This window comes from Bradysia coprophila, unplaced genomic scaffold (assembly GCF_014529535.1).
Source record: "Bradysia coprophila strain Holo2 unplaced genomic scaffold, BU_Bcop_v1 contig_232, whole genome shotgun sequence".
Taxonomy (NCBI): domain Eukaryota; kingdom Metazoa; phylum Arthropoda; class Insecta; order Diptera; family Sciaridae; genus Bradysia; species Bradysia coprophila.
The window spans coordinates 920,403-992,491 of NW_023503493.1; the positions used below are offsets into that span (position 1 = coordinate 920,403).

At 35.8% G+C, this 72,089-nt stretch overlaps 1 long non-coding RNA gene across 1 annotated transcript; it reads right to left on the reverse strand.

The window, feature by feature from the left end:
- Positions 1-25,015: 25,015 nt before the first annotated feature.
- On the reverse strand, positions 25,016-36,440 carry LOC119075829. Its single transcript, XR_005087470.1, has 3 exons — positions 36,431-36,440; positions 30,554-30,557; positions 25,016-25,050 (listed from the first exon to the last, which is right to left on the reverse strand). It is a non-coding gene; the product is annotated as an uncharacterized LOC119075829 (long non-coding RNA).
- Between the last annotated feature and the right edge of the window lie 35,649 nt (positions 36,441-72,089).

Sequence of the window (72,089 nt, forward strand, 5' to 3'; positions counted from 1 at the left end):
CGTTCGTGTCCTGCATTCACTAAATGATAGCACTCTACCATTACACTCGTTTTTGCATTCACTCGATTTTTAAATTTTTCGCCATAATGACATCGAAATATTTAAACTTTTCTGTCAGATAGCCCAGATAGCGTATTAATCGTACATTTGTCAAAATTTATGAACAAAATATGAAAACAGAACCAAGTTTAAGCAAACAATAAAACGGAATAAATAGGCAGTGGGTGGGACATAGGTGATTTTTGAGAGTTGAAACTTTTGAGTTTAAAAAATGTAAATCGGGTGGACTCGCTACGTCTATTTGGGATGCAAAACCAGAAAGTTTTCAATGGGTAAAATCCTAAATTTTAGAGATTTTTTAAGGGGTGGTAAATGGACAGAATGGGTAATTTTCGGTTATACCTCACGATCCGAGGTTTTGATTCAAGAACCTCGGATTGTGAGATATAGCCGGAAATATCCCATTCTGGTGTGACAATAAAAGACTAACTCGAAAACTGACAAATGGCCAGAAATTGTTCCATAGAACGTAGTAGCAAAGTCTCTGATCGAATTTTGATTCATACCTACCTCGACACTATAAAACTGTAAATAGTGCATACGATTTTGCTGTTTTTCTTAGGAGACGTTCAAAAACTAGGCCCACCTTTCGGGTGTGTCAGATCCCTTGATGCAAAAATGTGCTAGTTTCAAAGGTAAAATTGGTTCGTGAGTCATAACTTAACCCACTTGCAGATTACAAAAATTTACACAATCTACACAGGTTTCTGCGAGTACGTTAAGTTACCACCCACAAACCAATTTTTCTTTAAAATTAACACATTTTTGCGTGCTCCAATGGTTTTCCATTTTCAAAAAAAGATTTTGGTTCAGATAAATCATCAAAAAACCAATATTTTTCCGGATAAATGTAGGCTACAAATTTGCAACAGGTGTCCATTGCTCCTACAACTTTCACTGACAAGATAGTTGTGACTGCTGGGATCAGTAGTAGGTCTATACCATCTGTCAAAGTGACATTTTAAACGTCAAACAAAAATAAATTTGCGAAATGGTCACCAAATCGTGGATTTTTCCTTAGCTCTATTCCACAGTTTACTTTCAGAGGACTAACTGCGACAAAATTTAAGACCAATTGACACTTTTTGCAAATTTGTAGCCGACATTTAGGCTGAAAAATGCTTCTTTTTTTGATGATTTCTCTGAACGAAAATCTTTTTTTGAAAATGTAAAACCATTAAAATTGGTTTGTGGATGATAACTTGACCCACTTGGAGAAACCTTTACAGGTTACAAAAATTTACACAATCTGCAAAGGCTTCTCCAAAGGTTAAGCTATCATCCACAACCCAATTTTTCCTTTAAAAGTAACACATTTTTGCGCGCTTTAATGGTTTTACCTTTTCAAGAAAAGATTTTGGTTCAGAGACCTCATCAAAAAACGAATATTTTCTGCCTAAATGTAGGCTACAAATTTGCAAAGAGTCTTAACCCAAGGTATTTCAATCGATTGTAGAAAGTAGACCAGACAGATATTCTATTGGAAATATCTTTCAGATCTCGAAGTCCATTATAGCACATCGTTCAATCCTAGTTGAAAACTCTTTTCTTTGGTCTGCCAAGTTATCGTGCTATCGAGCGACGAGACAAAAATTCTTTTGAGAACATCTCCAAAATCATCCCGTCCGTCATAGCCTATCTTCGAGTGTTTAGTGTGTTTATCATCCGTAAGACCCATGACTTCAAGGGAACTTCACCTTAACCGATTCACTGTCATTCCAAACATTTCAATTTTCTGCATAACATTTCTTACTCAAATTTGTTCCCGTTGGTTCATATGTTCTTTGCCATTTAATTGTATAATTCCGAGTTGTCGATATACCTTTTGCTGCTGTTCGTGTTTTGTTCGGTATAGCAGCAAACGAGCCACAGAGCTACATATTCAATAGCTATACAAATTGGCAAATCCTTACCTCTTCAACAAATTAAACGAATGACAATCGCATCGCAAAAGAAAATCATTTTAAATCTGCTACTTCATTTGTTTAAAGTTCCTCGCTTAAAATTATGTCAAAATTTCGATAAGTCTGTTACGTAAAAATGTGTCGTAATTCCGCATATCAGATTGTTATACATACTACTTCCATGCATCCAATGGCATTAATATTAATATGATTCAATAAATAGCTTACTGGTGTGTTTCCTCCGATCACTTAATTATTACAGGTATACCATTCGTCAATGAATACGTATATGTATTTTGGTCATGGACTGACGTAGTGTCTGCATTCCGTTTTCTTTTACTGTCTTGCATAATGGGGACAACAAGTTAGTAGGTACATTGTGCGTGGCATTCAATCTTTGGTATTAATTTTCTAAATATTTTGTTTCGATTCAAAACTGTGCACAAATGCATTGTGTACACGTAATTGAGAGAGATGGTAATAAAATTAGACCTATACGAATATGTCTCGATAAGTATTGGAGCTTTAACCAATATGTTTGCTGATTTCTAAGGACAAGTGAAGCTCGGGTACCACTAGCGGGCTAATAACAACTTTGAATGTAGAAAACTGGCGACAGTGCTGAATTACGTGCGTAAATGATCATAAAGTATTTACGTAACGATGATACTTTCGAATACAATATATTCCGTTCCTACCGATATCCGACACGGATATCACGAAATTACGTAAACACGAAATGCTCATTTACGTACGTAATACACACTGTGGCAGCGAATAGAGATGAATTTCGTTAAAAAAATTGACACTGAAAGTACCGTCCAGCACGTCTATTATAAAATTACGTAAATACGAAATTCCCATTTTCGTACGAAATCAGACGAAAGGTTTAAGAATTTAAATGAGAATAAAGGACACTGGTATCACGAAATTACGTAAATACGAAATTCTCAATTGCGTAGGTATATAATACACACTGTGCGCATAGAGTTGGATTTCGTAAAAAAAATGAGACAGAAAGTATCGTCAAAAAATTACGTAAATACGAAATGCCCGTTTTCGTACGAAATCAAACAAAAGGTCTAAGAATGAAAGTGATGTAAAGGACATGGGTATCACGAAATTACGTAAATACGAAATGCTCAGCTACGTACGCATTCCACACTGTGGCAGTGCATAGAGTTGAATTTCGTAAAACAAATTTCACACTGAAAGTACCGTCCAGCACGTCTATCACAAAATTACGTAAATACGAAATGTCCGTTTTCGTACGAAATCAGACGAAAGGTTTAAGAATTTAAGTAAGGTTGAGGACACTGGTATCACGAAATTACGTAAATACGAAATTTTCTATTACGTACGTAATAGACACTGTGGCAGCGCATAGAGTTGGATTTCGTAAAAAAAAACATTGGCACAGAAAGTACCGTCTTTTATCACAAAATTACATAAATACGAAATGCCCGTTTTCGTACGATATCCGACGAAATGTTTGACAATTTAAGATAGGTTCAAGAACTGAGTTTTACGCAATGTACTTTCACAATTCTTGTGGGAGTTTGTTGCAAGAATATGCACCTCTGTCCTTACAAAGCGGGCATATCAGTCATTATTTCTGTTGAAACAGAAGAAACACAAAACAAATTCAACAGAATGATTTGTGCAAGTTTCACATTTATCAGCCCGGTCGATGTGAGTAAACCCATAAACGTTTTTATGAAAATAGTCACATAACGTCGCGACCCGCTATTTTTTTTCCGATAAAGACATAAACATTTCAAATTATAGACCGTGCTATCATGTGTGTCTATTATTTTATTTACCGACAATTTTTTTTTTGTTGATAAAAGTTTCGCATTCATTTCTGCCTTTTAACTGATACTTTTGAATGAAAAGGTTACGAAACGAAAGAATTTTTTTTGTAAATCATTTTTGCATATATATAAATAGCCTCCATTCATATCGTGTGAAACACCGGTATTGTTTGCTAAATTTATAATACTGCGCTGTGAGAGCTCCGGGAAACGGGTTGTCATTATATTGTAAATTCGACAATGGGTGACGATTAGTTATTTGACCGACCGACGTAAAACATTATTCTACAGTGACTACAGTGTGTTAATCTTTAGAAAACACAATTTTAGACTTGTGAGAGTGTTCACAGTCATCGAAGTTCCCAGTCAAGTTATGCGCTTCCCAATCCTTAGCGAATTCAAATTTAGGGCCAAAATATCACTGACTGGAAACACTTAATCGACTGAGAACATTGACGCCTTTTGAAGCTATTAAAAAACTGTGTTTTTTAGAATGGACATAATATTTCTATGAAATTTTAGTTTTTCTATATTTTTGACATTTCCCTTGTGAATAAAATGTCAACGTACACTAATATATCACTGACATTTGACGTTTTAAACACTGGTAAACCTCAAAGACATAAAACAAAAATAACATCTCATACAGAGTGGCTGGTTTGTTAGTCACTGTAAGCAAAAAAAATTGTGCTAGCCAAGCGAATATCTTGCAAAAAATTTATATTTCAAGGTAAAAAAAACAACTTGTGAAGCCCTAGATCTTTGCTGATAATATATTTGGCGTCTGTGATTCAATGCTCCGAGAACTTTAGACCATTTTGCACACGAACAAATCTAGCGAATCATAATTGAAATGAGTTTTCAATTCATCATTAAACACGTCACGCTGAACGGTTTTTTCTTGTCTGATACGTATGTGAATCCGATAAACGGAATATGTCGAATGACAGCTGGTTTTTTGATAGAGAATAGGTTTGTTTCAATTAACTGTAAACACGAACTTTGACAGCCCGAACAACGACGATTTCATCCACATAACCTAAACGTCAAACAAATCGTTTGTAAATTTTTCGATGAAATTTTTGTCAGACTCAAATGTGAGGTTAGATCGTCTTCTGTGGATGAAATTTGACATTTCGAAATGACGTTGGAACAAACCTATTCAATACATTTTCTCTCGACCAAATTAAAAATCATTCCCTCAATCCATCGAAACGACGTCCCAGTCGTCATATTAGCATCTCTCTGAGCTCGCTTCCAATATTATCCAGATTGTCGACTTTATGTTTCCCGCAGCTTCAATGCAATGAAAACAAAAGTTATAAAAAATTGAAACATTTTCTTTAAACAAATTTGGCATTCATTACTACGCAAGGAACAAAGAGAGTGAAACAGATAGAGGGATAGAGATAGAATAAGAAATAAAGAAGAAGAAAAAACCAGCGCCAAAACACGGTAGACTAATAAATTTGATTTTATATCCATAAAATTAGCATTTACACTGATGTCACCATTAATTAGATAAAAATGCTGTTCATTTCAAGTTATCGATTCGATAATTTAAATAAATTTACCGAAAAAATAAAATAAAATCAAAATCGTCCGATATACAATTTGGGGAATGGATTCATATTCATTTTTATTAATTATATATAATAAGCAACTGCTTCTTGCTTATACTTTGTCGTCGTGTGTATTATTTCCAATTCAAAATTCGAATTTAAATGCAGATAGGTAATGAACTGGTAAAATGAATTTTAATGTACCAACGAACCGGGTGGATAATTCTCGGATTTAGACGATTTCAGATCCGTCATTTGAATATTGTGAAACAATCGTTCGTTCAGGGTTTATTACAGTGGGAGGTACGGGAAAAGTAGGAAAAAATGCAGCTTTCTCGCCAATGGCTACTGTTAAATTGGCAAATGCGATGTTCTCAAAAAATCAAATATTTTCCAGTTACCTCTGTTTTTCGACGTCTACTGCTTTAAGAATGAATTTGCAGAGGTATCGAACAACTGAGATTCAAGCCACATCCAATCCGAATTATCAATGGCTCTATCATGTCCGGAGCGTTAGCGGAGGACTTGACGCAGTCTAGCTTCCAAAAAAAGAACGAAGAAATTTTTTTGAGACGCGGCAACTATGTATAGGCGAGAATTTAAGTTTCTTTCCTTTGGCCTGTATCACCACAAATCCTATTTTATCTTATTCGCGCTTCAAATACGAGCAAAACGAGCTATCACTCGACTATGTAACTTTAAAATTGCCGGAGATACATCGTTTTGAAGTTGGTCATTTTGATAGAAAATACACCAAATTAACGTTTTCCAAACAATCAAAATCTTTCAACTGAGTACTGTATGTTTATCTGTCTATCTGTCTATCTATCGACGGTCGATCTCGGAAACTAGTCAGCCAATCTCCATGAAATTTTGCAGGAACCTCAGGGTGGGCATAAAAATGAAATTGTGATACGCCATTACCCCAGGAAAAACCAGAATTTTGTTTTATTGGCCTCGAAGTGGTTTCTGAGTGTGGTTTTCGAGGGTCGGGAACGCGTTTTCGGCTGTAGCTTAGATGTATTGAAACCTTCAGAGGCGTGCGAGCCATCAAATGAAAGGTATTCGTAACACGATTCGAACAAAAAAATAATTAAAAAAATCGGGGCAGATTCGTTTGAGCTAGAGTGATTAGAGTGACGAAATTTTGAGCTACTCGAGTGTAGGATGAAAGGACTAATATTTTTTGGGTTATGAAAGATAGAGAGTTACTTTCTTCGGCAAAGTCTCAGAGTTTTACGAGTAGAACAGAGGGGCATATGTGAAAAATGTCGAAAGTTGGAAATGGGTGGTTCAATTGGGGTTTTGGAGATATTTCTTGAATGGTGGCAGATAGAGAATTACTTTCTTCGTCAAATTTTCGATTTTCGTCAAATTTTCTATTTTCGTCAAATTTTCGATTTTAGTCAAATTTTCGATTTTCGTCAAATTTTCGATTTTCGTCAAATTTTCGAATTTCGTCAAATTTTCGAATTTCGTCAAATTTTCGAATTTCGTCAAATTTTCGAAATTCGTCAAATTTTCGAATTTCGTCAAATTTTCAAATTTCGTCAAATTTTCGAATTTCGTCAAATTTTCGATTTTAGTCAAATTTTCGATTTTCGTCAAATTTTCGATTTTCGTCAAATTTTCGAATTTCGTCAAATTTTCGAATTTCGTCAAATTTTCGAAATTCGTCAAATTTTCGAATTTCGTCAAATTTTCAAATTTCGTCAAATTTTCTATTTTCGTCAAATTTTCGATTTTAGTCAAATTTTCGATTTTCGTCAAATTTTCGAATTTCGTCAAATTTTCGAATTTCGTCAAATTTTCGAAATTCGTCAAATTTTCAAATTTCGTCAAATTTTCGAATTTCGTCAAATTTTGTCAAATTTTCGAATTTCGTCAAATTTTCAAATTTCGTCAAATTTTCGAATTTCGTCAAATTTCGTCAAATTTTCGAATTTCGTCAAATTTTTGAATTAAAACTGTAAACTGTTATAAAAAGCAGTGTTGACTACACTTCTAAAACGACTGATATCCCAACAAAAATCTCTTCGAGAAAAGTGTGACGCAGTCTTCGAAATACAATTTCTAAAATGAATGATATCGCTAGAGTTGACGCTTTCAGCTTCGTTACGCAAAAATTAAATTTTACACCCAATTAGTTCAAACAAGCTGGCTTAGGTTTTCTCATCATCTGCCAAATAATTAAAAAAAAAAATTTAGACTGGAAACAACCAAAATTTTACCAAAAAAATCTGCGTCGCATGTGGCAGATAAATTTTCTTGCTGGTCTGTTCCTGAACATCTGCCACTTTGCGACGCAGATTTTTTTGGTAAAATTTTGGTTGTTTCCAGTCAAATTTTTTTTTTGTAAAAATTATTTGGCAGATGATGAGAAAACCTAAGCTAGCTTGTTTGAACTAAAATTGGGTGTAAAATTTAATTTTTGCGTAACGAAGCTGAAAGCGTCAACTCTAGCGATATCATTGATTTTAGAAATTGTATTTCAAAGACTGCGTCACACTTTTCTCGAAGAGATTTTTGTTGGGATAGAATCATTAGCCTCCTCTGACAATTTTGTGGAACAACTTTTTTCTGGATGTCTTTTTATTTTTGGCAGTAGAGTTGTAAAAGTGGCCTGTGTCGCATGTTGAATAATATTTATTTGTGAACTAAAAGGTGAATTATTTCGCCAATAAACAGACGATTTCTTTGGAAGTGTGCAGGTTTGTAGTGCCTAGAAAGATGCTGCGATACATACCCAAAAAAGGTCGAAAGGTCTGTGTGTGGAAGAGCTATACATTGAAATTCAGTATATGGTTTTCGGTTTCGGAATCTCTTGGACAGCAGCGACCAAACAAGTTTGACAATGGATAGTAGAGAGTAGGTTACTTGATTTTGGCCGATAGCTTGGATATGTAAATGCCACAAGTTAACACTCCTCCTCATTAACATAATTCAGAACTTCTTTCACTCCTCGTACAACTTGCCTTTGCAAGCGAAACTAATATTTCCTTTTCCACCGTTGATCTTTTTGTTTACTGCTGACATTCGCTTTCCTTCGATTGTTCCTTTCTTTGTTTCCTCAGGTAGCCTCATAATATAGATTCCATCACCCTAACCATCACCCTTGTATTCCTCCTTCGTAATTTTAACCTTCATTCCACGTACGGGTAAATACTACACTTATCGGTGCTCGTTTATGTTTTAACGATGCCATTTTCTAAAATGTGACTGATTACCAATTATTGGGCCCATAACCTGTTGGATTTATAACTAAACGATAACTAACGGTTACTTGGTTACTAAACATTATGGACCTTCTTCAGAAAATGAAGTGAAGTGATCCTGACCCATCTAAGTGGTAAAGCCTAGTACGTTTAAGAAAGTACGAAACGAACGAGAAAATTTTCTATTAAATTTTGCGTAATACCAAGCCAACCCAACCCCTTTCTTGTGGAGAAGAAAATTTAAATAAATCCAACATAAATACTCGGAATTCAAAATGCATTTTATTACCGCGTGACACTTTTTAAATTTATTTAATTTTCCGTAATTTATATTCGTTAACGTTTCCATTTCGATTAAAACGGAAAATTTATTTTTTCTAATTGAAAGGGTGTGTGCATCTGTATGCTACACGAATTAATTGTACTTTTGCATTTCAATTTTCGTTCTATATGCCCCGGTTCAGCATATAAATAACTGAAATAAATTTAGAAATAGAAAAAACTTTTAATTCCAAAGGAAAAGCGAATCACATTGTAATGCAAAAAGAGTTCACATTCAATGAGTTGGTAACATAGTAATTTACCTGAAACGGTATGCAATAAATAGATTCGCCTTTGACCTGAAATCGGTGACCCTTTGACCAGATAGACAACGAAGACGTGGAAGCCTACAGTTTGATTTCAAATGCAAAAAAACACTTACCAACGACAACCCTATATCTTGCATAACTTCAATAAACTCATAATAGACATAACACGAATGGGTACATAAATAAATCTGAACATTTTTATCAAGCGCATACACAATATAGTCCGGGCTGCTATGTCATTTCGGTCACTAGCGAATTTTAACATATTTCGACGATTGGATATGATTAAGAGGTCAAAGTTTCCGAAGTAATTTTATTTTGGGTCTTATGAACGGTTTCATCGTTCAGTCTCAACGACGTATGTTCAGGAGTGATGAAGTCGTAGGAACTGATCTCCAGAAAAGAGCTAAAAAAAAAACAGATGGAAATGTTTTTCGTCACTGAGTTCTTGAAAGAAAAAGACAGGGAAGAAGTTGGACCCTCTGGAATGATGGAATTCTTGGAACTAAACTCAAAAATTTATTAATTACAGAAAAGAGTTCAAAAACCTGATATAAGCCTTTGCCATCCTTGAGTTCTAGAACTAGACCCCTCAATCACTTTATGGCTTCTTGTATCCAGAAAAGAGCTCAGAAAAACAGTTGGAAATGTTTTTCGTCACTGAGTTCTTGAAGAAGACAGGGAAGAAGTTGGACCCTCTGGAATGATGGAATTCTTGGAACTAAACTCAAAAATTTATTAATTACAGAAAAGAGTTCAAAAACCTGATATAAGCCTTTGCCATCCTTGAGTTCTAGAACTAGACCCCTCAATCACTTTATGGCTTCTTGTATCCAGAAAAGAGCTCAGAAAAACAGTTGGAAATGTTTGTCGTCCCTGAGTTCTTGAAGAAGACAGGGAAGAAGTTGGATCCTCTGGAATGATGGAATTCTTGGAACTAAACTCAAAAATTTATTAATTACAGAAAAGAGTTCAAAAACCTGATATAAGCCTTTGCCATCCTTGAGTTCTAGAACTAGGAAGAATGTGAACCATTCGGAGTGATGGAATTGTAGGAACTGACCTAAAGACACCTCAATCTTTCCCCAAGTCCAGAAGGAAGTTACGAAAAACTAATGGAAATTCTTGCTACTTGAGTTCCAGATCTGGTAAGAAAGGTGGACCTTCTGTAGTGATGGAATTCTTGGAACTAACCTCTAGATACCTCAAAAATTTCCTAATTCCAGAAATGTTTTCAAATAAACTGATGGAAACACTTGTCATCGTTGAGTCATAGACCTGGGAAGAATGTGAACCATTCGGAGTGATGGAATTATAGGAACTGACCTTTAGACACCTTAATCTTTCCGCAAGTTCAGAAGAGAGTTCAAATAAACTGATGGAAATGCTTGGTATCCTTGAGTTCCAGATCTGAGAAGAAGGTGGACCTTCTGAAGTGATGGAATTCTAGGAACTGACCTCTAGACACCTCAATCTTTTCCCAAGTCCAGAAGAAAGTTAGAAAAGAAACTAATGGAAATTCTTGCTATACTTGAGTTCCAGATCTGGGAAGAAGGTGGAGTGATGGAATTCTAGGAACTGACCTTTAGACACCTCGATCTTTTCCCAAATATAGGGGAAACTACAAAAAAAATTGATGGAAATTCTTGCTATCATTGAGTTTAAGAACTGTGAAGAAGTTGGACCTTCTGGAGTGATGGAATTCTAGGAACTAACCTTTAGACACCTCAATATTTCCCCAAGTCCAGAAGAAAGTTCAAAGAAAACTGATGGAAATGCTTGTTATCCTTGAGTTCTAGCTTCGGGATGCTTGTGGAAAACTCAGAGAATAGTTGCAAATCATTCGAAGGCATCATGGTCTTTAGAGTAAAAATAGTTGAAATCCTTCGAAGCGTTAGTCGATTATGACATTTAAGTTTTAGAGAAAAATCGGTTTTTATTGGTTATTACGTTCATGGGACACAAAAAGAAAAACCTAGTCCGGAAATATTCCAATACATTAAAACTCCCAGCAGAGCGAGACGACGTTTTCTGGCATAGCAGCCCCGACTAGTATGTTTTGATACACATGCATACACAATTTTTATAGCTTGTAAGCCGGACAGTTTAAAACTTGTATCAAATTGAAACGGTATTGTCCGCGCTGGTCATTTTAATTTGATTTAAAGAAGGTACACACATAACAATAACAATAAAAATTAATAAAAAAAAATGATCTAAAGAAGAAGAGGTATCCCTTCACGAAAATTTATAAGTTAAACTTGATATTATGTTGTTGGCATGTGCAGGTTTCCATACACATAAAAGTGATGGTCAAGGGACAAATCGCATTTACACAATTGGTTATATACGAACTATACATCCAGTCCGTAGAGTTCACATTAAATTGTGCCATGATGACCAATATACACACGGACCCCTTGACCTATAAATTTAGACCTCAGGTAGGTTGTGAACTCAGCATTGACCCTTGGGATGGACTCGATTAAATTGAAATTTGTTCGGTAGTTAAATAAATTGTTAAAATTTATGTTGGACGAGTTCTTCTATTGCTACTTATAAATCATGTTCCCGAATTTTTTTTTTAAATTTTTTTTTTGTATATTTGGCTACGATTCTATTCAATAATGGACATGGGCTGGACATTTTAAGTCATAAATTAACCAATAGTTGTGAAGAGATACTTTAAACTTTGGATTGGACAAGTTTCTTGAGAAAATTTATTTTTTTTTGTGTGTGTTCATTATGTGTGTACGTTGCTTTGCTTTGAATTGGTTTAGTTGTAACGAACTCTTGGTTTTGTAATTCTGATTTGCTGTTCTGATTGTTGTATTTTGTTGATAAAAAAATTTATTAAAAGGCAAGCCCGATCCCGAAGTCGAAAAGAAAAATCGTTACTTCTAACGGCTTTACAAACGCCAGTGAGCACACATGCTAAATATGTAACTGCCATTGAGCCTTGCTTGCAAACATTTACATTGATTCAAATTCAAAGTTTGACCTAAAAAAATGCGGTCAAAATTCTACTGATATCTGATTGGTATAACGACTTTCAATCATACCATGTCGTTTATAATCTTCTGTTTGTTTTTCTCCGCCCTACCGTTGCTGATTCTCTATTAACACGTAATCTTTTAGATAATAAACTCGTTAAATCTGCTACTGCGTCGCAAAATGTTTGATAGAAATCTTCTACTTCATTTGTTTTAACATTGTGGTATATAAGGGAATAGCAGGAGTTCATACGGTTATTTATGTCATCGGCATCGATGACATAGGTAAGAGTAATGGACACTTTTTGCAAATTTGTAGCCTACATTTAGGCGAAAAAATATTCGTTTTTTGATGATTTCTCTGAATTGAAATCTTCTTACGAAAAAGTTAAACCGTTAAAACACGCAAAACGGTGTTACTTTTAAAGGAATTGGTTTGTGGAATGTGATCTGTAATCTGCACAGATTTCTAAAAGTGGGTTAAGTTATTACTCACAAACGAATGGTTCATTTAAAAGTAAACTAATATTTGAGAAAAAAAAAAAAAAATATTTGAGTGCTCCAATGGTTTCACTTTTTCAAAAATAGATTTTGGTTCAGAGAAATCATCAAAAATTGTCATTTTTCGCCTCAATGTAGGCTACAAATTTACAAAGTGCCAATTGCTCTTAAAGTTTCCTCAAGCTTCATAATTTGTGTGGTTGCAGTTTGGTGGCTGCAATTATGTACAAGCACACACTGAATGGCTCGTATGGCGTAACCCAAATACGATGAATTTGTGTAGATGTGTCTAGCCTACATTTAGGCGAGATATCAATTATAATTAGCACCTAACTATACTCAGAGAGTATTTGGATACTTCGAGGCGTAGCTTGGAAGTGAGTAATTGCCCCTTTTGCAAATTTGTAGCTGGGCGGAAAAATATTGGTTTTTTGATGATTTCTCTGAAAAAAAATATTTTTTTTTTGAAAAAGTTAAATCATTGTAGCACGCAAAAATGTGTAACTTTTTAAGGAAAAATTGGTTAGTGGGTGATAACCTGATAACTTATCGCACTTGGAGATTCTTCAATGGAGAAACCTTTGCGTGCTTCAATAGTTCACTTAAAAAAAAAGATTTTGGTTCAGAGAATCATCAAAAAACAAATTTTCAAAAAGGGTCCATTGCTCTTAAGTTTTGTCGCTCACTTCTGAAAGTTAACTGTGATGTTCACCACCGATTTTGATCGAGAAGACTATTCTATTTGACTACTCTGATCAAAAGTTGTCTATACAATCTGTCAAAGTGACATTTTAAACGTCAAACGAAAATAGATATTCGAATTAGTCACAAAAACTGTTAATTTTCCTCACTTCTATCAGTGGAATAGTGCTAAAGAAAAATCCACGATTTGGTGACCATTTCGCAAATGTATTTTTGTTTGACGTTTAAAATGTCACTTTGACAGATGTAATAGACCTACTACTGATCCCAGTAGTCACAACTATCTTGTCAGTGAAAGTTGTCATTAAGAGCAATGAACCTTTTTTGCAAATTTGTAGCCTACATTTAGGCGGGAAAATATTCCTTTTTTGTTGATTCTTTCTTTGAACAAAAATATTTTTATGAAAAAGTGAAACCATTGGAAACCATCCTAATTTTTTGCTGATTTCTCTGAATTTTTTTTTTTAAGTGAAACCATTGGAGTACGCAAAAATGTGTTACTTTTGAAGGAAAAACTGTGCAGATTACGTAAATTTACACAGTCTGCACACGTTTCTCCAAGTGGGTTAAGTTATCACCCACAGACCAATGTTTCCTTTAAAAGTAACACATATTTGCGTACTCCAATGGTTTCACTTTTTCAACAAAAAAAAATTGATTCAGAGAAATCAGCAAAAAATTAGGATTTTCCCGCCTAAATGTAGGCTACAATTTTTGCTGTTTAACTGGGGATCCCTTGATGGTATCCAATGAAATTCAGGAAAATGCTGAAAAGGTACCGTTTAAGAAATACAACTCGTATGAACATGTAAGTTAAAACAAATGAAGTAAAAATTTTTATTTTTATTTTCCAATCAGTCGGTCGAAAATACACATATACCAAATCAAGTAATAGATTCGCTAACAATTCCAAATTATATGCTTGCTGTCTGTGAAAGTTTAAGTTTAAAAAAAATCTATTGGTCGATTTGGGTCAAAAAAGATCTTACCTGATTTTACAGTTCAGGTTCAGGTTTTGAAAATAAACCAACCTGAACCTGACCTGAATAACAACAGGTTAACTTGACCCTGGTTTCGAAGTTTCAGATCAGTTTATGTTCAACTCGTCCTTCGATAGGAGGTCTGAAATATAATTCCAGTTAACGTCAGGTCAAACAGGTCGATCTGAAACTGTAACTGAAGTGGACTGTCAGGTTCACCTTATTAACCATTTTCGGTTGCGTTGACACCAGACCCAAAACTTCAAAACATGGTCAGGTCAAAATAGGGTCGTGATTTGAACTGAACCCATCAGGTAGACTCCTCCGATCGATTGACATTGACACTGACTTTTCTTTAATAAGAGTTAAATGCAAAAACGGTGTGTGTTACTTTAGCGATTTATAAGAAAAATGAAATTTTATTGATTTCAGTCCCTTACGAAATTAATGATTTTTTTTAAATTGATTATCAATCATTTTTTCTATAATTCGCTAATGTGACTTGTCTTGGTTCTACATTTAATTATTCAGTCTTAATTACGAAAATGAATTCGGATAATGTTGTAGCTTGGTCACATGTCCCACATGGCTAGTGATGAAGCGGATACTTTCATTTCGCCTATGATTCGGTAGACTTGCACATGCCACGGGATATGACTAGCCATGGCCTTTTTAGGAATTATGAAATTTCAATGCAATGTCTCTCAGTTCGAAACAGTGACAGAAACCATGTCGCCAATCGGAAAATAAGTTTGACGTTCTTCAGTTTGATGATGAGTAGTCGGAGAAGAATGAGTCGTATTAATTGGTCTCATTCCCTTTTCGATCAACCTTGTGCATCAAAGTCGGGTCGAAGATAATGACCACTTCATTTTCGAAAGCTTTTTGATAGATTTTTAATTGATAATTTCTGCACTTAAGAATATTATTATCTCTGAACAAGGGAAAAGGGGTTGCAGGAAACAAAGAAACCAATGAAGGGAAAAAAATTGCCGAAAAAAAAACATTTCTTTTTATCGATGATGCTCTTCACATTTTTCTTTTCAAAATCGAAAAAGATGAGAGATTTTTCTCGTTCAATTTCAAATTAAATTAAGTAAAAAAGAACGAAAAAAAATTCTTCTTCTTTTAATTGACGATAAGTAATTTAAATAGCCCATTAAAATTGAACTTTGAAAAGATTAATGTTTATAAATCTCATCAGACGTGGGGATAAAACGAAAGAGTTGAGCTTGAAAAACAGAGGAATTGGATAAAAGATTGAATTTCCAATATGAAGAGAATGTCCACCCACATCATATACACTGTTCAACTATACATCTATATATCGGAAACATGTAGCCTTTTCGCATTAAAGTAGATATTTACAAGAGATTTTGTCATTTGAAGAATATTACTGTATTTTAATGAGTGAATGAATGGCAACAGAAATCGCTATAGGATTGGAAAATTCCATTGAGCAAAATTGAATTTTTCGTTAACAAATTAAAATGTGCGTCGCGTCGACTTGATTAGTTTATCATATATGCGGAAGATGTACCTCAAATATTCTAAGAAAGTAACGAGTTGAGGGGGAAGATTAAACAACAGAGATTGGAGAGGTGGATTTAGAAAATTTTCAGACTTGGACCTCAATTCTCATACGTTCGTAGCTTCAAGAATTCGTACCTTGACAGTTGAACTGACAGTTGAACTGACAGTTGAACTGACAGTTGAACAGTTGAACGAATATTTGGAGTTACGAAAATACTGAAACCGCCCTGGACGGTTGAAATTTAAGAATGTTTTAATTCAAGTGGCTTTTGATAAATTTTTAGGAACTTTTGAGTTTTGTTTAGGAATTCTAAGAATTAAGTTCTTAAAATTCTTTAAAATTCACAAATTTGTCTAAGAAACGTATTCGATCAACGCACTTCAAGCAAAAGTGCTATTAATGACAGCTGTCAAATAGAGTACTATTTTGTATGAAATTTTATCCCTACTCTTTTTACAGTGTAAAATTTTGTATGGAGCACTGTCAAGTTTCAATACCCTATTTAGAGTACCACTTTTGCTTGAAGTGCGTTCATTCGATCCAAGAAGCCAAATCCACTTTCCAAAAAATTCTTCGAAGCTTGGGTGACTAGTGGGAAGTCATCAAAACACCAAAAACACACACTTTTCTTCTGCAAATTTCTCCATTTACACGAATTGTATACGGTCGTGTATGGTATTATTAGACACGTAACTTTATGTTCTTTCGGGGCAAAGGACGGATTTTGGAGCTTTGGAAGCATCTACTTGGGAATATGAGCATTTAAACACTTCAACTTTTCATAATACTTCGTAATCACCTTTCCAGAAGAAAATTGCGTGTTTTCGTTTTTTGATGACCTCCCATTAACCCAAGCTTCGAAGAATTTTTTAAAAAAGTGGTTTTGGCGTCTGGGGTCATTTTATTCTAGGTCACAAATAAAAAAAAAACCATTCGAAAAGGTATCCGATTTCGGTGAACTGTTTTTCAAAAGAATCACTCATTTAGGATGTTTGCGACGTTTAGGATGTTTACGACATTTAGGATGTTTAGGACGTTTAGGATGTTTAGGTCATTTAGGATGTTTATGACATTTAGGACATTTAGGATGTTAAGGACATTTAGGATGTTTAGGTCATTTGGGATGTTTAGGACATTTAGGATGTTTAGGACATTTAGGATGTTTAGGACATTTAGGAATCCTAAATTAGGATGTTTAGGACATTTAGGAGGTTTATGACATTTGGGATGTTTAGGTCATTTAGGATGTTAAAGACATTTGGGATGTTTAGGACATTTAGGATGTTTAGGTCATTTAGGATATTTCGCATGTTTAGGACATTTGGGATGTTTAGAACATTTAGGATGTTTAAGACATTTAGGATGTTTAGGTCATTCAGGATGTTTTTGACAGTTGGGATGTTTATGACACTTAGGATGTTTAGGACATTTGCCATGTTTATGATATTTAGAATTTACATTTACAAATTCTTGGGATTTTCATCAAGTCCTAGAAAGCAGACTCCACTTCCACTCATCGGCTCTAGATAAGGCCAAAGACACGCATTGAACATCAACAATTTTGTGCATAAAATTAAAAAGAAAAACCGAATTCTCATATAAATAATATAATATAACAAATAATTTATGTTTGATAACGATGTCTAACCGCACACACGTTACCTTTTTTCCACCGCTTTCCACCCACGTTTTATACACACATTGTGTAACGAACATGTTTTTTTGTTGTTGTTGTAGCTCTCATCCCTTCATATCATGAATTTGAAAGATGTTCACCGGTTGGAATGAGAGGAATAATGGTGTATGATGGTGCGCTTGTCATGTTTTTCATCGAAAATTGAATCTTTGTATTTTTGCTTGTCCATCTGATGTTTTATTCATAGAAGTTCGGAGTTTATAAGCAAGACGACAACCCGCCAGATATACAACCGGAGAGCAGAGAAGAAGCAAAAAAAAACTGTCCTCACACCCCCGCTCACCTTAGATTCGATATATGTACGTAGGATGTGGATATACACATTTTTGGCACACATAAATAAGTTGCCAATATAAGGGGTTTTTTTGAAGTGAAATTCACAAATAATATACGAAGCATATATATATATACGGGTATGTGTCGTCCATATACTAATATGGTATGGCGAGTAAATATCATGCCCGCACGTCAGTAAGCGGGCGTGACGCAAGTCCACTGTCAAAAATGTTTTTAAAGAAATTGGGGTCGGCGGAGCATATTTACAGCATATTTTGACTTCCACATGAACTATGGAATCTAGGCATCCATACGAGTTTAACGCGCTATCACACGTTAAAGTAGGTTACGATTTGGCTGAGATATTGAATTTCAAAATTTTGGTTTTTGTATGAAAATAAACAAAACTTCGTTTCTTCAGATATAACTGAAATCGCCTACATTAGTTAGTTAGCTCCTATGGAAAAGTGGATCCAGCAACTACTAAACTTTTCTATAGATTTTCCTGAAATTTTGGTTATAGGCTAATAATGGCCCAAAAATAAGAATGGAATTTTAAAAAGTTGGAAAAAACCCATATCTTGGGAGTTGGAGCTCCCCAAATTCTCCATACAAATGCCATATAAAAGCCAAATTGTATGTTGGAAATTGTGGATCAAATTGTGGAAAGCAATACAACAGCTTCGTAATTGTGGATCATTTTGGAATGACAGAGTATTCCTCTGGCGCTCACTCACTTCCATCTGATTTTTCGATGGATTTAAGCCATTTTCGACATGAGTGAGGTGTTCCAAGGTTGATTCCTAAATTTTGGGATGACAGATCATTCCTCTGGCACTTCCCAACTTCCATCGGATTTCTCAATGAATTTGGGTTATTTTCGACATGAAGTGAGGTGTTCCAAGGTTGATTCCTAAATTTTGGGATGACAGATCATTCCTCTGGCAGTTCCTAACTTCCATCGGATTTTTCAATGGATTTGGGTTATTTTCGACATGAGTGAGGTGTTCCAAGGTTGGTTCCTAAATTTTGGGATGACAGATCATTCCTCTGGCAGTTCCTAACTTCCATCGGATTTTTCAATGAATTTGGGTTATTTTCGACATGAGTGAGGTGTTCAAAGGTTGGTTCCTAAACTTTGGGATGACAGATGATTCCTCTGGCACTTCCCAACTTCCATCGGATTTCTCAATGAATTTGAGTTATTTTCGACATGAGTGAGGTGTTCCAAGGTTGATTCCTAAATTTTGGGATGACAGATCATTCCTCTGGCAGTTCCTAACTTCCATCGGATTTTTCAATGGATTTGGGTTATTTTCGACATGAGTGAGGTGTTCCAAGGTTGATTCCTAAATTTTGGGATGACAGATGATTCCTCTGGCACTTCCCAACTTCCATCGGATTTCTCAATGAATTTGGGTTATTTTCGACATGAAGTGAGGTGTTCCAAGGTTGATTCCTAAATTTTGGGATGACAGATCATTCCTCTGGCAGTTCCTAACTTCCATCGGATTTTTCAATGGATTTGGGTTATTTTCGACATGAGTGAGGTGTTCCAAGGTTGATTCCTAAATTTTGGGATGACAGATCATTCCTCTGGCAGTTCCTAACTTCCATCGGATTTTTCAATGAATTTGGGTTATTTTCGACATGAGTGAGGTGTTCAAAGGTTGGTTCCTAAACTTTGGGATGACAGATGATTCCTCTGGCACTTCCCAACTTCCATCGGATTTCTCAATGAATTTGGGTTATTTTCGACATGAAGTGAGGTGTTCCAAGGTTGATTCCTAAATTTTGGGATGACAGATCATTCCTCTGGCAGTTCCTAACTTCCATCGGATTTTTCAATGGATTTGGGTTATTTTCGACATGAGTGAGGTGTTCCAAGGTTGATTCCTAAATTTTGGGATGACAGATCATTCCTCTGGCAGTTCCTAACTTCCATCGGATTTTTCAATGAATTTGGGTTATTTTCGACATGAGTGAGGTGTTCAAAGGTTGGTTCCTAAACTTTGGGATGACAGATGATTCCTCTGGCACTTCCCAACTTCCATCGGATTTCTCAATGAATTTGGGTTATTTTCGACATGAGTGAGGTGTTCCAAGGTTGATTCCTAAATTTTGGGATGACAGATCATTCCTCTGGCAGTTCCTAACTTCCATCGGATTTTTCAATGAATTTGGGTTATTTTCGACATGAGTGAGGTGTTCCAAGGTTGATTCCTAAATTTTGGGATGACAGATCATTCCTCTGGCACTTCCCAACTTCCATCGGATTTCTCAATGAATTTGGGTTATTTTCGACATGAAGTGAGGTGTTCCAAGGTTGATTCCTAAATTTTGGGATGACAGATCATTCCTCTGGCAGTTCCTAACTTCCATCGGATTTTTCAATGGATTTGGGTTATTTTCGACATGAGTGAGGTGTTCCAAGGTTGGTTCCTAAATTTTGGGATGACAGATCATTCCTCTGGCAGTTCCTAACTTCCATCGGATTTTTCAATGGATTTGGGTTATTTTCGACATGAGTGAGGTGTTCCAAGGTTGATTCCTAAATTTTGGGATGACAGATGATTCCTCTGGCACTTCCCAACTTCCATCGGATTTCTCAATGAATTTGGGTTATTTTCGACATGAAGTGAGGTGTTCCAAGGTTGATTCCTAAATTTTGGGATGACAGATCATTCCTCTGGCAGTTCCTAACTTCCATCGGATCTTTCAATGGATTTGGGTTATTTTCGACATGAGTGAGGTGTTCCAAGGTTGATTCCTAAATTTTGGGATGACAGATCATTCCTCTGGCAGTTCCTAACTTCCATCGGATTTTTCAATGAATTTGGGTTATTTTCGACATGAGTGAGGTGTTCAAAGGTTGGTTCCTAAACTTTGGGATGACAGATGATTCCTCTGGCACTTCCCAACTTCCATCGGATTTCTCAATGAATTTGGGTTATTTTCGACATGAAGTGAGGTGTTCCAAGGTTGATTCCTAAATTTTGGGATGACAGATCATTCCTCTGGCAGTTCCTAACTTCCATCGGATTTTTCAATGGATTTGGGTTATTTTCGACATGAGTGAGGTGTTCCAAGGTTGATTCCTAAATTTTGGGATGACAGATCATTCCTCTGGCAGTTCCTAACTTCCATCGGATTTTTCAATGAATTTGGGTTATTTTCGACATGAGTGAGGTGTTCAAAGGTTGGTTCCTAAACTTTGGGATGACAGATGATTCCTCTGGCACTTCCCAACTTCCATCGGATTTCTCAATGAATTTGGGTTATTTTCGACATGAGTGAGGTGTTCCAAGGTTGATTCCTAAATTTTGGGATGACAGATCATTCCTCTGGCAGTTCCTAACTTCCATCGGATTTTTCAATGAATTTGGGTTATTTTCGACATGAGTGAGGTGTTCCAAGGTTGATTCCTAAATTTTGGGATGACAGATCATTCCTCTGGCACTTCCCAACTTCCATCGGATTTCTCAATGAATTTGGGTTATTTTCGACATGAAGTGAGGTGTTCCAAGGTTGATTCCTAAATTTTGGGATGACAGATCATTCCTCTGGCAGTTCCTAACTTCCATCGGATTTTTCAATGGATTTGGGTTATTTTCGACATGAGTGAGGTGTTCCAAGGTTGGTTCCTAAATTTTGGGATGACAGATCATTCCTCTGGCAGTTCCTAACTTCCATCGGATTTTTCAATGGATTTGGGTTATTTTCGACATGAGTGAGGTGTTCCAAGGTTGATTCCTAAATTTTGGGATGACAGATCATTCCTCTGGCAGTTCCTAACTTCCATCGGATTTTTCAATGAATTTGGGTTATTTTCGACATGAGTGAGGTGTTCAAAGGTTGGTTCCTAAACTTTGGGATGACAGATGATTCCTCTGGCACTTCCCAACTTCCATCGGATTTCTCAATGAATTTGGGTTATTTTCGACATGAGTGAGGTGTTCCAAGGTTGATTCCTAAATTTTGGGATGACAGATCATTCCTCTGGGAGTTCCTAACTTCCATCGGATTTTTCAATGAATTTGGGTTATTTTCGACATGAGTGAGGTGTTCCAAGGTTGATTCCTAAATTTTGGGATGACAGATCATTCCTCTGGCAGTTCCTAACTTCCATCGGATTTCTCAATGAATTTGGGTTATTTTCGACATGAAGTGAGGTGTTCCAAGGTTGATTCCTAAATTTTGGGATGACAGATCATTCCTCTGGCAGTTCCTAACTTCCATCGGATTTTTCAATGGATTTGGGTTATTTTCGACATGAGTGAGGTGTTCCAAGGTTGGTTCCTAAATTTTGGGATGACAGATCATTCCTCTGGCAGTTCCTAACTTCCATCGGATTTTTCAATGGATTTGGGTTATTTTCGACATGAGTGAGGTGTTCAAATGTTGGTTCTTAAACTTTGGGATGACAGATGATTCCTCTGGCACTTCCCAACTTCCATCGGATTTTTCAATGAATTTGGGTTATTTTCGACATGAGTGCGGTGTTCCAAGGTTGATTCCTAAATTTTGGGACGACAGATCATTCCTCTGGCAGTTCCTAACTTCCATCGGATTTTTCAATGAATTTGGGTTATTTTCGACATGAGTGAGGTGTTCCAAGGTTGATTCCTAAATTTTGGGATGACAGATCATTCCTCTGGCAGTTCCTAACTTCCATCGGATTTTTCAATGAATTTGGGTTATTTTCGACATGAGTGCGGTGTTCCAAGGTTGGTTACTAAATTTTCGGAATGTCAGGTGATTCCTCTGGCACTACCTAACTTCCATTGGATTTTTCGATGGATTTGGGTTATTTTCGATATGAGTGAGGTGTTCAATGGTTGGTTCCTAAATTTTGGGATGACAACTGATTCCTTTGGCACTTCCTAACTTCCATCGGAGTTTTTGCTGTTGTCGACATGATATAATTACAAAAGAACTGATATCAGTCAAAAAAACCTTAAAGGGTAAATGTGACGCAAGACGTTTATTTTACTTACAAAATAACTGATAGCGCTGAGGGTCGTACGCAAAAGTTTTATCAACAAAAAATTGACCCAAAAAAATTTGTGAAATAAAATTCTTAAAAAAGAAATTTGCGTCAGAAGTGGCAGATGTTGAGGAACCTATTGTTAGGGAAATGGTTAAAAAATGTACTGAAAGAATTTAAACGGAAGAAAACCGAATCAATCTCAAAATTTTTGAGTCAATTTTTTGATGATAAAACTTTTGCGTACAATGCGTCACCCTCGGCAATATCAGTTATTTTGAAAGGAAGATGAAGGACTTGCGTCACATTTACCCTTTAAGGGTTTTTTTTTGACTGATATTGTATACCGATAGGAAATGAAATAGATAAGGTAGAATATATAATCATGTATCGTGCATATATTAGACGAAAATTGAATACTGAATTTGATAGTTCTCAATCTCTTGAATTTCGATTCCGATTGGTATCCACTATACTACTACAACGTGTGTTGTCTGACGGAAATCTTTTTTGCATAAATTTTTTATTAGACTTTCATCGGGGGGACTAAGAGTGTGAGTTCATCAAAGTTTATTTAATGGAATCTACCTTTCGACTAAAAATTCTTTCAATAGTCTTGAATTTCAGAGAAAAAATTAATTTATTTTCCCGACCAATACCAATTCTAGCAACATATATCTACCTTTTGTTATAGCCATGACGAGAGTAGCGTCAGTTACAGCAGACGCTCGCTAAAACTTAATTAGCGAGATCTGGTCGCTAAAACTTTAAATCATCGAAATTTTGATTTTTTTGAAGAAATTTATTTTTAAGACACTGGCTTAACGTGACTTCCGAAACACGCCTCAAGGTATGCAAATACTTTGTAAGGAAAGTTGAGTGCTAATTGATATCTCGCCTAAATGTAGGCTAGACGGAAATTCATTGGGTTACGTCATATGAGTCATTCGGTGTGTACCCGAAATATGAAGCTTGAGTGAACCTTAGGCTCGTTACCAATGCGATTAAAACGCTAGAAAAATTCCATGTGAAATTTGGTCCGACATAGAAATCGAATCCGGATCAGTTTGGTGGAAGGCTAGTACATAGCCACTGAGCCATACCATCTTAAAATGATTAGTTTCCGGCTAGGATGAAATTTCCCCTCATTATGCTATGAAAACAAGTATGGCGCTTTTGTAGTTTTCAGTGTGAACTAATACGTCGTCCCCATTGACACATGACATGATAATAGCGATGTTCCAGATTTAACATTGCTTCAATTGAAACAGCAACGGTGTAAGAAGTGTCAGCATGATATTCACAAGTACTTTACCATAGCACCACTCCAAGCATTAACGTAGAAAATATTTGGTGGCTTATGCAATGAAAATCGGCTCTTTATTCCTTTCGTTTAAACAGGAGTCGTGTTTTCTTGCTTTAGGTAATTGTACGTGGGTGGTCATACAAATGGTATAAAACACCACTCGTTTGGACAAACCAACAGAGAAATGATAAGATGGTACCGTGATGAGATAGAAGAAACATGTGAACGACAGTTGGCTTCTATGGGAGAGAATTTGTATTAAATTCTCTCGCATTCTCTCCCATAAGTGCCAGCTGTCATTCACATATTTCTTCTATCTCGCCACATGCGTACCAACTTATCATTTCTTTGCTAACCAATATTCTGTTACTATAGGTACTTTGGTGATGAGAAATAATGGGTCTGTCAACATAATTATTCAGTAGAGTAGCAACGCGAGTTTTACATAAAATTCGTTTGTTGACAGGCCTTTTCCATTTGTTTGTGAAATGTCAAACTTGCTAAAGTTATGCCATTTTGATGATTGAAAGAGAGAAATGTTCAGTTGGTAAGCATAATTCACATGATTCTTCTATCTCGCCACATTCGTACCAACTCAACATTTCTCTGGATTGAAATGACTCTATCGATCAAATAGGTTTGTTCCAAATAACTGTAAACACGAACTTTGACAACACGAACGACAACGATTTCACACACAGAGATGAACATAACCTAAACGTCAACCAATTTCTTTGTAAATTTTTCGTTCAAATTTTCGTCAACCTAAAAGTTGAGGTTAAGTTGCCATCTGCGGTTGAAATTTGACATTTCGAAATGACCTTGGAACAAATCTATTGCGTCGCTTTCCCAAGTTTGACATTTCACAAACAAATGGAAAAGGCCTGTCAACAAACGAATTTTATGTCAAACTCGCGTTGCTATGTGTAGCTACAGCAATATAAATGCGCAGTTACGCACGGATCCCAGAGAGATGATAATATGACGACTGGGTCGTTTCGACGGATCGAGGGAATAAGTCGAATGATTTTGAAATTGGTTGAGAGAAAATGTATTGAATTCTCTCTCAAAAACCCCACTGTCACTCGACATATTCTCTCTATCCGTCAAAACGGCCCAGTCGTCTTAGCATCTCTCTGACGGGTCCTTACTGTCAGTTGAATTTAGTTTCGTTATGTTGCACACATATCGAATTCGTTTGCGTCACGTTGCATCTAGTGGTGAGGTGAATTTAATTCCATACAAGGACCCGTAATTTCTCTGATCCGCTGAGGGTTTGCATTACCTTCAAGTGTTTAATATACTTTGGACAACACATCATTTGCGCAAAATTCTAGTTTAGCAAAAAGTATCAAAATTTTATGGGCATGAGTCGGGACCTCATTTTTATAAACGTCACTTTCACGCACTAGTGCGTATAAGAAAATCAATTTAGCGATTTCTACAGTAGCGATAGCGGTAGCTCCGCTTCAAAGAAGTCAATGCCGAGTGTACAACCTTGCCTATACTCATTCTGGGCTCAATTTGTGTACAAAAAAAAGCGAAAAAAAAAAAATCTCGTTCAGTTCAAAGAAATATATAAAAAAAAGGAAAGTGAAAAAAAAATCTCGTAAAATGTATGTATATTCTCACAAATATTGATTTTAGTCTGCTTAATTAAATATTCCCCTTGAATTGATTTGGTTTAAATCAACTGAACAACACAAGAATTCCATTTAAGTTGTAACCCTTTTTCAATCATCCAGCCTCTTCCTCTCTCTCTGTCCTCCTGGATTTCCATTCTCGAAATTTATTGTACATTAAAATAGAACAGAGAAATAACATTGAATTTTAACAGAAAAAAAAGATTTTTTTTTTGTGTGTGGAGTTCTTATTTGAACATTTTTTTCCCCCGTTCTTTCTTTCGTCGTTTTTATTTTTTGTGCTAATTGTATTTTTGTTTGTACATTCATACTCCATTTAATTTCAATAAATAGAATTTTCTGATTACTTTTTAAATGATTTTTTTTTCTGCTGCTACTGGTTCTGTCCTTCGCTCAGGCCTTCGAAATGTAATATTGAAATGAGTGTCAGTTGACTATTTTACATTATTTCGGGCCATCCGAAAGATGTACTGATAATGAAGAGAAAGAAGAAAGAAAAAAAACGAAAACGAAAGTTATGTACAGACAAAAAAAGATATCCGAAAAAAAGGGTTTGATTGAACATTGATGCGAAAGGTTAAAATTAAAAATTGAAAAAAAAAGAAAAATATTCAGAAAAACAAACAAGAAACTTTTGTGCCCACACCACATCACAAACTCATAAAACCAACCAAGAAAACACACAACGAAAACCATCGCTAATTTACCTATTACATGGGTCTAGGGATGGCGATCTTCTTCGAAAATTTATCTGACTCTGACAGGGTCACTTAATTTTACATCTCATGCACGAAGGGCATCTCCGAACGTCTTATCACTTGAATAAATAAATACTTTGAAATGGTACTTCATTTGCTTTATCATAGGTTTTTGACTACTACTGTCGTTTCCCGCAACTCCTTGGTAGACTATACCAACTATTAACGATGAGACAAGTGAAGTCGTTGATGTCATGGAAAGGATCGCATCTTTAAAGTGGAGCCGGGCGGGACATATTGCAAGAAGGACGGACGAACGTTGGACCAAAAAAATCATGAACTGGAGACCACCTAAAACACGACCTAGAGGTAGACCACCAGAGAGGTGGAATATATGGTATAAACAGAATTGCAGGCGCAAATTGGCAACAAGTGGCAACGGATCGTTCGGGATGTGAGAGAAAATTTAGGAGGCCTACGTCCAGCAGTGAATAGAAACAGGATGAAAAAGAAGAAGAAGAAGTGAAGTATTATTTAGGTAAATTTGATTAGCCTTTTAGAAACGACACGAGAAGGATTTTATCAACAGGGGAAAAAATCGTTTAAAATTTTTTGAAAACTCGAGATCCACAAAAATTTACCAAGCAACCAAAAAAAAATCCTTAGAACTTCAAGAAAATCCTTCAAAGTTCAAGAAAATCCTTGGAAGTTAAAAAAAATCCTTTGAAGTTCAAGGAAATTCTTGAAATCGATGGAAAACCGGAGAATCCACAAATATTTTCCAATTAATCAGACAAATCCTTCAAAATCCAAGAAAAACCTTGTAAGCTCAAGAAAATTCTTGGAAGTTAAAAAAAATCCTTTAAAATCGAAGGAAAATCCTTGAAGGTTCAAGAAAACCCGTAGAATACTTTAAAATCAATGGACAACTGGAGATTCCACAAAAAAAATTCCAAGAAACCCAACAAATCTTGGGAAATCCAAGAAAATCTTTTGAAGTTCAATAAAACCGGAAAATCCTCAACAATTTCCCAAGAAACCAAAAAAACCGTGGGAAATCCAAGAAAATTATTGAACTCCTATAAAATCGGTGGAAATCCTTGATTGTCCAATTTAACAATGTCTTCAAATCATTGAAAATGCTCAGAAGATTTTCTTTTTGAAAATCCTTTGTCAACGAAATTGTGCAAATGTTCGCCCTTCAAAACGACATGCGAATATGCGGGCACTTATATAATAGATTAGTAGAAAGAGAATTTCGCCCATGCTTTTTCCAAATTACTTACATGTTGAGACTGCTTGGCTATTACTTATGACTTCTTTGTGGCGAACTTGATCTGGGAAGTTTCTCCAGACGTTCGTAGAAAAGCAGTTACGATTAACCAACAAGAGGTTTCTAAGCACCTTGAATCTATTACTTTTTCTGTTCAAAACGTTACAGACACTTCTGACCTGATCACTAAGGCTAAGACATTAAAATTTCTCTGTGGCGTCAACTAGGTCTATATGACTATTTGGAGAGGCGACATAACTACACGGTCAATATCGTCAGTAACGATATTATCGTTTTCTAGACGATAGTATCGTCTAAAAAAACGATATTATCGTCCCAAAAATTTTTATCCAGGACGATAATATCGTCTAAAATTATAAATTCTAAAATATTTTCAGGCCGATATTATCGTTTTCTGGACGATATTATCGTTTAAAAATACGATACTATTGTTTTTAAACGATAATATCGTTTTTTTGGACGATACTATCGTTTTTTTAGATGATAATATCGTCCTGGATGAAAATATCCGCTGGACGATATTATCGTTATTTTCTATTTATGAACAATTTTATCGTTATTGCGGACGATATTATCGTACTGGGCGATAATTTTTGGGACGATAATATCGTTTTTAATTAATTTTTTTTTAATTTGAGACGATAATATCGTCCAGGATGATAATATCGTTTTTAATTTATTTAAAATAAAAATTCTAGACGATAATATCGTCCTGGGCGATATTATCGTTCTGGATGGTTTTTGAAGACGAAACACAAAATTAAACAAAAATGTGTAGGGAAAATGTGGAATATCTTAGCTCAACTCAAGAATTTTCTTGAGATTGAGTTGAGTTGAGAATTCAATCTCAACTCAACTTGTGATTGTGGTAATTTTGAGTATACCAACCATAGGGAAGTAATCCTTTTACGAAATTTGATTGTACATAAAAGCGTTTTAACACGCCGAGCGATCCGGCCCATTGCCCCAGAAGGGAGCGGAGTTCCGCAATGCGAGCCGGGCGCCGGAACAGTGTCGGTAACTTAGGAGTTAATTTTTTTTATCGCATCGTCTCATGATTATTCTGTGAAGTTTTTTTTATATAAAATTTAAATTTACAGAACCAAATTATAGACGGCAAATATATATTAAAAATTGGTTCATTTGGTTCCGTAAATTTAAATTTTATATAGAAAAATTACACAGACTAATTATGAGACGATGCGATAAAAAAAATTAACTCTTAAGTTACCGACACTGTTCCGGCGCCCGGCTCGCATTGCGGAACTCCGCTCCCTTCTGGGGCAATGGGCCGGATCGCTCGGCGTGTTAAAACGCTTTTATGTACAATCAAAGTTGGTATTCATTTCGTAAAAAGATGAATTATTTAGGGACGAACTAAACGCCTTTACGTTTCATTTCGTAAAAGTGTGAATTTCCTAGGAAGGAACGAACAAAACGTCCTTACGTTACATTTTGTAAAAGGATGAATTCCCTATGATCAAAGAGTTCGACTCGTGCGACTGTAACATGTAACACTGCAGTTTTTAAATACTGATGTGTATGGACCAATGTATGTAGTGAGCACAACCGATTTTACGATTATTTACTTTCTATCAATAAATACTTTGTAAACTCTTCCTTTCACTTAATGTATCGAAACTATGCTTTCCCTGAAGGTTCTGCTAATTTTGAGGTAATCTTGAGATCTTAATCTCAATTCAACTTGAGATTGTGGTAATCTTGAGTTGAGATGAAGATCTCAAGAAAATCTTGAGTTGAGTTGAGATCTCAACTATATTTTGGAAGAGAATTCGGTTCTTGCTGCACCTCTGAGTAAAATTGAGTACTGGACAATATTACCACCCAAAACTAAACGATAATATCGCCCAGGACGATATTATCGTTTTTTTTAACGATAGTATCGTGCTGGACGATATTATCATTTAAGAAAACGATAATATCGCACAGGACGATATTATCGTTTTGGACGATATTATCGTACAGAAAATGAAAATATCCATTAGATTTTCTAGAACGGTAATATCGTCCAGAAAACGATACTATCGTCCAAACAATATTTTAGAATTTTCCAATTTAGACGATATTATCGTCCTGGATGAAATTTTTTTGGATATTATCGTTTTTTAGACGATACTATCGTCCAAAAAAACGATATTATCTTTTTTTGGACGATACTATCGTCTAAAAACGATATTATCGTTTTTTAGATGATACTATCGTCCAAAAAAACGATAATATCGTTCCTGACGATATTGACGGTGTGGAAATGTCCCGCCACCGACTATTTAGCCTAAGCAACAACATTATTTAAGTTTATTTTTCCAAGGTTTTGAAAGAACACGTCGATCACAAAGGTGGTGAGGTGGTGGTATCAAAATATTTTTGGAGCGCCACGGAGATTTGTGAAAGTATATATGTGACGATTACAACTTAACAGAAACAATTCTCTAAGTTGACTTTTGACACAATATGTAATGAGTGCGTTTAAGAGAAATGGACTTTTTTGCAACTTTGAAGCCTACATTCAGGCGGAAAAACATTCGTTTTTTGATGATTTCTCTGAACCAAAATCTTTTTTTTTTCGAAAAATTGAAGACATTGGAGCACGCTAAAATGGGTCACTTTCTAAAAAAAGATTTAATCCACAAATAACTCGATAAACATGCACTTTTCTGTGTGAAGTATGTGTTCTACTCCCCAAATACTATAGACGCGATAGACTTAGATAGACGATTTATTCTGTATTTTCAGCATTTTAATTTTCGTTTGCCATAAAGCCTTCCTGAGCGCATAACTTAACTCGCAATTTCACATAATACGCAAATTAATTTTCCATGAGAAATGGTTACAATCAAAATTTTAAATAGCCTCAAGTTAGTCGGCATGCCACATTTTATATCTAATTCATGCGAGAAAATACCTCACCGGGTAGCAACATTTCTGCAAAAAGGATAACATCCACTCTATGTGTGTGTGTGGACTTAGCTGGAAACTATTTCAATTCGTGCATAACTAATGTATATATGATACGCAAACACCGACCAAAAAACCAGCCGAACCCCAGAATGGAACGAACCGAGGAGTGTTTCGAATGTGGTTAAGAATTTACATGCGAAATAATGTTCGAAAACACAACAATTATAATATAAACAATTCTCTTGCAGCTCAATATAACCTTACCTTCTTCGTCTTCTCAACCTAATGTAAATTTGATAACTCTGCGTAAATTACAGCCATAAATTAAGGAAAGCTTTTGTTTCGCTTCTACAACTCTCGCAGCAAACAAAGCTTGATTAAATGATTTCATTAAACATTGTTGGTTGGTTTATTTTATTATATACATAGTTGGGAGAAAACAATTGCTATATTTATGCCCGAGTCCAACTGTAAATTTTGCACTTTTCATTATGGGCCATATGGTATATGGGGCATTTTCATTTTTGCCTTTGTTTGTTTTGCACTTTAAAGTCAAAGGAAACTATAAATTTTTCGAAGAAACATGAAACAAGTTTTCTTGGTACGTCAGTCAACCGTGGAATAATAGGGGTAAGAGGGATTTTTTTGAAAGTGGACCAGGCTCCGTCGGAGCTTTTTTTTGGTGACGCTTTGTTTACATGCCGAGAAAGCACTTGGCCCCAATAGTCTAAAACCGCAGTCGCTTAATTTTAATTTTCTTTAATTGGCTAGTGAACTTCCACCAAAAGTCGAAAATGGGTGTTCTTTCTACGTGATTTACTGCCGTTAGAGGCTATAGACTTTAAATCGATGATAGTCATGAATATACGATCCCAACAAAAATCTCTTCGAGAAAAGTGTGACGCAGTCTTTGAAGTACAATTTCTAAAATGAATGATATCGCTAGAGTTGACGCTTTCAGCTTCGTTACGCAAAAATTAAATTTTACACCCAATTTTAGTTCAAACAAGCTGGCCTAGTTTTTCTCATCATCTGCCAAATAATTTTTACCAAAAAAAAATTTGACTGGAAACAACCAAAATTTTACCAAAAAAATCTGCGTCGCATGTGGCAGATAAATTTTCTTGCTGGTCTGTTCCTGAACATTTGCCACTTTGCGACGCAGATTTTTTTGGTAAAATTTTGGTTGTTTCCAGTCAAATTTTTTTTTGGTAAAAATTATTTGGCAGATGATGAGAAAAACTAAGCCAGCTTGTTTGAACTAAAATTGGGTGTAAAATTTAATTTTTGCGTAACGAAGCTGAAAGCGTCAACTCTAGCGATATCATTTATTTTAGAAATTGTACTTCGAAGACTGCGTCACACTTTTCTCGAAGAGATTTTTGTTGGGATATCAGTCGTTTTAGAAGTTTTAGAAGAACACTGCTTTTTATAACAGTTTATAACAGAAATTCGGAAATTTGGCTGAAAATTTGACGAAATTCGAAAATTTGACGAAAATCAAAAATTTGACGAGACTTGAAAATTTGATGAAAATCGAAAATTTGGCGAAAATCGAAAATTTGACGAAATTCGAAAATTTGACGAAATTCGAAAATTTAACGAAAATCGAAAATTTGACGAAATTCTAAAATTTGACGAAATTCTAAAATTTGACGAAATTTGACGAAATTCGAAAATTTGACGAAAATCGAAAATTTGACGAAATTCGAAAATTTGACGAAATTCGAAAATTTGACGAAAATCGACGAAATTCGAAAATTTGACGAAAATCGAAAATTTGACGAAATTCGAAATTTGACGAAAATCGAAAATTTGACGAAGAAAGTAATTCTCTATCTGCCACCATTCAAGAAATATCTTCAAAATCCCAATTTAACCCACCCATTTCTAACTTTCGACATTTTTCACATATGCCCCTCTGTTCTACTCGTAAAACTCTGAGACTTTGCCGAAGAAAGTAATTCTCTATCTCTCATAACCCAAAAAAATATTAGTCCTTTCATCCTACGCTCGAGTAGCTCAAAATTTGGTCACTCTAATCACTCTAGCTCAAACGAATCTGACCCAATTTTTTAAATTATTTTTTTGTTCGAATCGTGTTACGAATACCTTTCATTTGATGGGTCGCACGCCTCTGTAGGTTTCAATACAGCTAAGCTACAGCCGAAAACGCGTTCCTGACCCTCGAAAACCACACTAAGAAACCACTTCGAGGCCAATAAAACAAAATTCTGGTTTTTCCTGGGGTAATGGCGTATCACATTTTCATTTTTATGCCCACCCTGAGACTCCTGCAAAATTTCATGGAGATTGGCTGACTAGTTTCCGAGATCGACCGTCGATAGATAGACAGATAGACAGATAGACAGATAGATAGAAACATACAGAGTAAGTTGAAAGATTTTGATTGTTTGGAAAACGTTAATTTGGTGCATTTTCTATCAAAATGACCACCTTCAAAACGATGTATCTCCGGCAATTTTAAAGTTACATAGTCGAGTGATAGCTCGTTTTGCTCGTATTTGAAGCGCGAATAAGATAGAATAGGATTTGTGGTGATACAGGCCAAAGGAAAGAAACTTAAATTCTCGCCTATATATAGTTACCGCGTCTCAAAAAATTTTCTTCGTTCTTTTTTTGGATGTTAGACTGCGTCAAGTCCTCCGCTAACGCTCCGGACATGATAGTATAAACGAATACGAATTTCAATGCATTTTTACATGAAGAACATTGGAAAAACATGTGGGGACTGTTACTGACGAGCTCACCTATTTAACTAAATAAATTAACGAAAACGTAGATTCTCTATAAACCCTCCGGAGAAAGTATTTGCGAATCTACAGTCTTTCTATCGGTTTCAGGGATTTTCCTTTGAGCAAAAACTATTTTTCGAATTTGATCAATTTTTTCCGTCATTTTGGATTCAAATGTCAACAAAATGGCGCCAAAAAAATTTGGACTTTTTTCTATAATTTATCCGTTGGATATCTTCTCGCTTACGAATGAAAAATCGTAGAAAAAAAGTGACAAAACGGCCGCTCACGGGTGAACGATTGAGCTGCCGTCATTGCCCCATATCAATTTAGAATCAGAAATCGATACGGAACAACCTGCAATCATCATCAGAACGATTTGGTAAGATGCACGAATTTTTGTCTAAGCAGCAGGCCCATTAAAATTGGAGATTTTCTCTTAGAAAATTAAAGTTCGTTCACACAATTTCCCTACGTCTCAATATTTTCATTTTGTTCATCGCAAAAAAATCTAAAAAAAAACATTTTTTTTAAAGAAAACATAAATTTATTTATGTGTCGCCTCCATAATACATTATTGTTGAATAAGCAAGTCCATAAACGTGCAAATATTTCGACCAATAATACATTGAATAATCCCCCCTTCCTCGCCGTATGATAAATTTATCTAATAATTTTCATCCTCACACTTTTCCGGAGAGAGTCCACATATTATAGACCATTGGCATATACAATATATAGATATCTCTAAGTATAAAATACAGAGAGATAGTTACCTACATAATATATGGGACTATACACATGCCATCTTAAAACTCTTATATAACAAGATGAAATGTAATGTACACATATCTTACTCGGTCCTCTATTTTGCTTATGTACACATAGCAAAATTTTCAGCAAATTTCCATACAATATTTATACCATTTTCAATATAACTGTACACAAATTTCGTTCCTATACATTTCATACCATATATATATATATGGTCATAGATATACCTAGCGCACACACAGCATTTTGTAGTATGTGCCATATTCACAAAATTCTTGAAAATGTAGTTTATCTCCAACTTCCATCCTTCAGTCGAAAATTTTTGGTCGAGTGTCCAATGGCAAACTATACACACGCACCACATCACAGTGTGGAGAATATAATCATAAATTCACGAATGTATGGTGGGGTGGGGGCTTCGTTTTAGAAAATGTTGTGTGTTTGGGGTGACAAGCGGGCTGAATGAATAGAGGGGCCAGGGATTTGTAAAATGTAAAATGAGCTTTTGTAGCTCATGAACATGTATATACAGTGAATATATATATATTCATATGGATGAAACTATATCATGTCCGCACGTTATAGTTAGTGGGCGTGATGCAAGTCCACACTACAAAAAATTTCCTTTTTTTGGGGGGACTAAGGAACTAAGGATACGGCAACTTTTTGACTCTTTTCCTTTTGCTCTAATGACCCTTAAATAATAAGCTCGTCAATAGGAGTTCAACGAGATAACACATTCAGACCCACATGATAAACACACATTATTGCAGACTCACGTTTTTTGCCAAATGTCTTGGAATCAGGGTTCCGAACTACTCCCAAAATTTCATCAAAATCGCTTCGGCCAATCTCGTGATAGGAATTAAAGACAAGCCAGCAAATGTTGGCAAGATTTATCGTTTTTAAATGGGTCAAATTTGACCATTTTCATACAAAAAGCCAAACTTTGAAATGCAACATTTCGGTTAAGTCAAAACTTGATGTGCGTTATGAAGTTAGAGGTTATGGTGGGTATTTTGGACGTTAGACTACCTCGCAACAACTTTTTGTAGACATTAGGGTGGCTAGCGAAATCTTTTTTGGGACATTAGGGTGGCTCCTAATATTTATCCCAACAAAAATCTCTTCGAGGAAAGTGTGACGCAGTCTTTGAAGTACAATTTCTAAAATGAATGATATCGCTAGAGTTGAAAGCGTCAACTCTAGCGATATCATTCATTTTAGAAATTGTACTTCGAAGACTGCGTCACACTTTTCTCGAAGAGATTTTTGTTGGGATATCAGTCGTTTTAGAAGTTTTAGAACACTGCTTTTTATAACAGTTTATAACAGAAATTCGAAAATTTGACGAAAATCGAAAATTTGACGAAATTCGAAAATTCGACGAAATTCGAAAATTTGACGAAATTTAACGAAAATCGAAAATTTGACGAAAATCGAAAATTTGACAAAAATCGAAAATTTGACGAAAATCGAAAATTTGACGAAATTTAACGAAAATCAAAAAATTTACGAAAATTTTACAAAAAACGAAAATTTAACGAAATTCGAAAATTTGACGAAATTCGAAAATTTGACGAAATTCGAAAATTTGACGAAATTCAAAAATTTGACGAAATTCGACGAAATTCGACGAAAATCGAAAATTTGACGAAAATTCGAAAATTTGACGAAAATTCGAAAATTTGACGAAGAAAGTAATTATCTATCTGCCACCATTCAAAAAATATCTCCAAAACCCCAATTGACCCACCCATTTCCAACTTTCGACATTTTTTGCATATGCCCCTCTGTTCTACTCGTAAAACTCTGAGACTTTGCCGAAGAAAGTAACTCTCTATCTCTCATAATCGCAAAAATATTAGTCCTTTCATCCTACGCTCGAGTAGCTCAAAATTTGGTCACTCTAATCACTCTAGCTCAAACGAATCTGACCCGATTTTTTAAATTATTTTTTTGTTCGAATCGTGTTACGAATACCTTTCATTTGATGGGTCGCACGCCTCTGTGGGTTTCAATACAGCTAAGCTACAGCCGAAAACGCGTTCCCGACCCTCGAAAACCACACTCAGAAACCACTTCGAGGCCAATAAAACCAAATTCTGGTTTTTCCTGGGGGTAATGGCGTATCACATTTTCATTTTTATGCCCACCCTGAGGTTCCTGCAAAATTTCATGGAGATTGGCTGACTAGTTTCCGAGATCGACCGTCGATAGATAGACAGATAGAAACATACAGAGTAAGTTGAAAGATTTTGATTGTTTGGGAACAGTCAATTTGGTGTATTTTCTATGAAAAGTGCCAATTTCAAAACGATGTATCTCCGGTAATTTTAAACCTACATAGTCGAGTGATAGCTCGTTTTGCTCGTATTTGAAGCGCGAATAAGATGGAATAGGATTTGTGGTGATACAGGCCAAAGGAAAGAAACTTAAATTCTCGCCTATATATAGTTGCCGCGTCTCAAAAAATTTTCTTCATTCTTTTTTTGGAAGCTAGACTGCGTCAAGTCCTCCGCTAACGCTCCGGACATGATTTTGGATATTAGGGTGTCTCGCAATAATTCTTAAATGGACTTAAATGTCTGCAATAACTTTTTTTACATTAGATTGACTTACCGATATTTTTTTCACATTAGGGTGGCTCGCAATTTTTTTTAGGAAATTAGGGTGATTTGCAGTAATTTTTTTGTGGCTTTAAGGTGACTTTCAAAAAAAAATCATTAGGTTGGCGAGCAATAATTTATTTGAGTCTTTAGAGTCAGATTTTTACATTAGGGTAGCTCGAAGAAATTTACTTTCAACTTTAGAGTGGAGCATAGTAATTTTTTTGGTCATTAGGGTGGCTCGCAGATTGTTTTCTTTAAAATCAACTTCTTTTGGAAATTAGGTTGAAACTAAGATCAAACATCCACTTCTTACAAAAGCAATGATACCAGACAAAAACCTCTTAAAAGAGGAAGTGTTAAGATAAACAACGAGTTGTAAACTACAAATTTTTGCGTGTCTAAGCGTCAAGCGTCATACTATCTCGTATCAATTCTTTTGTAGGTCGAAAATGAAGGACTTGCGTCACTCTTTTAATAGACTGATTGCACATATACTTGGAATATTACATCGTGTGGGCCTTTAGCTTGACAAATATATTTTCTACATATGCCCGAATAGATATAACATCCAATAATAATGTATGCAAAGCGTTAGGGAAGAAATATATTTTTTTTTCTCCGTTGTTGAGAAAAGCTCTCTTGCTATTGTGTACAGTATGAGTCTCGATTGTAAAATGACGGTGGAATGGGAACGGGAAGATAATGTTATGGACGAAGCATACATATAGTCGAGATGAGGTATAAGGACTGTATGCGTATACATTGAGTAATTTCGAATATATATTTTTGTCTATAGCTCCATACGGGTTTGTTGTGTGTGCGATATTTGATTTTGGTTGAGGAGGTGGTGGTGGGTGGTGTGAGGTTGGCAAGCGACAAATTAAATTCAAAACTTGCATGGGCAGCACAGTTAAGAAGGAAAATTAATTGCCGCATGTGCTAGTGCCTATGCAGACATTGTATCACATGGTTTTTTGGAGCTCGTAACAGCGAAGAATTTCAATAAAAATGTTTGACACCACCAGAGTGGAGTGGACGATATATGTAGAAGAAAATTGATGGTGAACGAAGTACCTTAAATCGTGTTTTAAAAATATATAAAAAAACGAAGAAGATGAAGCACAATATACTCCTACGCTCATACCCTTCATAACGGTATTAACGAGAAATTCTATCAATATCCCGAATAAATATTACATTGGACCATATATAGAGCCAATACGAGATGGTGGACACATGTACTTTTTAGCCTCGTACGAAGTGCGATGGACTGTTTAGATTTACTGATGACATTTGCTTGTAACGTTTGTGTTAAGGGGTTACGCAATATTGACGTCCACAGTTTTCAGTGCTGCCAGTGGATTTAAATCATCTATAACTCGACAAAAATGGATTTTACGAAGTGTGTGTACGCAAATGTGACTTCATAAAATGAATTTTTGTCGAGTTGTTATTGATTTAAATCTACTGGCAGCACTGTAAAATGTGTACGTATTCAGTCACCCTTAGAAGAAATTGATGGCTTGAATGAATCCAATTTTCTGCTTTTTTTAACAGTCAATGTGACGTTTCAAAATAGCCCACGAGGGCGAATGTATAATACTACGTTGTCTACATCAAAATAGTACATTAACTGCGTTTGAACGGTGCAATTTGTCATTGTAAATTTAGTCAAAGTGACCTGATTGGCAAAGCTGACTTAAATTTGTTTAAATATGTATCAGTGCTGCCAGCCGGGTTTCACTGATGTGAATTCGTTTAAACTTGTATCAGTGCTGCCAGCCAGACCGTTCGAATGACCAAACTACAAAGGTCCAAAGGGTCGTCGAGTAAGTGTTAGTCGGATAACTCGCCGTAAATTTCCTTAAATTTACCTCAGTGATGCCAGCCAGAGATCCCTTTCAAATGACTAGTTTTACAGTCAAACTGACGAGATTTCAGTTTGATGAGGCTTTCGTAAATAAAATTGAACGGCGACATCGCTATTGCATAAGTGCAAAATGGGTGACTTTTAAGACGAAGAAGTTTTGAAAGGGAAATTTGAACAATGAATTACGGGAAGTGTCAAACGTCCAAACAAAGCAATAATGACACTTGGAAATTTGAAAATTCCCGCACATTCTTTGTTCAATTTAAATTTCTCCTTCAGAAACGTGTTTCTGCGTCATAGAGTTCACAAAAGTACGAGCGCTCATTAGGGGGAAAATTGTCGGAACTTTTTTGCGTGCGATAGTGGCTCAAAATCAGTCATTTTTGTCGTGGTTCCACAATGAGCTATGTAGATGACAGCACGATCTACGTTTTCCTCCATTTGGCCACGATTAAAAATCGATTTTTAGAATGTGTAGGCCAAAAATTGACATTTAAGTGCTAAGGTTCATAAATGACGTTCACTTTTTTCAGTGCTGCCAGCAGATTTAAATCATCATTTTTTCAAACTTACGAGATAGGAAATAAGACGAGTAGTTGGTGCGATTACGAACCACTGCCAGCTAAACGATCATCTTCACAGAATCGATTGGTCCATCGACCCTATCTGTTCTTGTGGGCTTTCATTCAAGATGATGATCTACCATCATTAGATGGTAAGAGCCTTCTGACTTCTTATTGAAAAAAGTGAAATGATAAATGTAGTAAGGTCAGGGAGTATAGTAAGTCCAGTGATCTAGGTTCTTGCTTCATAATTGATGAAACCTGCAATATATCCAATCTGTCGTATTACAAAACTACTGGCAGCACTGAAAAAAACGGACGTCATTTATGGATGATCCCTTACATTGACGATTACTAGAACAATACAGTTTTGGTTACGAACCATTCATAAATGACGTCTGATTTTTTCAGTGCTGCCAGCAAATTAATAATCATTTTTTCAAACTTACAAGATCGGAAATAAGGAGAGTAGTCGGTGCGATCACGAACCACTGCCTGCTTAACGATCATCTCCACAAAGTAGATCGACCCTATCTGTTCTTGTAGGCTGACACCTGAGACATATCCTTAGAGATTGTTCATTCAACAGGTTTCATCCAAGATGATGATCTACCTACTTTAACGACTTCTTATTGAAAAAAGAGAGATGATAAAAGTAGTAAGGTCAGGGAGTATGGTAAGTCCTGTGATCTTGGTTCCTGCTTCATAATTGAAGAAACCTCCCAAATCTCCAATCCCAACAAAAATCTCTTCGAGAAAAGTGTGACGCAGTCTTTGAAGTACAATTTCTAAAATGAATGATATCGCTAGAGTTGACGCTTTCAGCTTCGTTACGCAAAAATTAAATTTTACATCCAATTTTAGTTCAAACAAGCTGGCTTAGTTTTTCTCATCATCTGCCAAATAATTGTTACCAAAAAAAAATTTGACTGGAAACAACCAAAATTTTACCAAAAAAATCTGCGTCGCATGTGGCAGATAAATTTTCTTGCTGGTCTGTTCCTGAACATTTGCCACTTTGCGACGCAGATTTTTTTGGTAAAATTTTGGTTGTTTCCAGTCAAATTTTTTTTGGTAAAAATTATTTGGCAGATGATGAGAAAAACTAAGCCAGCTTGTTTGAACTAAAATTTAATTTTTGCGTAACGAAGCTGAAAGCGTCAACTCTAGCGATATCATTCATTTTAGAAATTGTACTTCAAAGACTGCGTCACACTTTTCTCGAAGAGATTTTTGTTGGGATATCAGTCGTTTTAGAAGTTTTAGAACACTGCTTTTTATAACAGTTTATCACTGAAATTCGAAAATTTGACGAAAATCGAAAATTTGACGAAAATCAAAAATTTGACGAAAATAGAAAATTTGACGAAAATCGAAAATTTGACGAAATTCGAAAATTTGACGAAATTCGAAAATTTGACGAAAATCGAAAATTTGACGAAATTCGAAAATTTGACGAAATTCGAAAATTTGGCGAAATTCGAAAATTTGACGAAAATCGAAAATTTGACGAAATTTAACGAAAATCGAAAATTTGACGAAATTTAACGAAAATCGAAAATTTGACGAAATTTAACGAAAATCGAAAATTTGACGAAAATCGAAAATTTGACGAAAATCGAAAATTTGACGAAAATCGAAAATTTGTCGAAAATCGAAAATTTGACGAAAATCGAAAATTTGACGAAATTCGAAAATTTGACGAAGAAAGTAATTCTCTATCTGCCACCATTCAAGAAATATCTTCAAACCCCAATTGACCCACCCATTTCCAACTTTCGACATTTTTCGCAAATGCCCCTCTGTTCTACTCGTAAAACTCTGAGACTTTGCCGAAGAAAGTAACTCTCTATCTTTCATAACCCAAAAAAATATTAGTCCTTTCATCCTACGCTCGAGTAGCTCAAAATTTGGTCACTCTAATCACTCTAGCTCAAACGAATCTGCCCCGATTTTTTTAATTATTTTTTTGTTCGAATCGTGTTACGAATACCTTTCATTTGATGGGTCGCACGCCTCTGTAGGTTTCAATACAGCTAAGCTACAGCCGAAAACGCGTTCCCGACCCTCGAAAACCACACTCAGAAACCACTTCGAGGCCAATAAAACAATATTCTGGTTTTTCCTGGGGTAATGGCGTATCACAATTTCATTTTTATGCCCACCCTGAGGTTCCTGCAAAATTTCATGGAGATTGGTTGACCAGTTTCCGAGATCGACCGTCGATAGATAGATAGATAGACAGATAGATAGACAGATAGATAGAAACATACAGAGTAAGTTGAAAGATTTTGATTGTTTGGGAAAAGTCAATTTGGTGTATTTTGTATGAAAAGTGACCAATTTCAAAACGATGTATCTCCGGTAATTTTAAAGCTACATAGTCGAGTGATAGATCGTTTTGCTCGTATTCGAAGCGAGAATATGATAAAATAGGTTTTGTGGAGATATCTTCGATCTTTTTTTGGAAGTTAGACTGCGTCAAGTCCTCCGCTATCGCTCCGGACATGATCTATCGTGTTACAAAATTGCTGGCACGTCATTTATGAATGATCTCTTACATTGACGATTACTAGAACAATGGACAGTGCACCGTCCATTTTCTTCCCAATATTCTTCCGAAACTCTTCTGTTGTTATGACTACGTAGTGGTCTTCGCGTAGCCGGCCAGTTACCTTCACTTTCACTTTTGCTTTCGCAGCGTTAATACAATATATGACGACGGAATAATACATTACAATATGTGTGTTACGTATATATACGTACATAGACACGACACAACATATAATATTCAATGGAAAAAGGGTATTTATTTACCCGATATAGCCGTATACATTTCGTATAAACGTAATCACCTCACATGCGACTATTACACAGTGTTTTCCTATACGATAAAATGGTGTATAGGTTGTGCATGTACATAGATTTTGCTTTATGGCATACATCTTGTACTGAAATTGGTTCACAGCCCATTCTCGTTCCTCTCGGTTCGACTTGTACATTTTGGAGATATTTTGGAAATATTCCGGCTATGTACTCTAAAGGTTAAGTAAAGGGGTGAAAGAAGGAGATAAATATGTATTTGAATTCGGTGTGCTGAAGCAGTAAGCTCGAACTTTAGAATGTTTTGTATATCTATCTATATATGTATATGCTGGCTGTGCTGCTGACCAAGAAGTAGTCGCATATTATTATAGCATCAAAATGTTTTTTTTTTTTTTTTCATATAGAGAGAGGCTCTACATTCGGTATACATAGTTATACGGGCAATGGAATATTTTCTGGTATGTATCGACGAGAAAATGTTTTATAATACATAATGTATGCTTCTTCTACTTCGGCTGCTGTACTCCCTGTACGAAATAATAAAACCATCACTGTGTGTTCCACGACAGAGAAAAGATCCGTACCTTTTTTTTGAACATTCAAAATTAAGAGTAAAATGTTACCATTTCGCAACCGGGGCCTTATCGAGAGGAATGTAATTTAATCAAATGCTTTCAATGTTATAGACATCGCCAAAATTGAATTTCATATGTCTCTCTCGTTGTCGGTTCGGCGGGTGTTACTACACACATCAATGAATGTATGGTTCCCACATAGCATCGCAGAAATGGATTGATGGCCTCGTCGGTTTGCGTAATAAGAAATCAAATATTATATGGGCGATAAACGGACCCATCGTCATGATGAGTAAAGAACAAATTAATTTGGTGAAGCGGACAGGAGGTTACAAAGTGTTGTGGCTGTGAGTGGGGACGGGGAGACACAGCCGTGAAGAACTTAGGCTGTGTTTTCTTGTTCGTTTTAGTTCGTAGTCTTATAACGTAAGACATTCGACCACTGTTCGATCTGAGAGAAAATTTAGATTCGTCTTTCGACGTTTTGCATTAATATGCAGTTCAAAAATACCATTTCTCATCAGGCCATGGCGACAGTGGTACTCGATACAGTGCTCTAAGGACACTATACCGATTTGCACACGAACAAGTCTAGCGAATTATAGTCGAAATGAAATTTCAACTCATCACCAAATTTGCTAACTCGTGGCCAGTCCGTGGGTTCTTTTACCAAAAGCCACCACTTGAGCGAATCTAAGCAAAGGTTTACACATATGACTTAGTCGTCTGGTGGTTGAAAATTCAACAAATGTAGATACATTGCACTTCGTATCTATAGAAGAATCAATCCAAGTGTGGTTTGATGGTTTGAAAAAACTTTCATTTGTTCACATTCAAACTTATGTGCAAACCTTTGCTTCGTAGTATTATGTATCTTAATAGGTTTGTTCCAATTAACTGAAAACCCGAACTTTGACAACACGAACGATAACGATTTCATCCACAGAAACAACAAATTTCTTTGTAAATTTTTCGTTAAAATTTTCGTCAAACCTTAAAGTTGAGGTTAAGTTGCCATCATTGGATGAAATTTGACATTTCGAAATGGCCTTGGAACAAACCTATAAATAACACATTTGACTCTACACCATTTGTGTCTTCATGTGTCTCCATTTTGTTTGTTGAAAAAATTGACATTCTGTAGAATTAGGATAGATTTCACCGACAGATAGATGACCACGTGGTCCCCACAGTTACAGTGACCAGCATTCTAAATACAACCAACCTAAGAAAATGGTAAATGCTGTTCGCCCATTGTACGAATAACCTCTACTTTACTATTCATCCATTGTGCGAACAGAACGATTATATGTGGCATGGTAGTAGGACGAACTCAATGGGATCGAACTAAACACCTTCCTAATACAAGTTGGAGAAAAATGAACCAAAAACCTCTTCCTTACACAGCGAGATGCGGTAAAACATGAAAGTTTAGACGAAAGTTTAGAGTCAATTTCCCGAAACAGAATTTTTTTTTTGTTTTGTCTGTTTTCGACTAGTTTTTGAAGCATTTCTCTGGATGTTGTCGCTGAAAAATGGTGTGTTATATGTCAAACGAAAGGTTTTGACAACACAAAACCGAAAATCGTGTATGTTCAACAGTAGCTTTATGCGAGACAGCAAGCCAAACTGTATATTCTCGCACTTTTCCTGTTGTCCCGCATCTCCACTGAAGAAATATATTGATAAAATTAACCAATATTCTGTCCCTAATTTAGATTTTTACTTCTTGTGTTACAGCGTGCAAATAGCGAAGAAGGGGCAATCATGGGCGCGCGTTAGCATAGCGCCCGTGACGCAAGTCCTATTACTAGAAAAAATTAAAAAAAAAATTTTGTCGTAGACTGCAGAACCATATATACAGCAAATATTGAAGTTCTACAATTCAAAGACAAATGACTCCAAATTACCATTAAAAAAACTAGGCGTCCGTACGAGTTCAACGAGCTATCACACGTTCTTGCAGCTTATAATTTGGCCACGCAAAAAATCTTCCAAGAAGCCCCATTTCCATACATTTTGGTCAATTTCAGTACTTTAAACGAAATGAAAAAATCCTACGTTACTTTGTTAGTCCGTCCGTCCGTCCGTGTTTCCTATCTTCTAAAGTCTTCTTTAGATTTTGTTGAAATTTTGGAAGTAGATTCTAGTCGTCATTCTAAGACATTCCAGAAAAAAAAATTTGGGGGGAACCGGCCTCGTTTCGGAGCTAGGGCTCCTCGAAGTTCCCATATAGGCCCCATATAAGAACACCTTTAAGTGTGTGTGTGTGGATGGGTATGGTAGAACAAATTTGTTCGCTTTTGGTAAGCTCTGCTCGCCTCAATTTTTTTCCCCTAAATTTAGAATTTTTTAAATTTTTCAATTTTTTTTTTAATTTTTCAAATTTTTTTTAAATTTTTCAAAAATTTTTAAATTTTTTTATTTTTTAAAATTTTTTAAATTTTTTTACATTTTTCAAAATTTTCAAATTTTTTTAAATTTTTCAAATTTTTCAAATTTTTTCAAAATTTTCAAATTTTTTAAATTTTTCAAACTTTTCAAATTTTTTAAATTTTGAAAAATTTTGAAAAATTTTGAAAAATTTGAAAAATTTGAAAAATTTGAAAAATTTGAAAAATTCTCACAATTTTTCAAATTTTTAAATTTTTCAAATTTTTCAATCTACTAATTCTTCCAAAAGAACTGATATCAGTCAAAAACACTCAAAAGAGTAAAAGTGACGCAAGTCCCTGTGCATACTTCCAAAACAACTGATATCGCTGGATGTGACGCATTCTGCGCTTGTACGCAAAAACTGTAACAGCAAAAATTTGACCAAAGAAATTCTAGAAACAAAATTTTACCAAAAAAATTTTGCGTCACAAGTGGCAGATGTTGAGGAAAGTACTTTTAAGAAATTTTTTACAATAGGCAAGAATATGTCCTAATACGTCCGAACCATCTGCCACTTTGTGACGCAAAATTTTTTTGGTAAAATTTTGTTTCTAGATATCACCTCCAGCGATATCAGTTGTTTTGGAAGTATGCACAGGGACTTGCGTCACTTTTACTCTTTTGAGTGTTTTTGACTGATTCGTACATTGTGCAAGTAAAAGTGTTTTATAATTCATGTACAAGTCTACCGAATCATAAGCAAAATGAAAGTTAAAAGTAAACTTTTATTCTGCTTCATCACCAGCCATGCAGTCACATATGAAATATTTGGAATAGTTACCACAAAGCTGGTAAATACCAACAAAAACACGTACGAGTTCTGCAAGCTCTTGCACAACACTCGTACGTGTTTTTGTTGGTACTGACACGAATTCTATAGAAATATTCAGCACCAAAGTTTATAAACACTGAGGTAATGAAAACTCGCACGGATCCCTACTTTCAGGTGAATTTAGTTTCGTTATGTTGCACACTAGACACTAGGTGACCTAGTGGTGAGGTGAATACGATTCCATACAAACTTAGCAGGTGCAACAACATTAGAAACAAGAAAACATGACGATAGCAACATTACAAAAATGAATTCACCTGAAAGTCGGGATCAGAAATTTCTCTGATCCGCTGAGGGTTTGCATTTACCTTCAGTGTTTATCTACTTTGGTGCGCTGCACTCGAATTCACCTGAAACCGTGGCTGCTTGCAGAATGAGAGTCATTGTAATTATGAACAATTCAGCAGTAGTGGAAACCATGACTGATTATTAGGAAAGTAATTTTGGATTATGGGCTTGGGAAAGACGGAACACAAAGGAGGGAAGAATTATATCCCACCCTTTCAAAATTTCAATAAACATTCCGAAATCATGCCAGTCAGTGAGTAAGTATGCTAACAATTACAATTATTAATACAAAAAATTAGAAATTTAGAAATGTAATTGCGAAATTGCTTCGAGAAGGAAAACATGTTTTTGTGCACATTGAGCTTCATTAAAATAATTTTTTTTGGGGGGGTAATTACAAATTCAACCTAATGAATTTATAATTACCATCATGTAATTAATAATGCAGTTTACATCTTCATGTGACCACTCTCTGGGGAGAAAATGGAGGATTTTTGTCTTTCTTTTATCTTTTAAGTGAAAAATTACTTAAATGTACAAGTGTAAAATGTGCAAAAGGGAAAGAAAAACAATTATACATTTCCTTTACGTATAAACGCAAAGTGAAATAACAAAATGTACGATAGACGACAAGAGATTGGATTTTTCCATTTTAAAGGGCAATGAATGCTTAAGCCTGGACCCGAACCCAAATTCAGACGGAATGAGTGTTGACAGTACTTACATTCAATTAAAGGAACCAAATTTACTTGTACAATTGCTAAAAGTTTCTTATATGCAGAATGAGCACCAGCTGAATATCACCAGCTGGTGTACAAACAAAAACACTTTGTATTGTATACAATTCAAAGACAACCTACACACAGTGCATTTCTACGTTAACGTCATCTACGCGCACATAACACGTATGAATGAAGTAAACGCATTGTTAAGAATGTGTCTTGATTGTTTATCATACAATAAGTGTGTGTTAGTAGATCCAGCTGGTGATATTCAGCTGGTGCTCATTCTGCACATATGAAACTTTTAACAATTGTAAGGAAACAAATAATTTTCATTCTGTTTCTTAAAATTCATTCGATAAAGACGCATTCAACTAGTTGTCTGAAAGATTAGTCTTTTAACATGTTGTGGTGTCCAGACACCAAATAATTATTTTATTAAGTCGCAGAATCATTAAGGAAAACGGCGAATGCAAACTAAAGAAAACTGTGGACGGCGGATGCAAACTAAGGAAAACTGTGGAAACCAAATTCCAGATTCAAAAGAATCCAGGATTGTAAAATTAAACAATTCGAATTACTCAACCTGGATGTACAAAATGGAACTAATTCTCATCAAAGAAAATCTATGGGAAAAATTAATGAAAATTCGAGTGGTTCAAAATGCAGTAGTAGCAGTGCAAATGGTGTAGCAGGTGCAAATGGTGTAGCAGGTGCAAATGGTGTAGCAGGTGCAGATGGTGTAGCAGGTGCAAATGGTGTAGCAGGTGCAAAATCGATCCGTCGTATTCGATGTCTTGTGTGATCGGGCCTAGTCTAGCACTAAACTAAAATCCGCTAAAATTTGAACTAAGTCGACCCTTTACTACCCGAGATAATCATGGTGAGAAAATTTCCAACCACCGATTTTTTAAACCAGAATTCCGAGAGATGCGAGATGAATCAAGCATTTCACCAAATACTTCAAAAATCCGGATGGCATGGCAAGCCGTTTGATCGAAAAATCCGTGATTTCACTGTTAATCGCATTCTATGTATTAATTGCAGCCATTAATTGGTGACATTTTACAGTTCGCGTGGTATAAAATCAATGTACGTAATAAATCTCGTGTGCCAATTATATCGCATGGAAAACATTTTATTGCTTGCACCATGCGAAAGTTGTGAATTACATAGCATTGCTCCCAGCGAAAATGATCCATTGAAAGAAGAATATTTTCGGTTCATTTCACATGGTAAATGATAATCAACTTTTGCATGGGGCACGCAAAAAATATGAATATATTGGACGCTACGTAATTAATTCGGAAATAGTTATTTTCCGAGCGCATGCTGAAGTGATTTTTTAGTGAATGAGAGGCGAAAGCGAGTTCTGAAATCGAATTAGCTAAAAAAAAATCTTTTATCATAAGTTAGGAACGTTAGGACGTTGGAAATACGCGACGAAGAATTTTTTTTGACAAATGTGGTTATATAGATCGCCTTCGGCTCGGATATATTCTATAACAACGGTGTGTTTGAATCTTGGAAATGAAGACAATTACCAAACTTAACCACAAATCTAATTATTCAATAATCACCTCCACCTTTGTCGAAATGACAGTTACCGAAGCTTAAAAAAACACACGAACGAGTTGGCTTTAATCACCGAATTTCGACCTCATGTAATGAACTACTTTCGCAGCATCAAATGCAATCTACTTTTTAGGGAGTAACATAAGTCCACTCGGATATTAATCCCTGCCGCAGGAATATTGTCCCAGCATTAGATTTTATTCGTGGTATACACATAACACCTAGAGAATTTCGCTCAGTGAATTTTCGAATCCCAGCTCAGAGGGAATCGTTGGTCTTAAGCGGAGAAAATAGCAGAGGATCAATGGAAATCGGCAGAAAAGAAAAACTTTCCTTCTTAAATGCAATCAAAGTTATATAATTTATTGATGATATACATGTTTAGATTAGACTTTTAACCAATAAATGCGAGATGCAAATAATTCACCAAGTGAATCGGATGTACACGAAACGAGTGAAGAGACGAAAGACAACGGGGGGGAAAAAAACCCATAAAATCGAGTCAATTTTGACCCATAGCGTTTTAATTGTTAATTCATGATTAATTCAAGCATTTTAAAATGCCATTTCCATTAGTAATATGCTTTCTTGGGTAGGGAAAGATGAAGCCGACAACAACAACAACAACCGAAACACACAAAAATTGTGCCAGGGGGTGTCAAAAGTTCCTTTAGAGAATTTTTAAATAGCTTAACGAAGCTTAAATAATTAATAATTTTTTAGATGGCATCGAAAATAATCTGCTTCTTCTTGTGTTGTATAATGAAAATAACATAATGTGCGATGGTATGAAACACAAAAAAAAATTATTATTGTTCGAGCCTATGATGGTAGTGCAGTGCGCATGTGGATGAAAATTTTATATGAGAAAAAGTGCCGATGAAACAACACACCATGCTAAGTAATTATAAACGTAGACATGCTAAACTCGATGATGATGACGACGAGAGGAAAAAGAAAGCGGCGAGATTTTGTAATTATGAAGAAAGAAAATTTTAATATTTATAAGAATCTATCCTATAAACAAGAACGAACCGAGAAGGGAAAAAAATTGATAAATAAAAAGCTGACCGAGCCTATGCTTTAGATTACAAAAGATTTTTTTTTTAATTTGGTAGGGAAAGATAATGATGTGATTTCAGTATGATGTTTCGGTGCATATAACTGAAGAATTGCCGAACCATTGATTGTATATGTGTCAGTCTATCTTTTCCATCTATCAAAGTGACGTTTCAAACGTCAAACGAAAAAAAAATCTTCTAAGAAGTCAGAAAATCATTTATTTTCGTTCAACTTTGTTTCTCTATTAGAATCAAAGGAAATAAACGATTTTCCGACTACTTCCATTTTTTTTTCGCTTGACGTTTCAAACGTGACTTTGACAGATGGAAAAGAGAGATTTTCGATACAAACTGACACATAAATATAATACTGTGAATCGATTCTCATACGTTCGTAACTTCAAATATTCGTAAAAATCTGCGTTGCATGTGGCAGATAGATTTTCTTGCAGGTCTGCTCCTGAACATCTGCCACTTTGCGACGCAGACTTTTTTGGTAAACTTTTGGTTGTTTCCAGTCAAATTTTTTTTTGGTAAAAATTATTTGGCAGATGATGAGAAAAACTAAGCCAGCTCGTTTGAACTAAAATTGGGTGTAAAATTTAATTTTTGCGTAACGAAGCTGAAAGCGTCAAATCTAGCGATATCATTCATTTTAGAAATTGTACTTCAAAGACTGCGTCACACTTTTCTCGAAGAGATTTTTGTTGGGATATCAGTCGTTTTAGAAGTGTAGTCAACACTGCTTTTTATAACAGTTTATAACAGAAATTCGGAAATTTGACAAAATTTGAAAATTTGGCAAAATTGGGAAATTTGGCGAAAATCGAAAATTTGACGAAATTCGAAAATTTGACGAAATTCGAAAATTTGACGAAATTTAACGAAAATCGAAAATTTGACGAAATTCGAAAATTTAACGAAATTCGAAAATTTGACGAAATTCGAAAATTCGACGAAATTCGACCCACCCATTTCCAACTTTCGACATTTTTCACATATGCCCCTCTGTTCTACTCGTAAAACTCTGAGACTTTGCCGAAGAAAGTAATTCTCTATCTTTCATAACCCAAAAAAATATTAGTCCTTTCATCCTACGCTCGAGTAGCTCAAAATTTGGTCACTCTAATCACTCTAGCTCAAACGAATCTGCCCCGATTTTTTTAATTATTTTTTTGTTCAAATCGTGTTACGAATACCTTTCATTTGATGGGTCGCACGCCTCTGTAGGTTTCAATACAGCTAAGCTACAGCCGAAAACGCGTTCCCGACCCTCGAAAACCACACTCAGAAACCACTTCGAGGCCAATAAAACAAAATTCTGGTTTTTCCTGGGGTAATGGCGTATCACAATTTCATTTTTATGCCCACCCTGAGGTTCCTGCAAAATTTCATGGAGATTGGCTGACTAGTTTCCGAGATCGACCGTCGATAGACAGATAGATAGAAACATACAGAGTAAGATGAAAGATTTTGATTGTTTGGGAACAGTCAATTTGGTGTATTTTGTATGAAAAGTGACCAACTTCAAAACGATGTATCTCCGGCAATTTTAAAGTTACATAGTCGAGTGATAGCTCGTTTTGCTCGTATTTGAAGCGCGAATAAGATAGAATAGGATTTGTGGTGATACAGGCCAAAGGAAAGAAACTTAAATTCTCGCCTATATATAGTTGCCGCGTCTCAAACAAATTTCTTCGTTCTTTTTTTGGAAGTTAGACTGCGTCAAGTCCTCCGCTAACGCTCCGGACATGATAAAATCCTATAACAACTGTCAAGTTACGAATTCTCAAAGATTCGAATGTATGAGGCCCTGAACACTTATACTGTTTTAACTGAGAGAGGTGACTGAGTAAGGTTTTTGGGGGCAACGTCAAACATTTCAAAAAAGAAAAAGAAAAGTTGCTCATCGTCCCCAAATCCGAAAGAAAGAATCGTCATTGGTTAACCTAGGGAAGAAACGTTCGAGGATGTTGTTTCTTGCCAGAGCGTAGCGCGAGCCACAAGTCACACGAGAAAATGAAATTTCCTATTATTTTCTCTCAGTCTCAACTGATGTAAGAAAATGACTATTTTCTCGCCTGCGTTGTGAAAAATATTTTCAACTTCTCTCAGTTGGGGATAGTTTTCAGAACTGCAACCAACCTGGTTTTTCTACAAGATAATCCCAGACACCTCGCGAAGTGATCTATAATATAATGCAACGTTCAACACCATTAAAATTCTGCATTCTACAAACTCAGAAAGTCTCATTATACAGTGGAAAAACTTACACCGACACGCAGGAATATTGTCATTTCAGACAGTTTTTAGTAAATCACAGCGAAAATGAAACTTTCCGGCATAATATGACTCTTTGGTACAAGTTGAGGCTGAAGAACAGTGGTGTTAAAAGTTCGGAGAGTTACCTGAGAAGTCGTGCCTGCAAATGAAGGCAAAATATGCCGAAGAAACATTACATCGATCTGCGAGAACAATTTCTGCTTATTCCAGTAAAGGGCAACAAGTTTTCTGTTTAGCATTTACAATTCAGCGATGAAATGTTGCATGGGCCCATAACCTGTTGTAATTTGTTATGTTCAACAGATAATAAATAAACCACGTCCGCATTCGTTGAACATTGACACAAAAGAGAGATTTATTAAACAGACCTCTTATCACTAAGTAGCTTTTGGTCTTAGTGTCCATATGATCAGTAAACGAATTACATTTCACCATGGTCTATTATGTCTGCCTCTACCGAATAAAGCATAGTAAACACGTCATCCAACAAAATGCACTCGCTTCGCTCTTTTTCAAAGTTCTTTTAGTTGTAATGTCACTGGTTATGGAACAATGACACATTTTGCAGATTAGGGCGGTAATGTACTGTTTTCACAGTGGAATAGTTATTTGCTTACCAATGGATAAAGAGGCGAAACCGAGGTCCATAAACGCACAAAAGTGAGATTTTTAAACCTTTTATCCCTAATTATGTGATGGATTTTACAATAAGTGCGAGAGTTGTGAATGTAATGGCGATACATACCAAGGAATGAACATCATATAAGTAGGGAATGAATATTACTTGTCATATGCACCAACACACTCACGCGTGTATTGTAAAATGTAATACAGCTACATTGTGACAGTTGACATCAAAAGTCAGTCTATTCCATCTGTTAACCTGACGTTTTAAACGTTAAACTAAGAGCCAAGCCACATCGAAACTTTCTGTCGTGAAGTGACAGTTTTGACATTGACATTTTTGACATTGTCATTCTTGACACCCGAAAAATTCCGTCATAACCTCAACTGAAAACGTGAACTTTACACAAAACTTGTCTTTAAGGCCAGGTTATGGTCCGATATATCGCACATATGTCAGGACGCATAACCTGGCCTTAAACAATTAATTTTGAATAATATTACAGTGTTATAGTATCATTATTGTAATATTTACGATAATACTGTAATATTATTCAAAATTAATTGGTTAAAGACAATACAAGTTTTGTGTTCAGTTCACGTTTTCAATTGAGGTTATGACGAAATTTTTCAGATGTCAATGTCAAAACTGTCACTTCACGACAGAAAATTTCGATGTGGTTTGACTCTAAGATAAATATGCGAAGTGCACATAAGATCGTTGATTTCTCTTTAATTCTATTTCACAATAGAATTTAGGAAAAATAAACGATTTTGTGACTAATTCCCATATTTATTTTAGTTTGACGTTTAAAACGTCACTTTGACAGTTGGAATAGAACAACTTTCGATCCGAAATGTCACGAAGTATTTTACTCGAAATGTACTCGGGTAAGCCCTCGTAAACGTCTCGTTATCTACTACATGGCGTTTTAGCATAATATTACATGCTTTTGAGCTTAAAGTCACTTTAGTTTTCATCACTAGGGTTGTAATAAGTCACTTTCGACCCTAGGGAAAACCAGAGTATGCAAATTTTATTTTGTTTTAAACGCACCGGAAAAACAACAAGTGTACCTACTCAGGCCGTTGGCAAAATAGCTCTCCAAGTTTTTTTTTCCTCATTTTTCTATGAATATTCATATGAACTTTACAAATTCAAATTTAAGGTAACCCAACCAGCACCAACAACAACAGAAACAAATTCAAAACACCGACTCCTTTACATCCACATACAGACAGTCAATCAAAATGCACTAACTTTCAACCGATTTCCAGGTCATGCTGACCTCATTTTTTATTCAGTCAATATCTCTCCGTTAAAATCTTTTCATTTCATCACTACTATTGACCACAAGCAGCAGCAGCAAAAAAAAAACCCAAAGGTCAACCGACATGCAGTCTGCTCCATGAACCTTTTCCACACATTTAATATAATACCTCTGACAAAACACACAAAAGTACAGTTGCTTTAAGGGTCACCTCAATTGGCCATATGATATGGGATCACCCGACAAAACTCAAACACACATGATTGTTGTACATTAATAGATTGTTCGACGGACGGTAAAATTTTGTGGGATAATAACTATTAATATTATTGACCCTTTTTTTGTGTGTTTGTGTGCTGCTGATGCTGCTTCTGCTGCCTGCCTACTACTGCTGCTTCTTGGTTTGAAGGTTGGATGGAATCGATATTATTCTTCATGAGAAAACAGTTGAATTGTAAGTAAGAAATGTCGGTTTCGTTGGGTTTTATTAAAGGTGGATGCTTGTTGGATGCTTAAAACAGAATCATTATTAGAAGATTGAGGGAGGGAGAGTCGGTTTCGTATCTACTGTGTCACTTAAGGATTATATGTGAGTGATGCGACTGGACGTAGATTAGAGCTGATGGCGTACAAGCCCTTTAAACCGGAAAGTGAAATTTGAAAAAAGAAAATTTTTAACTGGAAAATCAATCGAAGAAAATCCGCTCCTCAGAAACGTAAGGAAAATCATTTGAAATCCAAGACAAGCTCAAAATTCAAAATGAAAAGAAAGGCTTCAGAAAGTAGTTGGAAATCGAAATTCCAGAGAGGGAAATGGTACTTCTCGAGTGAAATTTACCAACTGAGGCGAAGCCGAGGCTAGGTTGCTAGGAATCTCGCGCCGCGTCATTCACAATAATTCTCATTTTGACACATTTTGTATAAGGAAGATGTCACTTTGTGAGTTATTGTGAATGACGCGGCGCGAGATTCCCCAACACCCGAGGCTATTCAACATATTGCATCTTTTTACATTAGGTTACCGTACAGCCTGCAGGGCCAATGTTGAGTGTTATGTATGGAAACATCAGCCGGCTCGTGAGGGAAGTCGAAAGTTAACTTTAATTCGCGGGCCAAAACTTTACCTCAAGCTTTTGAGTGCTAGTAGATTAGGTCCTTGGTTGGAACTTTTTATTTTGGCAAATGTGGCGTTTGCAGCTCGACCCGAAGGCGAGAGACACAACCATAAAAGGCTAAATACAAATTTCCATAAGACTATGGGAGCTAATCTCGACCATATAGAATATGGGACTACGTCACCTGTCTACTATCTAATCTATAAGAGAAAGACGTAGAGATGTTGTCACGGCCGAAGCCGAATAGTGAATGCTTTATTGTCGCAGTGTACACGGTATATACAGGCTGGAGCACAGGCTACTTGATGCTTGACAATTCAATGGCAAACTGTGATCACCACAAGACTAAGCCCCAGCACTTAGATGAGTCGGGTCCCTTGACTAAAAGTAGTTTCAAGGGACAGCAAGCCTTGAGTTTTGTTCGTTCCATTCGATCTATTTGTCCCATATACATAAAAGTAGCGACTCTATTTACATTTATTCCACTCCGTTTAAGGTCCTGAATAAGGTCCTAAATGTTTATTGTTAAGGGTTTAAACTTGGGGAAAATGACGGTATAAAAGTTCACTCATACGATTCAATGAAAGTCTAGAACAGGTATGGTCGATCGGCGAATTCGTCTTAAACGCACTCACATTTTATGTCAAAATAATATGAAAATGGGTGCGTTTAAGTATGAAAATCAAATTTTTATGTCCTCCGGGCGGACAATAGACCATACCTGTTTTACACTTTCATTGATACGATTGTGAGGTTTTTCGTTTACTAAAAGGCACTGAAACTGGAAGACTATCTTCTATAATTGTGAACACATAAAAACCGTGTGAATTGCGGCTCTCGCTTCGCTCCGCACACTCCTTAACACTTACTGAAGTTATCGGGTATCGAGAAAAGAGAAAATAAACTTCATTCGGTTAGGTTGGTTGATTAATCTAAGAACTTTGTCGAGGGTCTACGATACACGATAGACAAAATACTGTTCCTAAGTTATGCTAAAAAGACTTTCAGCGAATTCCAGAATCTGTCTTCAGCTCGTCCGGCCACTGTTTCGATCTGAGAGAAATTTTAAATGCGTCTTTCGACGTTTTGCATTAATATGCAGTTCAAATCATTTCTCATCAGGCCATGGCGACAGCGGTACTCGATACATTGCTCTATCGAACGCTATAACGATCTGCACACGAATAAGTCTAGCGAATCATAGTCGAAATGAAATTTCAACTCATCACCAAATTTGCTAACTCATTACTAGTCCGTGGGTTCAAAGCAAAGTTTTTTCAAACCATCATAAGCCACACATATGCGACTTAGGTTGATTCTTCTATAGATGCGAAGTGCAATGTATCTACATTTGTTGAATTTTCAACCACCAGCTGACTAAGTCATCCATTATTTAACTATTCATAAAACACCACCATCTCACCAATATTATCCATCTGCAACGTTGACTACACGAATGTCATTCTTGATCAATAAAAACAATAAAATTGAAAACACGAGTTATCATGGTAACAAGCGGTACGGACATTTTCTGGCATAAGACAGTGCCCTTCAGGCAGGGGAATGACATGAGTTATTTTACTCACTAAGCCCCCGGAAAATGAATTTTAATGCTCATGTCAATGAAGTCATGACTCATTTCCCTGTGGCTTAGTGATGAAAAGGGTATTTTCCGACAGTAACGATCTGTTGATGAACAAGATTTCAGACTCAAGACTCTAGATTCAAGAAAGAATGGCAGTTTCAGACATTAGATTGATCCTTCCTTTATTGTCTCAAACTGTTGATTTGATCTCAGTTAACTTGTCGTGCAACACTGTTGCAAGAGGAGGAGGTCTTCATTTTTAAACGCAGATACGGATTTGTTTCACAGTTTTTCACGCTTGAGACGTCCGTTGATAGGTGATTTTTCGGATTTGGAAAATTTACCATGAACGAACCGCCGAGTTATATCGGATGACAACCAAAACTTTCGGCGATGGATAGAACATGAAAATCTGTGGAAAAACAACGTTTCCGCATGCCCTCAATAGCTATTTGTTTACCGAGGGTAGAAAATAGGACATTCTAACAAGATCGAGTTTCCTATTTATCCCAGATGTAAACACGACGTTTTTCGTGCGTTCACGTTGCGTTTGCCATTTTTCTTCACGAAACAAAAACATCGATTCGACCATTTTCGAAAACATAAACAAAATGACAGTTGAAGGGAGAAAAGTTGCACTTTTCTCACTAGAAATGTCATTCGAATAGTTCGTCAAGAGAAGACAATTTTCTCATGGCCTATTGATGGGAGAAGGGCAAAACACAACGTGCGCATGAAAATGTCTTACTTGGCAACATAGAGGTAGACTACCTAGAGGAATTATGACGCGAAATTCATTGAAAAATTACATCACACGCATCACTAACACAGAAACGTCAACTTTGTTTCTTTTGACGTTCTCTTTACTTTTGAAAACTCTACAGAACTGCCAAAGAAACCGATGGTCCAAAAGGTGTGTCTGTCGAGGTTTTCTAACATCGAAAGTTCGACATTTTGGTTTTTGACTTTTATTTCCTGAGAGACAAATTATTAACTTTAGCTTTTGGCATGAGGTTGTAGAGGAGGTCGAGTACTACCAGTACACTAGGCATTGTCCCGGTCGGCGATCCATCCGAAACCACTTTTGACCTCAACAGCTACTGTTATGGAATATTATGTGCACTTACTGGCCAAGGTTACCTCGACTCAGCAACACCGGTTACAGTGTCTGCACTGGCTTCGTGGGCGACGTGGGTACACTTAAAAAGTTCATTCATTAATGTTGAATGCTCTACATCCTGCTAGAACATTGTTTTCAGAAATACTCTCAACTTTCCGAGTTATGACCATTTGAAAGTTAAAGTCGTCCGGGGGGACTTCTTCCCGGGCACCTTCGGATCCATCAACCATATGCCTGGAATTAGTTTTCAATGATCTACGTTTTCCGCACACAGGCTATCGCGGCCCTTAAAATTCTAAAAATTCGATACGCCCTACTTTTCACTGTCCGTAAGAGTCAAACCACATCGAAATTTTCTGTCATGAAGTGACAGTTTTGACATTGACATTTTTGACGTTCTCATTTTTGACATCTGAAAAATTTCGTCATAACCTCAATTTAAAACGTGAACTGGACAGAAAACTTGTCTTAAAACAATTAATTTTGAATAACATTACAGTATTATCGTAAATATTACAATAAGGATACGATTACACTGTAATATTATTCAAAATTAATTGTTTCAAGACAAGTTTTGTGTACAGTTCACGTTTTCAATTGAGGTTATGATAACAATTTTCAGATGTCAATAATGTCAATGTCAAAACTGTCACTTAACGACAAAAAGTTTCGATGTGGTTTGACTCTAAATGAAGCTGGAAGCTGTCACACACACATTTAAATATTTGATTTTTCATTTTAATTTGACAGTTTGTTCTATTGAAAGGACCCTTGCTTGGCAACGGGGCAAATGATGGAAATGGTGCTTCTTGTGTGAAATTTATCGATCGAGGCGACGCCGATCGGTAAGGAATGTTTTATTACTGTACTGTGGTGGATAAAACGTTTGATTTGAGGCGAGTTTTTCTTTCCTACATTGGTTGTCGCAAACGTTAATTAAATTCTCTCACAAATAAATTGACACAAAAACCGATCGGATGACGAAATGCGATTACGATCTCCATTTCATTATTCATATCGCATTCGAAAAAAAAAAGTTTTCTTTTTCCGTTCTCGGTCGAATATTTTCCTTTGAACAAAGCAATTGCCATTTGCTATTGATTTTGAGCGCACACAAAGTTGTCGGGCGAAAGAAAAAAATTCTTTTATTTTAATCTTCCCGAATGAGGAAGCAAAAATTGCCCAGGAACGAACGAAAAAAAAACTCGAGAGAAAAAAATATACGCAAGACATGATATACATATTGATTATATCTTAAAAAATTTCCTCCAACATCCAACATCAATTTATCGACCAGTAAAACCAACCCCTTTTTTCCTCTCATCTAATATATTTTGCTTATGCTTTCACTTTTATGTTTCTTTTCGTTTCAAAAAAAAAAAAAAATTCGATTCAAAATGGACATTCTTTCGATGGAAGACCATCGGTTTATATATAATAAAAAGTCGGCTCTGGCTACATGCTACGCTACGCTACATATATATACACACTGCACACAATATAAAAGAGAAGAGGAGAAGCAGCAAAAAAAAACATAATATTGTAGAAAGCTCGTCAAAATTCAAAACACGTTACTTGTAATTTGAAGGGCAACGAAACATGAAGGGTGGTTATCAGAAATTCCTTTTCCGGATTACATTTTACCAATACAAGATCTCAATCATAGAGAAAGAGAATTTTAAAAATAGAAAGAATAACATTTGAAAATTTATTTTGGTAATTCAAAGCATCTCGCCTAGCTAACCGTCCCATCACTGCCTTCTTCTCCCTCCTTCTTCCCACTCCTTCTTCCCACTCTTTCCGCCCTCCCACCATCAAACAATTCCCGAGTAATATGCTTGCTTACATACCAAGTATATCGAACGACCGAATAACTACACATAGTTTCCGAAAAGTTTATTAAATTTAGACTCGTGTGTGCTGTGTGTGTATTCACGTTCATGTTCCCCCCGTCCGTAATTGTATATCTTTATCTTCCGTTCGGCGCTACACTATCAATACTTTTGGAAAGCTGTTGGTACAGCAAACAGAATCGTTTCAGCGGAGAGTTAAATTTGTAATGAGGAAAGTCTTCATCTGAAATGTGTAATTTAAATGAAATTTTAGAGAGAGAGTTTCAGTGCCATCTTTATAGCAAGGGAAATGTGTACATGGATGTAATGTAGTATCCGCCAAAAAATCCTAAAGGGTGAAAGTGTGACGCAAGTACTTGTTTAAACTTATAAAATAACTGATATCACTGAGGGTGACGCATTCTGCGCCTCAACGCAAAAGTTTTTATCAACAAAAAATCGACCAAAAAATTTTTTGAAAGAAAATACAAAAAAGCAAAGTGGCAGACGATTCAGGACATATTTTTCCCTATTCCAACTATTTTCCTTAAGGACTTACGTCACAGTTTCATTCTTCAGGGTTTCTTGGCGGATATTAGTTCTTTTGGAAGTTTAGGGGTAAGGGTCACTAGTTTAGTAACCATCTCATGTCGACAACTGCTCAAATCCATAAAAAAACCGATGGAAATTGGGAAGTGCCAGAAGAATCATCTGTCATCCCATTTAGGAACCAACCTTGGAACATCTCACTTATGACAAAAATAACCCAAATCCATAAAAAAAATCCGATGGAAGTTAGGAAGTGCCAGAGGAATCATCTGTCATCCCAAAATTTTGGAACCAACCTTGGAACACTTCACTCATGTCGAAAATACCCCAAATTCGTCGAAAAATCCGATGGAAGTTAGGTAGTGCCAGAGGAATCATCTGTCATCCCAAAATTTAGGAACCAACCTTGGAACACTTCATTTATGTCGAAAATACCCCAAATCCATCGAAAAATCCGATGGAAGTTAGGTAGTGCCAGAGGAATCATCTGTCATCCAAAAATTTATGAACCAACCTCGGAACACCTGACTAATGTCGAAAATAACCCAAATCCATCGAAAAATCCGATGGAAGTTAGGAAGTGCCAGAGGAATCATCTGTCATCCCAAAATTTAGGAACCAACCTCGGAACACCTGACTCATGTCGAAAATAACCCAAATCCATCGAAAAATCCGATGGAAGTTAGGAAGTGCCAGGGGAATCATCTGTCATCCCAAAATTTAGGAACCAACCACGGAACACCTGACTCATGTCGAAAATAACCCAAATCCATCAAAACACTGTTTCCAACATTTACCAATCATAATTCATAATTACCAGCTGAAATTTTTTTATTCTCACTCACACACACACACACAAAACACGCTGTTATGACATTTCTATGGAAACTTCCGGGAGCCCTAGTTCCCAAAAACGCTTGATATAGAGCCTTTCAAGTAAATGTGTAATGTGAACGTTTCGAAGCTATTCGAACAGGAAACAATGACCGCATCTCCTTTGTCAGACGCTTAATTCCAAACATGCGAATAGATTCGTTAAAACACGAAGAAGGTAATAAACCAAGTAGTTGAAACCATTCCCATATCAGCAAGGAAGATTTGAACACAAAATATTATCTCACTATGTTCTGGGTTCAATCTAGTAGCTACAAAATGTTTCAAGATCGCGTACCGGTGAACCGGTGAAATAACCGGCTTAGTGTAAAATTAAAAATTTGAATGTCTCCATTAAAATGCAATTAAAATTGGTGAGGAGCATTCAGGAATAGTGGAATCGGGAATAAGGAGGAACACGCAGGAATAGTCGAATCAAACGAGCTTCCTCTCCTCACCTCAAAAATTCTTTAAATCCAGTAGAAAACTTGATGGAAGCGAACGTAATGCGTCAGTTCTCGGATTGGGAACAGCGTGGAGTGTTCAGAAATAGTAGAATCATAGGAACTTAGCTCTGTTCACCTCAAAAACGCTACAACTCCAGTGGAAAACTAAAAAAAATTGATGGAAGTGAATGTAGTCAGTGGCTTCTATGATTGGAAATTGATCAGTCAAGATCGAACGAAATTGTTGGTTCTACTTAATAACGGGTTTTGTGACACTTCGACCACATATTAAGCATAAACCCTGACACAAAACAAGTTTCCCGTTTCCAGACTCGTATCTGTGATCACTCTCACGCTCGGCCGGCTAGATCTGAACGAGCTAGTCTTCAGCTTTCCCAAAAACCCCACGTTGAAGCAGCTTCAACCGTATGAACAAGGAAAACCAGTTTTGATTGTATGTGTGGATCAGGATCAGCTGAAAAACAGCTGAAGCAAATTTATGCTGATAATTGACTGCCTTTGACTGTACCTCTATCATATCCTGTTATCAAATTTCGATAAGTTCCTCAGCGCGTGCATTCACATAAGAACCCGAACTAATCTCAATACTTTTCTTAACCCGTTAAAGTACTTCTGCCGATTAGCGGTAAAAAAATTCAAATTTCATTTATCTTATAATTCGCTAGTGAGACTATTCAAATACTCGATAACATTGTCTGTCGCACGGAGTAGCAGAGAAAGTTGGAAAATTTGTATCTCCAGAACTATGTGATCTACTTAGGTCATACAATGGATGATATATGTATTATTGCCATCAATATTGAAGATAACGATTAATACCAAAAACCTACTTGTTTCTATTATACGTTCCCCGTTCCATGCCAACCCGATTCGCATTACATATCACTGAGCAGAGCTGTATGTAAGTCCATCCGACGTAACATTCAACGAAAATTGTATCCATATTTACGTACTTGAGACATAGCTTTAATAAGTGTATCAGAGGCAAATCTACACCCGCTTTCCATTATAAATAAACACTTTTTTGTATATGGAAAACGGACCTGATACACACAGGGCTATCGATCGGTCAACATTAAAATAGGGGTAAAATGAAACGCAAGAGAATCTCGAAGAGAATATTCATATCTGTATACGATGCTTAACGAGTGTAGCATATTTTATACCGAAATACAACAATTTTAAGTTGCTGTAAAGGCAGTGTGAGAAGTGTAGCTCTATGTAAAGAATTTTCGGCTATAGAAATACTCGACAGAACTTAAATTTACAACCAGACATCTGCATATTTTCGCATGCTATCCCACGCTTCACCATGGCTGCTGTACAACTTGAGGGAATTGGTTTCTATGAAAGTAGATTTTATTACTTATTTACAGTTTGTTTCGAGATTTAAGCCGAAAAAAAAATGTATTTTCGTATCTATTAGGTCCATTGCCAGGCATGCTCTTGTGAAACGTGTATACTCACAGACGTAAGTCACATCCACGGTACACACTTTTTGAAAGTTTTTAACTAAATTATGTTGAAATGCTTATTCTACTAACTAAGCATTCATAATTATAAGCAGGACACGTGCAACCAGTAAAACATTTGTAAAAAAATTACCGGTTGATGTACCGATTGGATTCATCAGTAAATGTACCGATTGGATTCATCGATAAATGTACCTATTAGATTCATCGGTAAATGTACCGATTGGATTCATCGGTAAATATACCGATTGGATTTATCGGTAAATGTACCGATTGGATTTATCGGTAAATGTACCGATTGGATTCATCGGTAAATGTACCGATTGGATTCATCGGTAAATGTACCGGTTAGATTCAGCTGTAATTGTACCGATTGGATTCAACTGTAAATGTACCGATTGGATTAATCTGTAATTGTACCGATTTGATTCATCTGTAAATGTACCTATTGTATTCAGCTGTAGTATCGATTGGATTCAACTGTAAATGTAGCTATTGGATTCAGTGGTAAATGTACCGGTTGGATTTATCGGTAATTGTATCGATTGGGTTCATCTGTAAATGTACCGATTTGATTCATCTGTAAATGTACCTATTGTATTTAGCTGTAGTACCGATGGGATTCAACTGTAAATGTAGCGATTGGATTCAGCGGTAAATGTACCGGTTGGATTTATCGGTAAGTTTCTTCTTCGTCTTCTTCTTCAGCCTGTTTCTGTCCACTGCTGGACGTAGGCCTCCCCAATTCTTTTCCATTCGGAACGATTAGTTGCCACTTATTGCCAATTTGCGCCTGCAATTCTCTTTATACCATTAAGTTTACCGATTGAATTTATCAGTGAATTTACCGATTGGATTTATCAGTAGTGTCGATTGGACTCATCGGTAAATGTACCGGTTGGATTCATCGGTAAATCTACCGATTCGATTCATCTGTACTACTGATTGAATTCATCAGTAAATGTACCGATTAGATTCAGCGATCAATATACCAGTTGGATTCACCAAACAAAGCTTTGTATGAACTACCCAGAGAACTTAGTGACGTATTTTTGGCCGAGACATCAATCATATGAAACCATGGTGGCTCATTTATCTCCATTTTTGAACATCATGGCCCTACGTTAGTGAGATATCACAATGAGATATCACACGCCTCATAAGGTTAGGATTTGGCCGAGATATTAAATTTCAAAACTTGAAAATTTGTGTGAAGAAATTGATTTTGAAATTGATGAATTTTACCAACCTTCGTTACTTTGTCACTTTGTTACAACGAAAATTTCGAATTTACCTACGGATTTGGCTGAAATTTTCAGAGTGTGCCAAGGACGTAATTCTAAGAAACTAATTTGAAGGAATTTTTATAAAAGCTTATAATTTCGGAGCTATGAGCGTGTTAAGCTATTGAGCTATAGGACCCATAACTCAGAAAATTTGACAGATAGAAAGTTCGTTTAAAAGACAAATTTATAGAGTTTCAGAGCCGACACGTTCTTCATGGTTTTCCTAAAAAGTCGTCTATTTGGTAGCTATGAGCGTTTTAAGTGCGAGCTATGTCAGCCATAACTCGGAAAATACGGCAGATGGAATCCTCGTGTAAAAGACAAAGTTATAGAGTTTCACATTCTAGTAGACACATGGTTCATGGTTTTCCTAAAAAGTCGTCTATTTGGGAGCTATGAGCGTTTTAAGTGCCTCAAATTTTCGATTTTCGTCAAATTTTCGATTTTCGTCAAATTTTCGATTTTCGTCAAATTTTCGATATTCGTCAAATTTTCGATTTTCGTCAAATTTTCGATTTTCGTCAAATTTTCGATTTTCGTCAAATTTTCGATTTTCGTCAAATTTTCGATTTTCGTCAAATTTTCGATTTTCGTCAAATTTTCGATTTTCATCAAATTTTCGTCAAATGAAAGCTGGAAGGTTGAGATCAAAGAGAAAGTTATACAGTTTTGTAAGAAGAATATTTTCGTTCAAACTGCACAATATGATTGTCTACTATCTTCGACCAAATTCTAAAAAATCACAACTTACAAAAGAGCTGATATCGCCCAAAACCACTTACAGTGGAGGTGTTACGCAGGTCCTTTTATCCACTTACAAAAGAACTGATATCGGTGTAGGTGACGCTTACAGATTCGACACGCAAAAAGACAAAAATCTTACCCAAAAAATTTTAGGAAGAAAATTGTAACAAAAAAAAAATTGCGTCAAAAAGTGACAGATTCGCTACAAATAATTTAACTATTGTGTCCTGATGAAGGAAATAGAATTCTCTGTTGTGTAAACAGAAGGTAAACTGTGTCGTGATTGAGTACTCACTCAAATATTTCAGACAGAAACCGTGGTTGATCTTATAACATTAAGGTGAATTTTCGTCGGAAATGTCTCAGCACTCATACAAATCTCATTTATCCATTTTATGGCCAATCAGAGTTTACGACTTTCCAGTAAAGAAAAATCCTTCGACATTATAATAGCGCGGCAATAATTAACGCCGATAAAAAAAAATATCTTTGTAACAAATCAAAAGAATTGAGGTCGTTTATAGCCATTTAATTGAAACGATGCTTGTACATACACCACATAAATCTCAGTGAGTTTGATAAACAAAAATATTTATTTTCCATTCCATCGACGCCTTATCATTATACAAATAATGAAGAAAAACTCTGGCCATAAATAACAAGTAAAAACATTTACCTGTACCATCACTACAGTCCTGTAAGTTTGTGTAGCCACCGAACCATTTATAGATTGATACAAAAAATTATTCTAAATTTTCGTGAACATTTCCTAAATAAAGTTTCCCGAAGCTAGTAGTATAGTATAGGAAAACTGTATATCCAAAGTCGTCGGTGAGTGTTAGACGAACAATATACTGGGAAACTAATAAACCGCGTTGGTGGTAAAGAAGAGATGCCTCATCAGGTTCGCCGACAGAACAAGTCAACTAACGAAAAAGAAATCCTTAAAAAATCATTCAAATTCCATAAAAATGCCAATAAACACTCGAAACGAAGGGAAAAAGAACTGTTACGCTGCTCAGGTAGAAAATGTATAATATTTTATCGTTCGGTCATAAAGATGTAATTTATATCTCCTATGGGCGGTGATTTTACTTTTTATGGATATTTTGTATGGAAAGAAACAAAATCAGAAAATCAATTTTGTTATTACAAACTCAACTGTTTTTTTTTTGTTCCCTACGAATTCAATTTGAATGCATCGCTTTTCTATACTAATTTTAACCTGTAACGGACGGTAAGCATCTATCGCATCTACTCCTTCATTTGAACTATAAATTTTTCAAGAGGTTGAACAGAAGACTTGTTTATCGAGGGAATACAAACAGAAATTCCAACAAGAGCGAAACTTTGCTGCCAGAGTGAAGCGAGCACCGCGAATCACTCGAGTTGAAATTTCCTATTTCCTAAGGAAGAAAGAGTGAGTTCTTGAAGAAAATGTTAGTTCTTGAATAAAAAGTGAGTTCTTGAAGAAAAGGTGAGTTCTTGAAGAAAAGGTGAGTTCTTGAAGAAAAGGTGAGTTCTTGAAGAAAAGGTGAGTTCTTGAAGAAAGAGTGAGTTCTTGAATAAAAGGTGAGTTCTTGAAGAAAGAGTGAGTTCTTGAATAAAAGGTGAGTTCTTCAATAAAAAGTGAGTTCTTGAAGAAAATGTGAGTTCTCGAAGAAAAAGTGAGTTCTCGAAGAAAAGGTGAGTTCTTCAATAAAAAGTGAGTTCTCGAAGAAAAGGTGAGTTCTTCAATAAAAAGTGAGTTCTTGAAGAAAGAGTGAGTTCTTGAATAAAAGGTGAGTTCTTTAATAAAAAGTGAGTTCTTGAAGAAAGAGTGAGTTCTTGAATAAAAAGTGAGTTCTTGAAGAAAAGGTGAGTTCTTGAAGAAAAGGTGAGTTCTCGAAGAAAAAGTGAGTTCTCGAAGAAAAGGTGAGTTCTTCAATAAAAAGTGAGTTCTCGAAGAAAAGGTGAGTTCTTCAATAAAAAGTGAGTTCTTGAAGAAAGAGTGAGTTCTTGAATAAAAGGTGAGTTCTTTAATAAAAAGTGAGTTCTTGAAGAAAGAGTGAGTTCTTGAATAAAAAGTGAGTTCTCGAAGAAAAAGTGAGTTCTCGAAGAAAAGGTGAGTTCTTCAATAAAAAGTGAGTTCTTGAAGAAAGAGTGAGTTCTTGAATAAAAGGTGAGTTCTTTAATAAAAAGTGAGTTCTTGAAGAAAGAGTGAGTTCTTGAATAAAAAGTGAGTTCTTGAAGAAAGAGTGAGTTCTTGAATAAAAGGTGAGTTCTTCAATAAAAAGTGAGTTCTTGAAGAAAATGTGAGTTCTCGAAGAAAAAGTGAGTTCTCGAAGAAAAGGTGAGTTCTTCAATAAAAAGTGAGTTCTCGAAGAAAAGGTGAGTTCTTCAATAAAAAGTGAGTTCTTGAAGAAAGAGTGAGTTCTTGAATAAAAGGTGAGTTCTTTAATAAAAAGTGAGTTCTTGAAGAAAGAGTGAGTTCTTGAATAAAAAGTGAGTTCTTGAAGAAAAGGTGAGTTCTTGAAGAAAAGGTGAGTTCTTGAAGAAAAGGTGAGTTCTTGAAGAAAAGGTGAGTTCTTGAAGAAAGAGTGAGTTCTTGAATAAAAGGTGAGTTCTTCAATAAAAAGTGAGTTCTTGAAGAAAATGTGAGTTCTCGAAGAAAAAGTGAGTTCTCGAAGAAAAGGTGAGTTCTTCAATAAAAAGTGAGTTCTCGAAGAAAAGGTGAGTTCTTCAATAAAAAGTGAGTTCTTGAAGAAAGAGTGAGTTCTTGAATAAAAGGTGAGTTCTTTAATAAAAAGTGAGTTCTTCAAGAAAGAGTGAGTTCTTGAATAAAAGGTGAGTTCTTTAATAAAAAGTGAGTTCTTGAAGAAAAGGTGAGTTCTTGAAGAAAAGGTGAGTTCTTGAAGAAAGAGTGAGTTCTTGAATAAAAGGTGAGTTCTTCAATAAAAAGTGAGTTCTTGAAGAAAATGTGAGTTCTCGAAGAAAAAGTGAGTTCTCGAAGAAAAGGTGAGTTCTTCAATAAAAAGTGAGTTCTCGAAGAAAAGGTGAGTTCTTCAATAAAAAGTGAGTTCTTGAAGAAAGAGTGAGTTCTTGAATAAAAGGTGAGTTCTTTAATAAAAAGTGAGTTCTTGAAGAAAGAGTGAGTTCTTGAATAAAAGGTGAGTTCTTTAATAAAAAGTGAGTTCTTGAAGAAAAGGTGAGTTCTTGAATAAAAGGTGAGTTCTTGAAGAAAGAGTGAGTTCTTGAATAAAAGGTGAGTTCTTCAATAAAAAGTGAGTTCTTGAAGAAAATGTGAGTTCTCGAAGAAAAAGTGAGTTCTCGAAGAAAAGGTGAGTTCTTCAATAAAAAGTGAGTTCTCGAAGAAAAGGTGAGTTCTTCAATAAAAAGTGAGTTCTTGAAGAAAGAGTGAGTTCTTGAATAAAAGGTGAGTTCTTTAATAAAAAGTGAGTTCTTGAAGAAAGAGTGAGTTCTTGAATAAAAAGTGAGTTCTTGAAGAAAAGGTGAGTTCTTGAAGAAAAGGTGAGTTCTCGAAGAAAAAGTGAGTTCTCGAAGAAAAGGTGAGTTCTTCAATAAAAAGTGAGTTCTTGAAGAAAGAGTGAGTTCTTGAATAAAAGGTGAGTTCTTGAAGAAAAGGTGAGTTCTTGAAGAAAATGTGAGTTCTCGAAGAAAAAGTGAGTTCTCGAAGAAAAGGTGAGTTCTTCAATAAAAAGTGAGTTCTTGAAGAAAGAGTGAGTTCTTGAATAAAAGGTGAGTTCTTTAATAAAAAGTGAGTTCTTGAAGAAAGAGTGAGTTCTTGAATAAAAAGTGAGTTCTTGAAGAAAAGGTGAGTTCTTGAAGAAAAGGTGAGTTCTCGAAGAAAAAGTGAGTTATTGAATAAAAGGTGAGTTCTCGAAGAAAAGGTAAGTTCTTGAAGAAAGAGTGAGTTCTTGAATAAAAGGTGAGTTCTTCAATAAAAAGTGAGTTCTTGAAGAAAGAGTGAGTTCTTGAATAAAAGGTGAGTTCTTCAATAAAAAGTGAGTTCTTGAAGAAAGAGTGAGTTCTTGAATAAAAGGTGAGTTCTTGAAGAAAAGATGAGTTCTTGAAGAAAAGGTGAGTTCTTGAAGAAAGGGTGAGTTCTCGAAGAAAAAGTGAGTTCTCGAAGAAAAAGTGAGTTCTTGAAGAAAGAGTGAGTTCTTGAATAAAAGGTGAGTTCTTGAAGAAAAGATGAGTTCTTGAAGAAAAGGTGAGTTCTTGAAGAAAGGGTGAGTTCTCGAAGAAAAAGTGAGTTCTCGAAGAAAAGGTGAGTTCTTCAATAAAAAGTGAGTTCTTGAAGAAAGAGTGAGTTCTTGAATAAAAGGTGAGTTCTTTAATAAAAAGTGAGTTCTTGAAGAAAGAGTGAGTTCTTGAATAAAAAGTGAGTTCTTGAAGAAAGAGTGAGTTCTTGAATAAAAGGTGAGTTCTTGAAGAAAAGATGAGTTCTTGAAGAAAAGGTGAGTTCTTGAAGAAAATGTGAGTTCTCGAAGAAAAAGTGAGTTCTCGAAGAAAAGGTGAGTTCTTCAATAAAAAGTGAGTTCTTGAAGAAAGAGTGAGTTCTTGAATAAAAGGTGAGTTCTTTAATAAAAAGTGAGTTCTTGAAGAAAGAGTGAGTTCTTGAATAAAAAGTGAGTTCTTGAAGAAAGAGTGAGTTCTTGAATAAAAGGTGAGTTCTTGAAGAAAGAGTGAGTTCTTGAATAAAAGGTGAGTTCTTGAATAAAAGGTGAGTTCTTGAAGAAAGAGTGAGTTCTCGAATAAAAGGTGAGTTTTTGAATAAAAGGTGAGTTCTTGAATAAAATGTGAGTTCTTGAATAAAAGGTGAGTTCTTGAATAAAAGGTGAGTTCTTGAATAAAAGGTGAGTTATTGAAGGAAATGTGAGTTCTCTAAGAAAGAGTGAGTTCTTGAATAAAAGGTGAGTTCTTGAACAAAAGATGAGTTCTTGAATAAAAGGTGAGTTCTTAAAGAATCGGCGACTACTCACAGCTTCTTCAGGAACTCACCGTTTTTTTCAGAAATTCATGTCGTCGATTTTTCAATGCAATCTGCGTAGCCTTTTTTATGTAAGTTGTTCGAATTTGTCAACAACGAGAGGTAGCGTGTAACAACCAAAAAAGGAAACCCACAGAGTGTTCCAGACCGATTTCGAACGCAAACCTAGTCGGGTGACTGCTGTCAACATCCAGTACACGACAAACGTAGTGAAAAACGGTTTTTTGGATTGTGACAACAGTCATACCGACAAGGTTTGTGTGTGTTTGTGTTCGAAATCGAACTGGTTACACTCTATTCGAAATCTTGACCGAGCACATGTCGTTCATAATGTCAGCTCTTAATTTTTTTGTGAACCAACTCCACACCTGAGACATTTCATGGATCAGAGTGAAAAAGTTGTTTCACAAAAAATAGAGCGCAAGTATTGAAGTAAAGCAGTGGCGCCTCACAGTGTTTCAAAAATCCGAAAAAACAGCGTGAGAAGAATCTGAGTGAAAAGTCAAGCGATGCTCTCTTTTTTCTGTATAAGGAATAGATGGGAGTATCAGATAAAGTACAAAGAAGTTTGCTACCCCTTACGTCACGGCGCCGGCACTGGTTTAAAGTCAAACAAGAATAGACCGGCTAAAGCCTGGTGAGGTCTTTTTTCTAATTTCTGTTTGGAACTACCAACTACCAACTATTTGACCTACCAAAACTACCACATTTTCGAATTGCAATGTTAACTGTGAACTATCGGTTATCAGATAACAAATAATTATTATTTGCCTGGTGTCGATATGCTCATGGTGGCTTTGCAATTTTGAATGTCAATCCATCTCCTAACTACCAACTACCAAAGCTACCGACTACCAAATTTCCGATTAATAAATAGCCGAGCATGTAGAATAATTTCGTCAGTCGGTGCGTAGTTCTCGAATAGTAAACATCTCTTCCCCAAAAATTACGCTTGGCAGTCAATTATAGCCTTGGTAGTCCAACTACCAACTACCAAATTTTCGAATTGCAATGTTAACTGTGAGCTATCGGTGATCAGATAACAAATAATTATTATTTGCCTGGTGTCGATATGCTCATGGTGGCTTTGCAATTTTGAATGTCAATCCATCTCGCAACTACCAACTACCAAAGCTACCGACTACCTTTCCGATTTATAAATAGCCGAGCATGTAGAATAATTTCGTCAGTCGGTGCGTAGTTCTCGAATAGTAAACATCTCTTCCCCAAAAATTACGTTTGGCAGTCAATTATAGCCTTGGTAGTCCAACTACCAACTACCAAATTTTCGAATTGCAATGTTAACTGTGAGCTATCGGTGATCAGATAACAAATAATTATTATTTGCCTGGTGTCGCTATGCTCATGGTGGCTTTGCAATTTTGAATGTCAATCCAGCTCGAAACTACCAACCACCAAAAATACCAACTACCGACTGAGAGCTACCAAAACTACCAAATTTGTGGAACAGACAGACGGACAGACAGACAGACAGACGGACAGACAGACAGACAAACCGGCCATAATAGGGTATTTTTTCTAGAAGAAAAAAGACCTAAAAATATTTCGAAAATACGAAAAACGTCCACATTTGTTTGTCAGATTTGTAAGCAGGTCATGTTTAGTGTCAATCGAAAGGTATTTGCAAACAATCCCCATCTTGCTACGCTTTGACATACCTGTGCACTTTTATGGCCCTTCAAAGTCAGTGGTTTAACAACCAAAATTTATTCCTCAAATCCAGTTGCAGTGACAAATGGGAACGTTTTTTGTTTGTATTTTCGAAATATTTTTGACTTTGGGCCAGTGCCAACGCCGTGACATGAGGGGTATCGAACTTCTTTGTTCTCTATCTTATACTCCCATCTGTTCCTTACACAACAAAAAAAGAATTACGAAAAACGGTTGACTTTTCCTTGAGATTCAACTCACGCCGTTTTTTCGGTTTCCTATTTATCTTGCAACAAAATTCACGTTACACTTTTGTATTGTGCCGTTGCTAACAGATTACTGACTGATTCTAATTGGTTAACTCTAATTTATTGGTCAACGAAAATAATTCATTTTAATTTTTCTTTAAATTTCCCTTCCCAACCAACCAATGAAAAATGAACACCCAAATCACTAACCAAATTTGAATTTGATTCATCAACTCCAGTGAAATCTCTCAGTACTTTAATGACTTCATCCATGCCATACGACGAATTAAAGTTAATATATATGGACAATAAATGTCACCAATAAATATGGTTCTCAAATACGAGCAACACAAAACTAATAAATAAAAGTAACCGAAAAATGAAAAAATAAA